We start from the raw sequence: 56,507 nt of genomic DNA on the forward strand, positions 1-56,507 counted from the left end.
GGCTCTGAGCCATCAGCCCAGAGCCTGACGCGGGGCTCGAACTCACGGACCGCGAGATCGTGACCTGGCTGAAGTCGGACGCTTAACCGACTGCGCCACCCAGGCGCCCCATGGACTCTTATATGAAAAAGAAAGGAACATCTATATCATTTAGGGCTTTGTTTTTTAAATCTTTTTGTTATAGAAATCTAACCTGTGTACTAAAAAACAGTAGGTGTTAATAAACCTATTTAGACATTTTAAATAGAAGTCCCTGCTATTTACTGACATGCTACCCTTAAATAATTCTAATCTCTTCAGTTCCCAAAGTCCTGGGCCTTTAGCTGAAAGCCTGGACTTTGGCCAAACAGCGCAGAAGATGAGCTCCTCATTGAGGGCTCGGGGAAACCAGGAAACAGAAGGGAAGAACGTAATGCTGAGAACTGGCCTTCAGGCCAGAACCAATCCGATGGGGACCCCAGGGCTGGAATGAGCCAAGTTTCCCTTCTAAGTGTCTGTGGATGTGCTGAGCCACACTGGGGACCCACAGTGGAAAACTGCTCAAGTTTGGGCCTCTCTGTTAGGCTCAAGAGACAAATCATTATTAAGTAATGAATGATGAATGGGCTTCAGGAGGCTCTGGAGAAAAACACAGATGCCCGTCTACTTGTAGGACCCACAGGGGAATGTCTCTCCTATGATGAAGTCCTCGGGGGATTGAGAAGTTTCTTAAGATCTCCAACTATGCACACTCTATGTATTGGGCACTAACTGGGTGCCAGACAAAGGATCAGGTATGAAAAATTAAATGCAAAGTCGAATAAAATGATTCCCCTACCATCAATTAGCTAACCTGGAATCAGGGAAACAGGCCAAGAACTATAGTGTGATCCCAAGGAAATTCCACATCTGTGGACAGCCCTATCAGTCTTCTTGATGCACTGATGGAAAGCATCCTGGGAATCCCACCCTTGTCTGGAGTGCTATCTACTGGGTTCATGTGGTACTCAGGGATGAGATCACTGTTGCACTCCGTAAAGAAAAACCCACTTTTAGAGACAGTGCAGCCCACCCTTCAAACTCAGAGAAACACTGCACACCATCAATACCGTTAGATGTGCTGGCTCTGACTTCAGATACTCAGGTGGAAACTCACCCTGCTCAAGTGGAAAGTAACCCTGCAATCTTTCCCTGCCCTTCTCATTCATCAAAGCACCAATTCTCAGAGTCTGAGTGTCTCACAAATGCCTCCTAATGGATCTATCCCATGGTTTTGTTTACTTTGTTTATCAGAAGAAGCTCCAATGGTATATTTTTATCCTTAATAGGCCTCCTTTAAGGCATGTCAACCTCTTAATTTACGTTGCCTTAGGAACTTTTTCCTTTTTCAGACGGTGGACAACCAGTTCAAAAGACTAGGGTCTGAGCATGGGTACAATTTGTGTGGGTCGACCCAGGAGTAGCCTACGTCACGAATGCTATACTTCCATCCTTGGCATCTCCAGCCACGAAGAAAAGATGTGAAATGCATTAAAAGACCGTTCTTTTCCCCTTGGTTTGTAATGGATGACTGAAGAAGAAAAAGAAGAAGGAGTATGCCTATAAAATTTTGTACATACAGGTGCATAAAACGTATACGTATAAATAAATACATATACCTAAGGTGTGCATTTATATATAAAGTCTGGCTTTGGTATCAGAACACTGCCAGCCTCATAATATGAGTTGGGAAGTGCTCTATTTCCTAGAAAAGTTTGTGTATAGTTGGTCTTTCTCTCTTCTTTAATGGATGGAAGAATGCACCCGTGAAACCATCTAGGCCATGTAGACCTGGAGTTTATTATATGTAATAAAACATCCTTCCTCCTTTCAGAGGTCTTTACTTAGTATGCATCAGCTTACTTAAACATTGAATTAGGAGGGCTGTGTGCTTTGGGCACACGATGAAGATCTCCAAGTCAATTGAACCCAACTGAAATGACACGTGCTTAACTTCTGAGTCACCTTAAAAAGCTCTTTCGTCTTCAGATTGTTTGTTTTGTGGCATTTTTTGGTTATATAGTCTCATAAATCACACACAGATTGGCTGAAAACAGGTACAGTTTGACACTCCATAATAGTTTAAAACCACATGCCTGGCCAAAAAGCGTATGAAAAGATGCTCAACATAGCTAATCATTAGGAAAATGCAAACCAAAACCACAACAAGACATCACTGCACATCCATTAGGACGGCCACTATTATAAAAACAAAAAAACAGAAACAGAAACAGAAAAGCCTGAGGGGCAGGCTTTAGATTTGGCAGATGTCTTATCGCCTACGGGGCTGCTCTCAAGGTGCATAGGCTGTAGATGCCATCTTGCCACTTTTCTTCTGTCTTGCCCCAGCTTGCTCGTATCTCCCACAAAAGAGGTTATACTCTCATGTGGAGCCCCAATTTTTGTAATTGCCACCCAGAAGACACCTCTGGATCTCCTGGCTCTGGTGGCCAGTGGGGCTTATGACTGTGGTAACTACAGACTGTATATATATTTGCAAACAATTAAAAGCTGATGACTGAGGGTCTGACTTCCAATCAGCCTGAATCTAGGTGCTAAGATCCTCCCCTTTGGGATATTGACAAGTCTAGGCACATATGTAACTATAGGGAGCTACTAAAAATATAATAGACTGCTTGGACAAACACAAAGGTTTGAGAGACAACCAAGAGATGGGACAGGGTTGAACAAAAAGGTATATCTCCTACACAAGGCCACTCCTTCAAGACTGGGAGAGAAGTCTCAACAGCATAGAAACCAATACAGAGAGTCAAGCCAAATGAAGAAATAAATAGAGGAGTATGTGCCAAATGAAAAAACAAGATAAAACCTAGAGAAAAACCTTAATTAAACAGAGATAAGTAATTTACCTGATAAAGACTTTAAAGTCATGGTCATAAAGATGCTCGCCAAACTGGGGAAAGGAAATGGATGAACATGTGAGGAATTCAACAAACAGACAGAAAACATAAGAAACTATGAAACAGAAGTCACAGAGCTGAAGAACACAATGACTGAAATGAAAGTACACTAGAGGGGTTGAACAACAGACTAGATGAAGCAAAGAAAGGATCAGTGAACTCAAAGCAAGGCAGTGGAACTCACCTGATTGGAGCAGCAAATAGAAAAAAGGATGGAAAAAAAAGTGAAGACAGCTCAAGGGACTTATGGAGCAACATGAAACCGATTAAATTTGTATTATAGGGCTCCCAGAAGGAGAAGAGAGAGGAAAGGAGGAAGAAATCTTATTTGAATAGTGGCTGAAAACTTCCCTGACCCAGAAGAGGAAACAGACATCCAGAATGAGGAAGCCTAAAGGATTCCAAACAAGAGGATCTAAGGAGACCCACATCAAGGCACATTATAATTAAAATGTCAACAATTAAACAAAAACAGAGAATCCTAAAAGCAAGGAGAGAAGAAAAATTCTTACATATACAAAGGAATCCCCATAAGACACTCAGATTTTCCAGCAGAAACTGTGATGGCACAGGTGAGCGGCATGATATATTCTAAGCACTGAAAGAAAAAACTTCCAACCAAAAAAAACTTCAACCTACTCTACCTGACAAAGTTATCATTCAGAATTGAGGGAGAGATAAATAATTTTCCAGATGCAAAAGATAGAGGAGTTCACCATTAAACCAGCCTTACAAGAAATGTTAAAGGGAATTCTTTAAGCTGAAAAGAAAAGATGATCGTTAGTAATAAGAGAACATAGAAAAGAATCAATCTCATTGGATAGGTAAATATATAGTAAAGATAGTGTACTACTCACTTATTAAGCTGGCATGCAGGTCAAAAAATGAACTAGTAAAAATAACTATGAATATAATAATGAGTTAAGGGACATACAAGATAAAAAGATGTAAATCTGACATTAAAAACATAAAATGTGGGGAGGGAAGGAGAGCAAAAATGTTGAGCTTTAGAATTTGCTCAAATTTAAGTTGTTATCAATTTAAAATAGATTATTATAGATATAAAATTTTGTATGTAAGCCTCATGGTAACCACAAGTCCAAAACATATAGTAAATACAAAAACATAAAGAGAAAGGAATCTAAATACATCACTAAAGAAAGTCATCAAATCACAAAGAAAGAGAGCAAAAGAAGAACAGAGAGGAACTACAAAAACAACCAGAAAACAATTAACAAAATGGCAATAAATACATACTTATCAAAAAAAATATATGTAAATGGACTAAAGTCTTCAGTCAAAATACATACAGTGGCTGAATGGAAAAAGAAAAAAAACAGACTCGATGTTGTTTACAAAAGACTCATTTTATTTTTTTAAAGTTTTTGTTTATTTTGAGAGAAAGAGAGAGAGAGAGTACAAGCAGGGGGAGGGGTAGAGAGAAAGGGAGAGGGAATCCTCAGCATTAACAGTGTGGAGCCTGATGCAAGCAGGGCTCGATTCCACGACTATGAGACTTGAGCCAAAATCAAGAGTCAGATGCCCAACTGACTGAGCCACCCAGGCGTCCCTACAAAAGACTCGCTTTAGATGTAAGGACACATGCAGACTGAAAGTGAAGGAATGGAGACAAATATCCCATGCAAATGGAAACCAAAGGAAAGCTGGGTAGTTATATCAGATAAAATTGACTTAAAAATTTTTTAATGTTTATTTATTTATTTATTTATTTTTAATTTTTTTTTCAACATTTATTTATTTTTGGGACAGAGAGAGACAGAGCATGAACGGGGCAGGGGCAGAGAGAGAGGGAGACACAGAATCGGAAGCAGGCTCCAGGCTCTGAGCCATCAGCCCAGAGCCCGACGCGGGGCTCGAACTCACGGGCCGCGAGATCGTGACCTGGCTGAAGTCGGACGCCTAACCGACTGCGCCACCCAGGCGCCCCTATTTATTTATTTTTGAGAGACAGAGAGAGAGAGGGCACAAAGTGGGGGAAAGGCAGAGAGAGAGAGAGAGTGAGAGAGAGACAGAATCCACAGCCGGCTCTAGACTCTGAGCTGTCATCACAGAGCCCGATGTGGGGCTCGAACTCATGAACCATGAGATCATGTCCTGAGCCGAAGTTGGACACATAACCAACTGAGCCACCCAGGTAACCCCAGACAAAACTGACTTTAAAACAAAGACTGCAATAAGGCAAAGAAAAGCATTACATAATGCTAAGGTGGTCAACACAACAAGAGAATACAACATTTGTAAATATTTATGCACCTAACATAGAATAACCTAATATACAAAGCGAATATTAACAGACTTAAAGGGAGAAATTGACAGCAATACAGTAATAGAGGGGACTTTAACACTCCACTTAACACTGGACAGATTATCCAGACAGAACATCAGTAAGGGAACATTGGCCTTAACACATTAGACCAAGTGGACTTAACAGATATATGTATGTATATAGAACACTCTATCAAAAAGCAACAGAATACACATTCTTTTCTGGCACACATGGAACATTCTCCAAGATAGATCATGTGGTAGGTCACAAAACAAGTCTTAATTGATTTAAGAGGACTGAAACCATATCAAACTTGTTTTCCAACCACAATGATATGAAAGTAGAAAACAACTACATAAAGAAAACTGGAAAATTCACAGATATGTGGAGATTTAAAAATATGGTACTGAAATACCTACAAAAGAGAAATAAAAAAAATACCTCGAGACACATGATAGTGGAAATATAACATAATCAAAATTTATGATGCAGCAAAAGCAGTTCTAAGAGGGAAGTTCATATCAACAAATGCCTACTTCAAGAAACAAGAAAAGTCTCAAATAAACAATCTAACTTTACCCTTCAAGGAACTAGTAAAAGAAGAACAAATGAAGCTCAAAGTTAGTAGAAAAAAAGAAAATAACAAAGATTAGTGTAGAAATAAGTGAAATAGAGACTAAGAAGATAATAGAAAAGATCAATGAAGTTAAGAGTAGGTTCTTCAAAAAGGTAAACAAAATTGACAAACCACTAAGATGAATCAAGAAATAGAGAGGACCAGGGGCGCCTGGGTGGCGCAGTCGGTTAAAGCGTCCGACTTCAGCCAGGTCACGATCTCGCGGTCCGGGAGTTCGAGCCCCGCATCAGGCTCTGGGCTGATGGCTCGGAGCCTGGAGCCTGTTTCCGATTCTGTGTCTCCCTCTCTCTCTGCCCCTCCCCCGTTCATGCTCTGTCTCTCTCTGTCCCAAAAATAAATTAAAAAAAAAAAAAAAAAAAAAAAAAAAGAAATAGAGAGGACCGAAATAAAATTGGATATGAAAAAGATGTTACAACTGATGCCACAGAAATACAAAGGATCATGAGAAACTACTATGAATAATTATACACCAACAAATTGGACAACATAGAAAAAAATGAATAAATTCCTAGAAACATACACCCCACCAAGACTGAATTAGGAAGAAACAGAAAATCTGAATAGATAGATTACTAGAAAGGAGATTGAATCAGTAATCAACAAACAAACAAACAAACCGACAAACTTCCAGGACCAGACGACTTCACTGGTGAATTCTATCAGACATTCAAAGAATTGATACTGATCTTTCTTAAACTCTTTCAAATAAGAGAAGAGGAGGAAACGCTCCCAAAGTCATTTCATGATGCCAGCATTACCTGATACTAAAACCAGACAAGGATGCCACAAGAAAAGAAAATTTGAGGCCGTTATCCCTGATGACCGCAGACGCAAATATCCTCAACAAAGTATCAGCAAACCACATTTAATAATGCAGGGAAAGGATCGTATACCAGGATCAAGTGGGATTGATTGCAGGGATGCAAGTTTGGTTTAACATTCACAAATCAACCAATGTGACACACCACGTTATCAAAACGAAAGACAAAAATCATTTGACAAAACTGAACATATACGCATTTATATATTAAAAATTCTCAAAGCAAGTAAAGAGGAAATGTACCTTAACATAATCAAGGCCATATATGACAAGCCCATGGCTAGCATCATACTCAATGCTGAAAAGCTAAAAGCTTTTCTACTAATATCAGGAAAAAAATAAGGCTATACTCCCTCTACTTTTATTCAACATAGTAATGGAAGTCCCAGCCAGAGTAATTAAACAAGCAAGGGAAATAAAAGGCATCTAAGTTAGAAAGGGAAGAGTAAAACTGTCATTAACTGCAGATGACATATGACATATAGAAAACCCTAAAGACTCCATAAAAAAGTGTTAGAATTAATAAATTTGGTAAAGTTGCAAGATACGAAATCAATACACAAAAATGTGTTGCATTTCTATTTACTCACAATAAACTACCAGAAAGAGAAATTAAGAAAGCAATCCCATTTTCAATCACATCAGAAAGAGTAAAATACTTAGGAATAAATTTAACCAAGGCTGTGGAAGATCTATACCATGCTCACAGATTGGAAGAATCAATGCTGTTAAAATGTACACACTACCCAAGGCAATGTACAGATTCAACACAAACCCTACCTAAATACCAATAGTATTTTTCACAGAAATAGAACAAAAAATCCTAAAACTTGTATGGGACTGTAAATGACTTTGAATCTTGAGGAAAAAAAAAAAACCCAAAACTGGAGTCATCATGAACCCTGATTTAAAGTTTTATTACTGAAAATAATAGAATAGAGACCCCCAAAATAAACTCATGGATGTCAATTAGTCTTCAACAAAGGAGGCAAGAATATATAATGGGGAAAGGATAGTGTTTTCAATAAATGGTGCTGGGAAAACTGGACAGGCACATGCACGGAATGACTGGATCACTTTCTTACACCATACACAAAAATCAACTCAAAATGGATGAAAGACTGAGGGTGCCCGTCTGGCTCATCAGTAGAGCATGTGACTCTTGATCGTGGGGTCATGAGTTCGAGCCCCATGTTGGGCATAGATTACTTTAAAGAAAAGAAAAGAGAAGGATTAAAGAATGGAAGACATAGGGGCACCTGGGTGGGTCAGTTGGTTGAGCATCAAACTCTTGATTTCTGCTCAGGTCATGATCTCACGGTTCGTGGGATCAAGTCCTGAATCAGGCTCCAAGCTAACAGTGTGAAGCCTACTTGGGATTCTCTCTCTGTTCTTCTCTATCTGCCCCTCTCCGCTCACATGCACTCTCTCTCAAAATAAATAAAGCTTACAAAAAGAGAGAATGGAAGACTTGAAACTATAAAAGAAAACATTGACAGTGAGCTCCTTGACACAGGTCTTGGCAACGGCTTTTTGAATCTGACACCAAAAGCAAAAGAACAAAAACGGAACTATACCAAACCAAAAATCTTCCACACGGCAAAGGAAATAATCAGCAAAATGAAAAGGCAACCTATTGAATGGGAGATATATTTGATCTCGCAAATAACATATTTGATAAGGGGTTAATTTCCAAACTATGTAACAAACTCATACAACCCAACACCTAACAATCTGATTAAAAATTAGAGAGAGGACTAAATAGACATTTTTCCAAAGCAAGCATCCAGATGGACAACAGGCACATTAAAGTATGTTCAACTTCATAAATCATCAGGGAAATGCAAATCAAAATTGCAATGAGCTAGCACCTCACACCTGTTAGAATAGCAATTATCACAAAGATGAGAAATAACACGTTGGAGAGGATGTCTAGAAAAGGGAACCCTGTGCACTGTTGGTGGGAATGTAAAGTGGTGCTGCCGCTATGAAAAATGGTGTGGTGACCTCCCCCACAAAGTAAAAATGGAATTACCGTATGAGCCAGTATTCCCACTTCCAGTTCTATACCCACAAGAACGGAAAGCAGAATCTTGAACATATATTTGCAAATCCATGTTCACAGCAGCATGTTTTACAACAGCCAAGGACCCAAGCGTCCACTGACAGATGAACAGGTGAAAAGCAACGTGATATATACATACAATGGAATATTACTCAGCCTTGAAAAAGGAGGGAATCCTGTCACAGGTTACAGCACAGATGAATGTTGAGAGCATTATGCTAAGTGAAAATAAACAGTCACAGAAAGATAAAACTGCTTGATTCCACTTACAGGAGGCACCTTGAGTAGCCAGATTCATGAGAGACAGAAAGCAGGAGAGTGGTTGCGGGGGGCTGGAGGGAGGCAATATGGAATTTCTGTTTTGAAAGATGAAAAATTCTGGAGATCTGTAGTACAACAATATGAATATACTTAACACTATTGAACTGTATACTTAAACATGGTTAAGATGAGAAATGTTATGTGTTTTTTTTTACCACGATGAAAAATAACCCAGATACCTAATTTTTAAGTTTTGATCCCTTGTGAACTAATTAATATCATACATGAACTATTATTAGTTCCTCTATGTTTCACACCCTTGATTTACATACCCAGGGTTGCTTGGAGTTTCAAATAGATGACAAATACAATCCAGTCACCATCACAATGCACTCAGTGGGAGAAGTTCAGACATGTGTTAGCTTCACTCGTTGTTTAGGATTGGAAACTCTCTCTCCAGTGTCATATGAAATCTCAAATTTTGTATTTTCTTAAAGATTTTATTTTGTTATTGTTATTTTTTAATGTTTACCTGTCTTTGAAAGAGAGAGAGAGAGAGTGGGAGAGGAGCAGAGAGAGAGGGGGACAGAGGATCGGAAGCAGGCTCTGTGCTGACAGCAGAGAGCCCGATGTGGGGCTTGAACTCCCAAACCTCGAGACCATGACCCACGTCAAAGTCAGATGCTCAACTGGCTAGCCCCAGGTGCCCCTAAAATTTTTATTTTTAAGTCATCTCTATACACAACATTAGGCTCGAACTCACAACCCCGAGAGGAAGAGCTGCAAGCTCTACCGACTGGGCCAGCCAGGTGCCCCTCAAATTTTGTGTTGTTTTTGGTTTTTAATTTTTTTTTAAATTTTTTAATGTTTTTATTCATTTTTAAGACAGAGAGAGACACAGCATGAGCAGGGGAGGGGCAGAGGGAGGAGACACAGAATCTGAAGCAGGCTCCAGACTCTGAGCTGCCAGCACAGAGCCTGACGTGGGGCTCGAACTCACGGACTGTGAGATCGTGACCTGAGCTGAAGTCCGACGCTCAACCGACTGAGCCACCCAGGCGCCCCCGTGTTGTTTTTAAACAATCGAACACAGCATAGAAATTCCAAATAACAAATTTAGAGTGGAAGAGAGCCAAAGCATAAGAGACTCTTAAAAACTGAGAACAAACTGAGGGTTGATGGGGGGTGGGAGGGAGGGGAGGGTGGGTGAGGGGTATTGAAGAGGGCACCTTTTGGGATGAGCACTGGGTGTTGTATGGAAACCAATTTGACAATAAACTTCATATATTGAAAAAAAAACAACAAAAAAACCAAAATAACAAATTTCAGTGAGATGTACTATTTCAGCAGTTTTGATTAAAAATAGTAATTTTCTCTTAGTTTTTCAAGACTTTCACTTTCAGTCATAGCACTGTCCTCAATTAGTGTCGCTCCGACGCACGCACATCGAGGCCGGTGGAGGTAGATGGAGGCCGGTTTGCCAATGTGCAAGATATTCCGGTGGTTCTTAGTACAAGTGAGTAACAGCTGCCATGTCCCCGGCTTAAACAGGTAGAGCTTGGGGGTGAGGGGGAACAGCGTTCTGAGAGGACAGGAAGAAGACGAGGACGTCGTCCACCCGCGTCCCTTCTTGAGTAGGAGGCACATGGAAGTCCTACACTTTCAGAGACTGTATTGTTTTATGTTGCGGTTCAATAGCTGGAAATGCTTTTCTCTGGGGACGCTGGCTATATTTGGTTCACGGTATTGCTTTGCAGGCATTTCTTCCCAATTTCTTTTATTAGTTAAGTAGACTTTGGTTAAGACCAAGCAGTTTACAGGAACAGATTTCCTTGACAATTTATTTAAAAAGGAATTGGGGAGGTCAGCTTGTAGTCAGGCTAGATGGGACACATGTGTCAGTTAAAACCCATCAAGAAGCTAAGGATAAAACCACACAAATCAGCAGCCTTGTCTGATGGGAAAAATTACTCGACTCACAGTGAGGAGACTATAATTTTCATTTCAAGTCAATTACCAACCAGCAAGACATTGGGGACATCTTTTAAATTCCTTAAGTCGCATTGATTCATCTATAAAACGGAGGGTGGGACTATGTGATCTCTTAAGGTCCTCTCCTGCTCTAAAATCTTATGGTGTAATGAATCCAGAGACCCACTGGACCTCCCAGCCTCTGGCCCCAGTCACTCGTGCAGGCTTCTATGTAAGTCCATGCTATTTGGCTGCCCTCCACGACTCAGATCACTTCAAACAGGAGTCACTAACAGCCCCGCAACAAACAGTCCTCCCATCTCCCCCTCCCTGACCTCCCTCGTTCCTCCCATCTCCCCCTCCCTGACATCCCCAATGTAGTTTTCCTGCTTGCTCTGCATTTAAGGGCACCAGGAGGTCAGGATTTTCAGTCCTCACTGTTTACCCTCCAGTCCTCTGAGAGCAGAGTGTGGGCGAGCCCAGTAATGCTTGAGGTTCAGACTCTGTGGAGTAGAGTGCAAAGAGCAGGAATAAACAGACACAGAATGTGGCTCCACCTTTAACCCGCTCTCAGACGTGTTAAGTGCGGTAATGAGCACAAAGGACCGGGATCTGACACACAGAAATATAACCAATCCCTTTCAAGTACAATTAAAAAAAATTTTTTTAATGGTTATGTATTTTTGAGAGAGAGAGGGAGACTGAGCGTGAATGGGGAAGGGGCAGAGAGAGAGGGAGACACAGAATCCGAAACAGGCTCTGGGCTCTGAGCTGTCAGCACAGAGCCCGACGCGGGGCTCGAACTCACAGACCGCGAGATCATGACCTGAGACGAAGTCGGACGTTCAACCGACTGAGCCGCCCAGGCGCCCCAAGCACAATTTTTAAAGCATTTCTCATACTGTGAAACCCTCCTTGGCCTTCTCCCCTCCTCCTCCCACACCAAGCAGAGAGCCCACCCTACCTGGCAGACGTCCGATTCCCTACAGGACCACTGGCTAAGCCTGCTGGCGTCAACAGACTGGAAGCGGGCTGGATTACCGTGTAGATGAGAGCAAGGAATCCTATCCACCTGGGCCAAACACAGAAAAGCCCAAAGTATATAAATTTGCTAAGGGGGTGCCGAGTTGACTCAAAAACAAGCACACACCAACGTCTCGTCCAGACACAAGGGATGAAGTCAAGACTCAGGACTAGATGTCTCTGAAAAGGAAGCAGGGCAGAATCAAGGCGGGAGGGGGGGAGGGGGGTCCCTAAGTTAGGCGGATCAATAAGGATCCATCTGACCTCTCTTACAATTCAATGAACATCCTTAAAAAGTTCATCTTCAGCAAAGAGTAAAAACAAAGTAAAAGAAAAAGCAAAGAAAAAAGAGGCCAAGGACGTAAAAATCCAATTCAAAAGGCTGACACTTTAAAAAATCAACTTCTCTACGATATAATTTACATACAACAAAATGCACCTATTTAAGCGCAATTAAAATAAGAAACATTTCCACCATTGGTTCCATAAGGAACCCAAAAAAGTTCCTTATTCTCCATCTTTTGTTGAAACCTCTCCTTACCCTCAACCCCAGGCAACCACCGATCTGTTTTCTGTCCCTTAGAGATTAGAATGCCTTTTTAAAAAGAATTTCTTACAAATAAAATCAAACGCTGGGACCCCCGGGTGGCTCATTTGGTTGAGCGTCGATCTCTTGATTTCTAGCTCAGGTTGTGATCTCGCTGTCATGGGATCGAGCCCCGTGTCCGGCTCCGTGCTGAGCATAGAGCCTGCTTGGGATTCTCTCTCTGCCCCTCCCCCCTCTCTCTGTGTGTGTCTCTCTCTCAAAATAAATAACTTAAAATTTAAAAACAAAAAAAATGATATCAAATGCTATGTACTTTTCTGTTTCTGTTTTTTTTCATTCTGCAAAATATTTTTGAGATTCGTCCATGTTGTTGCACGTAGCTGAGTATATTCCATTGTACAAATATACCACAAGTTGTTGACCTACTCACCTGTGAACAAATATTTGGGGTCTTTCTAATTTGGGGCTGCGAACGTCTGTGCACAAGTCTTTGTGTGGACAAATGTTTTCATTTCTCTTGGGTGCATACCGAGCATCGGAGTTCTGACACACAAACCTGGTAAGAGATTGCCAAACTGGTTTCCAAAGTTGTTGTACCCTTTTACGCTCCCACCGGCAGTGTATTCAAATTACAGTTGCTCTACATCATTTGCCATTACTCGGTATTGTCCTTTCAGTTCTAGGCATTTTAATGTGTGTGTAGTCATTTTTATTTGCTTTTTCCTGAGAATAATAATGCAGAGTGTCTTCATGTGGTTACATTTTTTTTGCACGTTTTTTTTTTTTTTTTGCAAAATCGTTTGTTCTGTTTGAGCTGTTTATCCTGCCGAGCTCTCTTAGAAGTACTAGTATTTTGTCCATCAACTTCCTTAAATGTTCCACGTAGATCATCGTATCATTGGCAAATAATTACAATTTGGATCCTCCGTTCTGATATGCACACATCGGTTATTTTTCTTACTGTATTGCATTAGCTAGAATTTCCAGTAAAATGTACTATAGAGAAATTATAATAAGCATATTCATCTTGTTTCTGACTATAATGAAAAATTTGCACTGTTTCACCATTAAGTATGACGCTTTTGTATGTTTCTGATAGCTATACTTTATTCAATTAATAAGAAATCTTCCTTCTGTTGATAATCTCATAAGTGTAGCAAAATGCTTTTAATGCAAGCAAGGCTGTAAATTTCTTTCTGAATACAATGCTGCACATTTTTTTTCTTTTAAAGTTTACTGATGTACTTTGAGAGGGGGTGGGGTGGGGAAGGGCAGAGAGAGAGGGAGAGAGAGAATCCCAAGCAGGCTCGGTGCCATCACCACTCAATGCCACAAACCATGAGACCATGACCTGAGCCGAAATCGAGAGTTAGTTGCTTAACCGACTGAGCCACCCAGATGCCCCCGGACATTTCTAGAGATATATTTTTACCTAGAAAATAAATGTGATGCTTTAATAAGATCACATGACTATGGAATGTGATGTTACTAATTTGATTTAAACATAAAGAAGTGTCAGTTTAGACACAACTTCTTCTGGTCACGTGTTACAAAGAGTAAACAAGCCAAAGACCCCAGATCTACCGGCTACAGACCCAGAAGGGGAGGGAATGAGGAGGATACATTTTAACTGGTTTCCCGAAGAAAGGGCCCTTGTAAGAGAAGGCGACAAAAGTAATGAGGCCCAAGTGTGCGAGGCCAACCAGATCTCGGATTGCACTTGGCGACAGCATGGCTGTAACGGGCTAGTCTCACCTGAGAGACTGCGATACCATGAACTTCCCGACTTCTTCCAAGTGCACGGCGACACGCGGCCCGTGGCAGGCGGCTGCGGAGACGTCGTGGACCCGCCGGGGCAGCCGGGCAGCCCGTGCAGGTGGCCGGGCAAACAGGCGCACCCGCACCAGCAGCCGGAGAGCCCTCGCACCGCGACTGCGTCGCTCTTCCGCCTTGTAGCCCCTCGGCGCTTCCGGAAGCTTCCGCCCCAAGAGCCGAGGCTCCTCACCAGCCAATCGCCTTTACGCAACGGGACTAAGGGAGCCCTCCTCCACCGCCCCCCCGCCCCCACCGCCCCTTGCCGGAGAAGCATCAGGGGTCTCTGCGCCATTTGCAGGCAAGCTACGGAGATGCCAGGAGTGGCGCGAAGCTGGGTTCGTGCCCCTGTGAGCATCTTATGTTGTCTGTGCCGTTTTCTGAGTCTGCAAGTGATCTTTCCGAGACCCCCGGACCCTGCCGTCTTGGCAGACTGACATTGTACAAGTGAGCAGATCTTTTTTTTTTTTAGTTTTCAGAAAGAGAGGGAGAGAGAGACAGTGCCAGCCAGGGAGAGCGGCAGAAGGAGAGAGAGAAAAAAAAATTTTTTTAACTTTTTTTAATGGTTGTTTATTTTTGAGAGAGAGACAGTGTAAACCAGGGAGGGGCAGAGAGAGAGAGGGAGACCCAGAATCGGAAGCAGGCTCCAGGCTCCGAGCCGTCAGCACAGAGCCCGACGCGGGGCTCGAACTCAAGAACCGTGAGGTCATGACCTTAGCTGAAGTCAGACGCTTAACCGACTGAGCCCCCCCCCCCCCCCCCGGGCGCCCCAAGAGAGCGAAAGTCTTAAGCAGGCTCCACGCCAGCATGGAGCCCATCGCGGAGCTCGATCCCTCGACCGGGAGATCGTGACCTGAGCTGCAATCAAGAGTTGGACACTCAAGCAACTGAGCCACCCAAGCGCCCCAGCGGATCTTTCTATTCCACACCATGATGTCAAAGCCAATAAAAGGCCAAAACCAAGCTCCCCAGACTGTATCTCGCAAAACTGCTCTCACACAAATACGAAAAGCAGCTCCCCCACGACCCTCATGCCAAACACACATCACTTACACACACTCGCTAAGTGCCAGGCCCTGTGGCACATGCTTCACCGATACCAAGTGGTCCCATTCAGGCCTCTGGGCAACCTCGCAAGGCTGCTGTGATTCCCCCTCTGTCACAGATGAGGACGAGGCTGGGAGGGGCTCACTGGCTTCCCCCAAGGTCGCACACCGGCTGGTGACTGAACCAGGAGCAAATCCAGGCCGTGGGCCTCGGAGTCTCTGCTCTTAATCACTACAGGATACTTCCTTTTATCCAAAAGTAAAAGGGAAGAAATGTCACCAGGTAGGGATGTACTTAAAACCAAACAATGCATCGTCCCTCTGGGCTGCAAAGTGAATCCTCAGCACATCCTGAGCAACTTGCATAGGCAGCACTGGATGGGGACGGGTCACCGTCCGGATACAATCAGAACGGTTTACATAGAGGGGCGCCTGGGGGCTCCGTCGGTTGAGCGTCTGACTTCCGCTCCAGTCGTGACCTCACGGTTCGTGAGTTCGAGCCCCGCGTGGGGCTCTGTGCTGATGGCTCGGAGCCTGGAGCCTGCTTCGGATTCTGTGTCTTCTTCTGTCTCTGCCCCTCCCCCATGCTCGCTCTCTCTTTCTTTTCTTTTTTTTTTTTTTTAACATGTATTTATTTTTGAGACAGAGAGAGACAGAGCATGAACAGGGGAGGGGCAGAGAGAGAGGGAGACACAGCATCTGAAACGGGCTCCAGGCTCCGAGCTGTCAGCAAAGAGCCTGACCAGGGGCTCGAACTCACAGACCGTGAGATCATGACCCGAGCCGAAGTCGGAGGCTCAACCGACTGAGCCCCCCAGGCGCCCCCCCCTCTTTCAAAAATAAATGAACATTAAAAAAAATTTTTAATTAAAAAAAAAAAAAGGATCAGCTACATGGAATAGCAGCCAGCAGCCCACACTGTAGTTGGAAGCGGATGACCCCGTTCTTCCGAAAATGCCCACTGCCCGCTGGTGTAGGGGTCGGGGATAGTGGCCACGGGTGGGTCGCGCGTGACCCCAAATTCGTTGGCAGCAAGAGCCAGGGTTGAGACCGCGGGGAAGCGGGGAGGCGCCGCAGCCGGAGCCCGAGGCGAGACGCAGCTGTTCGGGGGCCCCCGCGCGGCAAGGGCACGTTGGATCTTGCCCTTGGATGTCGCGGGACCGGGCGCGGGAGCCAGAGCCCCCAGGCCGGGGGGGGGGAACGTGCGTCGGCTCCCGGGCGCGGGTCGAAGGAGCCTTGCCACCCACGAGGGGCAGCGGCCGCGGCACCACCGCCCGGAGGCCCCAGGACCCTCGGGCCCCGCTCGGGCCCCCGCCGGCACGCAAACCCTCAGCAGATTCTCCCGCGGTTCCTGATCCCGGCTGGACACCTAGAGGAGGCGAGCGGGAGCCGGGGACTGCGGGGACCGGGCCGGGGCCCCTGCAGCAGCCCCGGGGAAGGAGGCGGGCAACCTCTGTCACATGGTCTGTGGCAGCTCTTGTCCAAAATGTCGCTCCCTTCCGTCTCCCCAGTGACGGTGTGAGTCGTGGGCATCCCAGCACACGCTTGGAAAAACTGCGTTTCAAGGAGGGCGGGTAATGGGCCCAAACTGGCACGAGCGGGGAGTGCTGCAGCTGCCCTTGAAACCCAGGACGCTGAAGGCCACACACAAACCTTCCCGTTGTGTCCTCCTGTCCAGGTGAGTGTGGATGGAGGCGGGGCCTGCTGTCTACACTAGCTCAGACACCGGGGAGTTTCCTAACAGAGGCCACCGCTTTCTTTCTTCCACTCCACGCATTGTTGAACGGCTTTTCCTTTTCACACGACCGACGTAACCACCAGTCTCAAATGACCTCTGTGTAGGAATCTTAAGCAGGTATGTTTTTTCGAGCTTATTCAAGTCGACGCAAATGGTGTTGGCAGAATGAAGAGTGGGAGCAAAATTTAAATGACTGCAAATGTCGTGTCGGTATCTTCTGGATTGGAGAGCGAAAGTCTGGGGATTCGCATGGGCTCTCTTCAGACTAAGGGTCTGAAAAGTGCCGCACTCGGCATTGCCTGTCACTGCCGTGTCGCTCAACTCAGCCCTGACCCGCTGGGACTGACCCCCACCCCGGGAAGGGGGATGACTCGCTCAGCTTCCTGTCTGGGAAGCGGTGCCCGGGACCCGGACCCGGAGCCACTCCCTGGGGGCCGAGCCCTCCCTCCGTTCTCAGCTTCGCCTTGACTCTGTGGCAGGCTACCCGGAGCCACCTGGACTGGAGTCAAGACAGCCTAATGATGCCAAACCTCTGTAATTACTACTTGTCCATTTTACCTGCCCTTTTTTTTTTTTTTAAATTTTATTTTATTTTTTTTTAAATTTTTTTTTCAACGTTTATTTATTTTTGGGACAGAGAGAGACAGAGCATGAACGGGGGAGGGGCAGAGAGAGAGGGAGACACAGAATCGGAAACTGGCTCCAGGCTCTGAGCCATCAGCCCAGAGCCCGACGTGGGGCTCGAACTCCCGGACCGCGAGATCGTGACCTGGCTGAAGTCGGACGCTTAACCGACTGCGCCACCCAGGCACCCCTTACCTGCCCTTTTAAGCACGGTCCAAGAAACTAGGACATCTTTTGTAGTGAATTCAAAACTAAAGCATAACCTCTTGGAAATTCCCATTGGAGGCCGTTCTATTTATAAGGTTCTGATGACATCATGGCCTCAGCAATGACAGGTCCTGTGCACATGAAATTTGGAACGTGGACCAAGTTTTGGGGATTTTCTATGCAGCTCCCAGTACAAGACTAACTCAAGATGTACCTGAAATAACCACCTTAGCTTTATATTTATTTTCCCATATGTTCTAAAATGTATCGGTCAGGGCCAATTTGTTGTCATTCATTCATTCATACAGTTTCAGCCAACGCTTGTTGAGTGTTAAACTCAGGTACAAGCTGGGCCTTGAGACACAAGGGAAAAAACATACACCCTACTGTCTGGAAGAAAGAAAGAAAAGAAATAACACTGGTTAAGTGCGAGTCAACTCTGTGCACTGAGTTAGAATGACAGATGTGGTAACAAGTAATGGAAATAGAATTAAAAAATTTTTTTTAGCATTTATTTATTTTTAAGAGGCAGAGAGAGACAGAGCACGAGTGGGAGAGGGCAGAGAGAGAAGGAGACACAGAATCTGAAACGAGCTCCAGGCTCTGAGCTGTCAGCACAGAGCCCGACAAGGGCCTCGAACCCATGAACCGTGAGATCACGACCTGAGCCAAAGTCAGAGGCTTAACCAACTGAGTCACCCAGGTGCCCCTGAAATTGAGTTAATAGAATAGAATAGACTAGAATAGAATTTTGGAGAGTGGTCACTCAAGATCCTATGGGTGCATGGGAAGGGGAAACGAGGTGTCCTTCCGATGGAGGTGGCCAGCTGGCACCTGCGAATGTAGGCAACACGTTATCTTTCCTAATTCTGTTCTTCTTCCGTGTGTTCCGATACTGTTCTTTCCTCCGCCACCCAGGCATCTCTTGGGCGTGAGGGGAATGTTAGCACAGACGATAAACAATTGACCTAACTCCCAAGTAGAGTCTCAGTTTACTCAGTTAGCCTTGTTTTGCCTGTTTATCTAAAAATTTCTTTATTTCTTGAGTGGTTAATGTACTCACATGATTCATGTTAGCTGGCGTTTGGCAAAAGTTGATTCCCACCCTCGGGGATGACTTTGGGGGGCGGGGGTTCGGGACGTTAGTGGAGGCAGTCGCTGCCGATGTGGTGGGAACAGCGAGAGAACCAGGACTAGACGAAGTGGGGCCTGAAGGTGGACGGCGTTGCCGGGATCTCGTGACAGGACGCGAACGGGTGAGGACTGCTTCTCACGGCTGAGCAGAGAACGTGGTTTCTCGAGCTGGAATCCACTCCCGCTGACGATGCTGTGAAGGTTGTTGAAATGACCACATGGGATTTGGAATATGACACACACTTAGTAGTTAAAGAAGGGGCAGGGTTTGAAAGGATGGACTCCGAGTTTGAAAGCGGTTGTACTGTGGGTGAAACGCTCTCAAACAGTGTCGCGTGCACGGGGAAGTCGTTCACGAAAGGAAGTCAGTCGATGCGGCAAACTTCACTGTTGTGTTATTTCAAGAAATTGCCACGGCCACCCCAGCCCTCAACACCCACCACCCCGATCGGTCAGCAGCCATCAACATCGAGGCAGGACCCTCCAGCACACAAAAAATGTCGCTTGCTGAAAGCTCACATGATGATTATTAGCACTTCTTAGCGCTAGACCTGCTCTCAGTAGTTTTAGGTTGAGGTACAGGGAGCCTGGCTGGATCAGTCGGGAGAATCCGTGTCGGTTGGTCTCAGGGCCACGAGTTCGAGCCCCACGCTGGGGGTAGAGATTACTTAGATAAATAAATTTAAAACTTAAATTAGGGGCACCTGCGTGGCTCAGTCGGTTAAGTGTCTGACTTCCGCTCAGGTCATGATCTCACGGTTTGTGGGTTCGAGCCCCGCATCGGGCTCTGTGCAGACAGCTCGGAGCCTGGAGCCTGCTTCGGATTCTGTGTCTCCCTCTCTCTCTGCCCTTCCCCTGCTTGCACTCTTTCTCTCTCTGTCTCTCTCAAAAACAAATAAGCATTAAAAAAATTACATTAAGGTACATATACTGTTTTTTTTAGACATAATGATATAGCAGTTAAGACTACAGTAAACATAACTTGTATATGCACTGAGAAACCAAAACATAATTTGACTTGCTTTGTTGTGATATTCACTTTGTTTTAGTGGTCTGGAACTGAACCTGTAATATCTCTGAGGTATGCCTGTATATTTACTTGTTCACCACCGTTTCTTTTTTCAGAAGACTATAAACTTCACTGGGTCAGATTTTTTTTTTTTCTGGTTTATTGAACAGCCTCAGCTGTACAGATCCGCAAATACAGTAAATGTTCATTAATATTTATTGAATAGATGCACTAAATTTTCATTTTATTTTTCTGTAAGAATTTTCATCTTTTTTCTTACAAATTTTTCACATAGCTCACATATTAGCCCTTTATGAATATGCTGTAAATATTTTCTTAGAATATCTGTCTACAGTTTTCTTTATGAATTTTCTTACACTATTGATAACATATTTTGCATACTGTATTATAGACTTTTCCAACTTGTGACTATAGATGTTTTCTCATATCTTTAAAAAATCCTTTGAAATCAGGACTACCGGGCGGTAGAAGCAGAAATCTGCTGTGTCTGGGCACATCTTGTGACCTGGAAGAACGTGCTAGATGATTTGTGTGAGAGAGAAGGTCCCTCCTGGGAAACAAGGAATTCTGGGGGTGCTGGCTGGCTCAGTCTGTAGAACACGCAACTCCCGAACGTGAGTTTGAGCCCTACGTTGGGCATAGAGATTACTGAAGTGAATAAAACTTAAAAACGAAACAAGGAATTCTGAGGAGAGGAGCCACGTCCAAGGAGCTCGATTTACTGGTTTCCGCCCATTCTAAGACATGCTTTTGTTTTTTTCTTTTCACATTTTCCCACTCTGGACCAGGATGTATCTTACAATCGATGGCACCTTCCAATTACAGTTGGCAGTGTTTTTCCCCCTTTTAATAGCACCTAGAATAACAACGTGCCTCACAACCGGTAAGTCTTAGATTTGGTGAGATTCAAAAAGACTTGGTCACCTAAGGAGAGTGCGGTTGAGGCCACAGCATGGTCCACAGCATGCAGTCCTCCCCTCCCAGCTGTCCCTTCGCTAGTCTCCCTGGACTCGTGTTTAATTCAATGGCGAACAGGAACAGTTAAAAGGAAAAATGGAGGTGTCCCAAGTACGAGAGGACACGAGAGGGACGTGACACTCTGGGGGTGGGGGTCAGGCTGCACCTTGGCCTACAGGTGTTCCGGGGCATTGGCAGCACTTGGCCAAGCAGACCTGCTCTGGAAAGACTTGGGAGATCGTAAATGGTCCCGGGTTCCACCGACATCTCTCTCCCTCCCTGGGTCAGAGATTTGAACCTCCGGGGTGCGGGTGGGGGCGTGGGGGAGGTTGGCTATTGACTTCAGTTACAGTCGCGAGAAAATGCGGAGATAGGTTAGAGCTCAAGGAGAATCAACCTTCCCTTAAAATGTATTCACTTGAGGGGGCGCCTGGGTGGCGCAGTCGGTTAAGCGTCCGACTTCAGCCAGGTCACGATCTCGCGGTCCGTGAGTTTGAGCCCCGCGTCGGGCTCTGGGCTGATGGCTCGGAGCCTGGAGCCTGTTTCCGATTCTGTGTCTCCCTCTCTCTCTGCCCCTCCCCTGTTCATGCTCTGTCTCTCTCTGTCCCAAAAATAAATAAACGTTGAAAAAAAAAAAATTTTTTAAAAAAATGTATTCACTTGATGGGGCGCCTGGGTGGCGCAGTCGGTTAAGCATCCGACTTCAGCCAGGTCACGATCTCGCGGTCTGTGAGTTCGAGCCCCGCGTCAGGCTCTGGGCTGATGGCTCGGAGCCTGGAGCCTGTTTCCGATTCTGTGTCTCCCTCTCTCTCTGCCCCTCCCCCGTTCATGCTCTGTCTCTCTCTGTCCCAAAAATAAATAAAAACATTGAAAAAAAAATTAAAAAAAAAATGTATTCACTTGAGATTATTCAGGGCTTCAGGCACGGTGGGGTGAGTCTCCTCAGACCTGCGAGGAATTCCAGCTGCTTCTGCTGGCAAGAAATAATCAGCGGGGTTTGAGAGTATTCACCTCCATCCAAATGCACCCAAATGCCCTCATTACAGTGCATGGGGTACCCCCCCTTTTCCTGTCAGGTCCCTCAAATTCATAGACCATTGGGCAAGGCTGTGGATGCGATGTGTGTTGTAATTCTGAAATCCACAGGTTTGACCTTTGGGCCTTTTGGGGACAGTTTACTGGCTCTGCAGCCCGAAAATACAAGAGTTTCTTTTAGAGCCGTTACTGAAAATCTCTGGTTTTCTGACTCTGCCTTGAGTTGAAAGTGATAAGCCCCAAGCATGAAGTTGGAAGTTTTCTTTTGATAAGCATTCCACGCAGCCACTCTGCAGGCCTTGTGAGCAGCATTCCTGTCCCTGTGCCCTCGCAGTGGCCACTGGCCCTCAAAGCATCACCTTCATCCCTGGCGCCCGCAGATATAGACTCAAGCAACTGTGCGGTCCGGGTGTTCTGCACCTGCAGGGGCCCATTTCCACTGCCGCCCGACCCATTCAGCTTAGACAATGAATCCCAGACCCCCACCTTTGCGGGTCATTTCCTGGAGCCACTTCTGACGCCAAATAGTTCATCAGTCAGGGTTCTATCGAAAAAACAGAAGCCATTCCAGATATTTTAAGCAGAAAGGAATTTAATTTGTAGAATCAGATACTTAAAAAAAAAACTGATGGAAGTTCTAAAAGAACAAAAGTCAAGGGAAGCAGGCATCAGTTTCCAAATTCATCATGCGAGCTGTGGGGCAGAGACTTAGGAATCTGTTGCCATTTGTTTCCTGATCGAGAACCTCTGCCAATGGTCAGACACCTGGAATCAGGGGGCCTCACAAGGGAGCCTGGTGGCTGTGGAGAGCGTTGGCTGTTCTAGGGTCCACACATCTGCCCACAATGTCTGTGCCCCGTTGCCTTTCAAATAATGCATGAGTGCCCGTCGTGGGCAAAATGTAAACCCTAGAACCCTGAAGGCAAGGGTTTCGGGGAAATATAGTTCTTTCCATGGAAGGCGGCGGTGATAAACAGGGTTGAAGATTAAAAAAAAGAGGGAGAGAAAGCCTCACTATGTCTAGCACGCCCCATAAAAATAACCTTTTTTGTAATCAGGAATTCACCTCTCTTAATTAGACTCTTCCTGTGGAAGGCTCCTGCCCTGGCCATGACCAGAGTTTCTCAATGACTGACCCTCAGGCCAACTGCTTCGGGTCAACCCGGGAGTTCCCTGGGCCCCACCCCAAACCTACTCTCTGGAGGTGAACTTTCTGGAACACTTAAGTACAATTACTACTAACGTTAGGGGCAGTCCATGGTGCCTTCTGGGAGGCTTTTCTTTTCCTCCTAGCTATGAAGCTAGCTAAGTTTTAGAAAGCCCACAGAACTCAATGAGCATGTCCAGGTCCCAAGAGCACTCTGTTCAGCCAGAGGGGGCACTGACTCTGCTCAGAGTGGCAGCTTGTGTTGTCAGAAGCAGGTGGGGACCTTCCACCCACTGGAGGCATCTGAGACTGGCCCAGCCTCCCTGTAAGCCCCAGTGCGTGTGTCCAAGTACAAAACAGGAAGCTGCCTTTGTCCTAAAGAATGACAAGTAGTCCACTGTAGGCTTCCAGCTAATCATCCCCAATCATTACCCTCGGTAGAAATGACACATTTATAGTTACATACCTTTATACCTTAGCAGAGAATAAAATTACGCTGAGTTACAAATCAGATGGATATTAAAATTCTAAAGATGATGGGTACGAAGACAAATATACCATTATAAATGCTCGAGACTTAACTATTTTTTCTTTTTAAGGACAGGCAATTAAAAATTAAATTGGTAAAGAACAACAACAACAAAAGAAGAGAGGCAAGTTAACTTGCCCACTAAAACAGTTGGAGCAAAAACGGAATCTGGTCTTAAAAATTCTTTGAACTTAGGGGCCTGGGTGGCTCAGTCGGTAAAGTGTCTGACTTCAGCTCAGGTCATGATCTCATGGCTCGTGAGATCGAGCCCCGCGTCGGGCTCTGTGCTGACAGCGTTATGCCCAGAATTCGTGATCCCCAAAGACCACCAGGGAGCCGAGTCCGATGCAAAAGCAAAGAGCCTTTATTCGAGCTAGCTCGAGCTCAATCACCTACCTGCACCGACGCAGCGACGAGTTGCCGGAGAGAGAGAGAGTTTCAAAAGCATAAAGGTTTTATAGGGATCATGGCCTCAGCCGATTGGCTGGGGAAGGGTCGTGGCCTCAGCTGATTGGCTGCCAAAGTGTGGTCCCAGATCTGCAATTATCAGCATCACCTGGAACTTGTTAAAAATGCAAATGTTGGGCCTGGTGGTCATAGATCCACTGAATCAGAAACTCTGGGGGTGGGGCTCAGCAATCTGTGTTTGAACAAGTCTTCCAGGAGATTCTGATGCACCTGAAGTGTAAGAACCACTGTGTCTGAGGGTCTCTAACACGTTTGGCCTCAGTGTATACAGAACGTTTCTCACTGGTCACCTATGAACCATTGGCTGTCAGCCTTGCCGTGCTATATAAATACCTGGCACCAAACACCATCCCCGGAGACTCTGATGAGTTGGTTTGGGGAGGGGTAAAGTGCTCCCAGGTCATTCTAAGCCTGGACAGGCTTGAGGGCTCCTGCCTCCGGCCCCTACCTGAGAGAAGCCCTCCCTCTTCCACTCACACTTTCCACGCCTCTCACACTCCCCTTCCTCCCACCTCAGACTTCGGAAGAATGCATCAATCGGTAGCCTGCTTTCTTAGAAAACATAAGTTACTCAAGGGGAGGAGGCGTGGTCTGAGGTTTGAGCGGGAACCTCTTTCTGCGGCCACGTCGGGGACACAGTCACTAGTCGGCCGGCCTAGGTCTGGTGTTTCAACAGCTCGGAGCCTGGAGCCGGCTTCAGGTTCTGTGTCCACCTCTCTCTCTGCCTGCCTCTCACTCTCTCTCTCTCTCTCAAAAATTAATAAACATTAAAAAGATTAAAAAAAATCTTTGAACTTAGAACCGTGCAAATGACAAAGAAGCGGTGTCTGACACATTGGTAGCCTTGTACAGAGATTCCCCAGCCTCTTGAATTTCAAAGCTCATGCGCTTTTTGTGCTTGTTTGCTTCCCATGTGACCCTAATGTGTAGCCGGGATTAGACACTTCCGGTTTAGAGGTTTGAAAAAATACCACCTAAATGTAACACGCCAAGTCACCATTGTTGAAGTGATACGGAGTCCCCATTGTTTTCACAGCACTGCCGACAGCCCTCTGCTGTTTCCTGTCCCACAACGGTGTCTTCCTGGACCCGTGCCAGGGACCGTTGTCTTCACCTGGCCTGTAACCGCCTCCCTGCTCGCCGCCTTTCGGGAGCCTGGGATTATGGCTGATCCCCGCTCCTGAAAGGCGGCGACTTTCCCTGGGCGAAACCAGGGGTGCCCACTAGTTACCGTCTTCTCTCTTGGCCGCCATCTGGAAATGTCTTCCGACAAGCCTACCCGTTGACTTTTCCTCTCTTTTCCCGGCTGAGACCTTACGATTTTGAAAGAAACCGATTAAAATATATATTCTCAGGAACCTGAATTGGCTGCCAAGAATGCTGAGTCACACCCCCGATGAGGAGGATTTTCAGCAGGAAGAAATTTGCTCCTTCGCGTGCCTTCCTGTAACAGAAAACGTGACCGTTGCAGTAGGTGAGCAAATGCTTCCATTTTGAATAAGTTATGCCTCAATTCCGTACCACCTCATATTTTAAAATACGTTGTAACGTTTAGTCTTGGAACAAGACGGTGTCACAACCGTCAGGGTGATATTTGTGATGTGGGAACGAACAAGAACACCCAAAGCTATCTTCTTTCTTGTGGAGAACAAAAAATACAAAGCGGGTGAATGACTCAGGTGGCCGGTGAGTAATGCCTGGCCTGGAGTGGTTGTTGCCTCCTTTCAACGCCCCAGGGGCACATTTGGTGCAGACACTGCATTTTTGGCGGTCCTGTGGCTGAAGACTCTCTATTTCCCTCCATCAGAGGCTACCAGGATCCGTTAGAGGCACTGCCCTGGACACTGGTCTGGGGCCGTAGGTGGCGTGGAGGCGGGCCCGCGGGGTCCACTCTGCTGGCAGCCGGTGTTCCTCCACACTAGTTCTGGGACGTGGTCCCGCCTCTTCTGCCCACCGCCTGCCTCGCTGGGCAGCTGCCCATTTTCCAGACCTGACTCATCAGGCTTCTCGGTGGTCCTGCGAGTTTTCCAACTTCTTTTCGGTCAGTTGCTTTTCTTAACTTGGCTGGAGTCTCTTTTTACTCGCAGGAGAGCCCCAACCACTACAGTTTCCTATTCCAATGAAAATAAAACTCGAACTCCTGCCGTGGCCTCCAACAGGTGAGTTCGTTCCCTGCCCACCTCTCAGCCTCATCTGATTCCTTTCTCTGCTCTGTCCTCCCTCCTCCACCCTGGCTCTTTTCGGTCTCCAGCGCACTCTGTCTGAGGCACCCCAGCTCCATCCCGGAGCTCTTCGGCCGGGAACCCTCATTTTCCAGGCCTGCTCCCTTTGCCTCGACCAGTAGAATTTCGGAGCGCTTGGCCCTACTTGTTTCCGCGTGAAGGCACCAGGATCTAAAAGCCTGGGTGTGCGTGTGTGCGTGTCCTTGTGGTGTCTTTGTTGTTCTTCACTTCTTTTCTGTCTCCTCTACCCTAAGGTCCTCGCGGACAGGGAGGTCATCCTTCTTTACTACTTTATGCCTAGCACCTACGATGGTAGTAGGCATGTCATAGGAGAAGGTGCTTAGTAAATAGCTGTTTAAATAAATGAGTCGGTTTCCAGTGTCACAGTACTTTTTTTGATCTTCACAATAATCTCGTGGCGTAAATGTGTGCTTTATCTACCCATTTCTCAGGGAGGCCATGAGGCTTGCCTTCAGTCGGCAACTAACAGGGGAAGAACCTGGCTCATATTAGTTTCGATTTCATTCCTTTTAAAAACCTTATGGAAAAAATCTGATATTCTTCACACCATACCATACTTGATAAACATTAAAAAAAAGCATCGTAAAAAAGATATTACTTTTTCCTTCGAAATAGAAACTTCTAAAATACCTAAGCACCAAATCCTCTCTTCACAATGTCCATGAAAACAATGCCAATTGTTCAAGCCATATGTTTTGGGACCTGCCCATTCATTAGATTAAAATAATGGCAGGGGCGCCTGGGGGGCTCAGTCGGTTAAGCGTCTGACTTCAGCTCAGGTCACGATCTCATGGTCCGTGAGTTCGAGCCCCGCATTGGGCTCCGTGCTGACAGCTCAGAGCCTGGAGCCAGCTTCGGATTCTGTGTCTCCTTCTCTCTCTGCCCTTCCCCTGCTCATGCTCTGTCTCTATCAAAAAATGAATAAACGTTAAAAAAATAAATAAAATAAAATAATGGGAGCAGATATGGAAAGAAGTAAAGGGATTTGAAAATGAAGGGCAGGACCAACATGGCTTGCTGATAGGTTGGATACAGAAGATGACAGGCATCTAGGCTATACTAACTAGGTTGCCTGTTTCATGACAGTAATTTGGGACCGTGTTCTGAACCACAACTTGGCCTGCTCCTGATTTCTGTTTGTTTGTTTGTTCATGACAGTAGATAAATTCTGAAGACTATCAAAACTCTCTGCTCTGCCTCTGTGATCCTAATATTTGTAGTGTAGGAGAGATCTTACATCAAATATTTCATTGATAACACAGATAAATAGAGGTTTTATATTAAAGGAACATTTTTGCCTGACAACTTCAGATTTTAGTGGTGGTGGTAGTAGTGACCTAATTTTTAAATTGAATGCCATTTAATAAAATGCAGATACTGAGGCACCTGGGTGACTCAGTTGGTTGAGGGGCCAATTTTGGCTCAGGTCATGATCTCCTGGTACATGGGTTTGAGTCCAGCATTGGGCTTTGTACTGACAGCTCAGGGCCTGGAGCCTGCTTCAGATTCTGTGTCTCCTTCTCTCTCTGCCCTTCCCCCCCCACTCACACTCTGTCTCTGTCTCTCAAAAATGAATACACGTTAAAAAATCAATCAATCAATAAAACGCAGATACTGGCATTATGATTATATAGGAGAGAAAATAAATTTTGAGATACTTACAAAGTTTTAAAAATACAGTAAAACCTTGGTTTGCCAGAGAAACATGGTTGTGATCTGAGGCACTTGTATATCAAAGTGAATTTCCCCATAAGAAATAATGAAAACTCAGATGATTCATTCCACAACCCAACATAGTCGTATAAAAATTATTATTATAATACTGTAATATAATACAAACTAATAAAGTACAAAATATAAAGAAAAATAAACAAATTGACCTGCACTTACCTTTGAAAACCTTCGTGGCTGGTGTGAGGGAGGCAAGAGAGGAGGGTAATCGGGTAGGACGGCTTTCACTACCACTAACAGAATCACTGCTATCTATTGCTCAATGGACTCTTTTTCTTTTTGTGCAACTTTAACAAGAAACCTATCCAATGACACTTACTTTTGCCTCCTTTGGAGGATTTCACGGAAATGGGACATTGCGTTGTTGTTAAACAGATTCATCACTCGCACTTCCACAGCCTTACTCAAGTCGTGTTTTCTACAAAATTGTGCATTGTTTCCCACATTTTACACATCTCCCTAATCTCATTTGAGGTGGGGGATTCCTTTGCCTTTTTTTCCTCCTCCTCTGCAGATGAGATGCAGATGTAGACTTCGTATAAAATCTTGCAATTTCGTACAAGTCAAACCCACAAAGAGATACCACCTCACACCTGTCAGAATGGCTCACATTAACAACTCGGGCAACAACAGATGTTGGCGAGGATGTGGAGAAAGAGGAACCCTTTCCAACTGCTGGTGGGAATGCAAACTGGTGCAGCCACTCTGGAAAACAGTATGGAAGCTCCTCAAAAAATTAAAAATAGAGCTACCCTACGACCCAGCAATTTCACTACTATTTATCCAAAGGATACAAAAATACTGATTCGAAGTGGCACATGCACCCCAATGTTTACAGCAACACTATCGACAATAGGCAAGGTACGGAAAGAGCCCAAATGTCCATTGACATTTGGATAAATGGATGAAGAAGATGTGGTATATATACACAATGGAATATTGCTTGATGATCAAAAATAATGAAATCTTGCCATTTGCAACAACGTGGATGGAACTAGAGTGTATTATGCTAAGCGAAATAAATCAGAGAAACAAATATATGGGTTTCACTCATACGTGGAATTTAAGAAACAAAACAGATGAACATAAGGGAAGGGAAGAAAAAATAAGAAAAAAACAGAGGTGGAGACAAACCATAAGAGACTCAAATACAGAGAACAAACTCAGGGTTGCCGGCGGGGTGTTGGGTCGGGGAATGGACTAAATGCACGATGGACATTAAGGAGGGCACTTGTTGGGCACTTGTAGCACTGGGTGTTACATGGAAATGATGAATCATTAAATTCTATTCATGAAATCATTATTACACTATATGTTAACTTAGATTTAAATTTAAGATTAATTAATTAAAATTTTAAAATTAAAATTAAAAAAAATCTTGCAATTTCAGCCACTTGTACTTCTTGATGATTTCCTTAACTTCCACCATAATCATCTCCTTCTTCTCTACTGCCTTTCTTTTCAACCTTTTTCTGCATGGGGGGGGGGGGGCATTGTATATGCTCACATGGATGTTGACTACAGCACAGTATTCATAAACTCTTATCATATACTGTATTTAACGTAACTGGCAATAAGGCAGCAGAGGAAAGGGTCTATATCTGCAGGCAGCCTGACCTAGAATGAAGCAAAGCATTCCTAAGCTTACTCTTGTATGGAAAAGCAAAGGACTGTCCATAGGTGCTTTGAAGTGACAAAAAATAAAAAAATACACTGGTGCCAGTTGCAGGCACCTTCAAATGTTCTGAAAAATCACTGATTTCTGTCGAAACCGTGGTCTGAGACTGAGTGTCAGGGAATGGGAGACAATGACACACAATCCCACAGTGAGGGAGAGAGAGAGAGAGAACCATTGGTTCAGTTGTGATCATGTGATGTTCGGCGTCACATACTTCTCATATTGCAAGACATCACTCGTTTATCAAAGTTAAAATTGATTAGAAATGTTCGCTCATCTTGTGGAACACTTGCAGAACAGGTTCCTCGCAATCTGAGGTTTACTGTACTTGTAAATCATAGTAAACAGGCATAATTTTCTTACGGTACATCTCTGGTCTGAAAACCAAAACTGGATTTGTGATAAGTCCTAGCAGTTAAATTTCACAATTATTTAATGAAAGTCACAATACAAATTATACTTCATGTAATATTTAGGAAAGAAATTTGTGTCAGCCCATATACTGGTGAATAACCTGAATAATGTTTATGGTTTCATACCCCTTATAAGATTGAAACTGCTTGTAAAGATCTAAAACAAGCAGTTTCTATTTCAGTCCTTTTTATATGCTTCATAAAAAAATTTCTTAAGAGATTTTTTTTGCCCTTGGGGCACCTGGCTGGCTCAGTTGGTGGAGCATGTGACTCTTGATCTCAGGTTGTGAGTTTGAGCCCCATGTTGGGTGTAGAGATTACTTAAAATCTTAAAAGAAAAATAATTTTTTTGTCCAAAATGAAATGATTTTAAGGAATTATTCCATTGCAACTTGTAATATTTTAATTTGGTAGAAGAAAAGTTTATTTACTAAGGTAAATGATATAATGATCAAACCTAAGTGATATAATGCTAAAAATGAGGAGAAAAATATTTATATATTTATTTATTCATTCATACATTTATTCATTCATTCATTCCTTTTTAAATTTTAATTCCAATATAACTAACATACAGTGTTATATTAGTTTCAGGTATACAGTATTGTGATTAAACAATTCTATACATTATTAAGTGCTGATAAATGTACTCTTAATCCCCTTCACCTATTTCACCCACTCCTATACCCACCTCCCCTCTGGTAACCATCAGTTTGTTCTCTATGGTTAAGACTCTGTTTTTTCCTTTGCCTTTTTTCTTTGTTTGTTTTTTCCTATCCTCCACAGATGAGTGAAGTCATATGGTATTTATCTTTCTCTGATGACTTGACTCCATTTAACATTATACTCATTAGATTCATCCATGTTGTTGCAAATGGCAGGATTTCATTCTTTTAATGGCTGAATAATATTCCATTTTGCATATATACCACATCTTTACCCATTCATTTATCAATGGACACTCGGGTTGCTTCCATAGATGGCTATTGTAAATAATATGCTGCAATAAACATAGAGGTGCATATATGTTTTTGAATTAGTCTTTTTGTATCATTTGGGTAAATACCCAATAGTGGAATTACTGGTTCATATGGTAATTCTATTTTTAATTTTTTTAGGAACCTCCATGCTGTTTTCCACAGTGGCTGCACCAGTTCACATTCCCACCAACAGCACAAGAGGGTCCCTTTTCCTCCACATCCTCACCAATACTTGTTTCTTGTGTTTTTGATTTTAGTCATTCTGACAGGTGTGAGGTGATATTTGCAGTGGTTTTGATTTGCATTTCTCTGATGATTAGTGATATTGACCATCTGTTCATGTGTCTGTTGGCTATCTGCATGTCTTTTTTGGTGGAATGTCTGTTCCTGTCTTTTGCCGATTGTTTAGCTGGATTATTTGGGTTTTGGGTGTTGAGTTTTATAAATTCTTTATATATTTTAGATACTAACTCTTCATCAGATATGTCATTTGCAAATATCTCCCATTCAGTAGGTTGTCTTTTTGTTTTATTGTTTCCTTTCCTGTGTAGAAGCTTTTTATTTTGATGTAGTCCCAATAGTTTATTTTTTTTCCCTTCCCTTTTGTTTTCCTTGCCTCAGGAGACGTATCTATAAAAATATAGATACTGCTGTTGTCAGAGAAATTACTGCCTGTGCTCTCTTCTAGGATTTTTATGGTTTCAGGTTTCACATTTAGGTCTTTAATCCATTTTGAGTTTCTTTTTGTGTATGGTGTGAGAAAGTGGTCCAGTTTCATTATTTTGCATGTAGCCATCTGGTTTTCCCAACACCATTTGTTGAAGAGACTGTTTTTTTGGCATTAATCATATAATTGTGGGCTTATTTCTGGGCTTTCTATTCTGTTTCATTGATCTATGTGTCTATTTTTGTGCAAGTACCATACTATTTTGATGACTCTGGCTTTGTAATACAACTTAAAGTCTGGAATTGTGATGCCCTCCAGTTCTGTTCTCCTTTTTCAGGATTGCTTTGGCTATTTGGGGCTTTTTGTGGTTCCATACAAATTTGAGAATTGTTTTAGCTATGTGGAAAATGCTGGTGGTTATTTTGATAGAGATCACATTGAATGTGCAGATTGCCTTGGGTAGTATAGACATTTGCCAAAGCAAAAAAAAAAAGGGGGGGGGTACATACATCCCAATATTTGTAACAGCATTATCAACAATAGCCAAACTATGGAAAGAGGCCAAGTGTCCATCTACTGATGAATGGATAAAGAAGATATGGTATATATATATATACAATGGAATATTACTCGGCCATCAAAAAGAATAAAATCTTACCATTTGCAATGACATGGACAGAGCTAGATTGTATTATGCTAAGTGAAATAAGTCAGTCAGAGAAAGAAATATACCATATTATTTCACTCATATGGAATTTAGGAAACAAAGCAGATGAACATTTGGGAAGGGGGGAAAAAGAGAGAGGGAGAAAGAAGTAAGCCATAAGAGATTCTTAATGATAGAGAAGAAACTGAGGGTTGATGGAGGGAGGGAAGTAGGGGATGGGCTAAATGGGTGATGGGTATTAAGGAGGACATGTATTGTGATAAGCACTGGGAGTTATATGTAAGTGATGAATTCTACTCCTGAAACCAGTATTTGACTATATGTTAACTAACTAGAATTTAAACAAAAATTTAGGGGCAAAAACCCCACAATATTTGTTCTTCCAACCCATGAGCAGGGAATGTCTTACCATTTGTTTGTGTCATCTTCAATTTCTTTCATCAATGTTTTATAGTTTTCAGAGTACATGTCTTTCACATCCTTGGTTAATTTATTCCTAGATATTTTATTATTTTTGGTGCAATTGTAAATGGGGATGTTTTCTTAATTTTTCTTTTTGCTGCTTCACTATAGTGTATAGAATTTCTGTATATTGATTTTGTACACTGTGACCTTACTCAATTCACTTGCCAGTTCTAGTAGTTTTTTAGTGGAGACTTTAGGGTTTCTGTATATGGTTTCATGTATCTGCAAATAGTGAAAGTTTTACTTCTTCCTTACCGATTTGTATGGCTTTTATTTCTTTTTCTTGTCTGATTGCTGTGGCTAGAGCTTCCAGTACTATGCTGAATAAAATTAGTGAGAGTGGACATCCTTGTCTTGTTTCTGATCTTAGGGTACAATCTCTCCATTTTCCACCATTGGGTATGATGCTAACTGTGTTTTTTTTCATGTATGGACTTTATTATGTTGAGGCATGTTCCCGCTAAACCTACTTTGTTAAAGGTTTTTAATCATGAAAGGATGTTGTACTTTGTCAAATATTTTTTCTGCATCTATTGAAATGCTTGTATGGTTTTTGCCCTTTCTCTTCTTGATGTGTGTGTTTCAAACTGATTGATTTGTGAATACTGAACCACCTTTGCATCCCAGGAGGAAATCTCATTTGATCATGGCCAATGATTTTTTAATGTATTGTTGGATTTGGTTTGCTAATATTTTTTTTGAGGATTTTGCACCTATGTTCATCAAAGATAGTGGCTTATAGTTCCTCTCCTTCCTCTCCTCCTCCTCCTCCTCCTCCTCCTTCTTCTCCTTCTTCTTCTTCTTTGTAGAGTCTTTATCTGGTGTTGGTATTACGGTAATGTTGGCTTCATGGAATGAATTTGGAAGCCTCCTCCTCTTTTATATTTTAGAATAGTTTGAGAGAATAGATATTAACTCTAGTCAGAAAAAAATCTGCCTGTTATAAAATAATTTTATTAGTCTATGGAACCCCAAAATATCTGTAACACTCAACAGCTATATTTTTACAGAAAAATGACAACCCACATTAGTGAATTCCAGTTTCAAATTCTGGCCACAATTCTTAGTTTTACAATTTTGTATTTCTTGGTTTGCCAGCCTACTGGAAAAAATCACTCAATAGTGTGCCTGATCACTTCAAGGTATGATATTGAACCTCCCTTTAATGGACTTTGAAGTCCCCAGGCATGAGGTCCTCCATTAGTAAATTGGGCAGTTAGTGCATTGACCCCTTTAGGCTATTGGAGACTATTTAGGAACCATTTATTAAATTGCATAAGGCTAAAACATTGAGATGTTTGCTTAGACAACTAACTAATTACCGGGAACTATATCAGACATTAAGTAGAACTTAGTTAACTTGGGCTGTTTGAAAGTAAAACAAAGTAAAACTGTAAAAATTGAGATTTTTTTGATATTCAATTACATTTTTTATTAATAGATTTCATTTTTTCTTTTCCAGTGAGATGAGAACTCCTTATCTGAATGCAATAGCTATATGAATTTAAGAAACCATTAGCTTTTCCCCGCCCCTGTCATTTCTTTCTTTGTATGGGATAAGACTTCTTCCACCCCCTTTTAAATTTTCCAGGGTTACTTCATTGAAAAAATCAAAGCACAGCTGGTGGAAGGTCCAAACCACCACTATGAGTAGGGACGTAAGGCAACCAGAGTTACAACAACAGAGAGCATGCAACACATTCCAAAAACACCTCCTGAAGGTCCAGGCCCTGGACAGTGTATGACCCCTTTTGAATATAGTAGTGCTCGCCGGTGCAGGACATGTAATAAGCTATTAAAACACATAAGGGGCAGAAAACTAGCCAAAATGATGAAAAGGAAGAACTCTTCTCAAAAGAAATTCCAGGAAGAAATGACAGCTAGAGAATTGCTCAAAACAGATATAAACAATATATCTGATCAAGAATTTAGAATAATAGTCATAAGATTAATAGCTGGGCTTGAAAAAAGCATAGAAGACAGCAGGGAATCTATTGCTCAGAGATCAAGGAACTATGAAATAGTCACAACGAATTAAGAAATGCCATAAATGAGGTGCAAAATAAACTAGATGCAGTGACAGCAAGGATGCAGGAGGCAGAGGGGAGATTCAGTGAAATAGAAGATAAAATTATGGAAAATGATGAAGCCAAGAAAAAGAGAGATAAGAAAATACTAGCCCCCAAGGGGAGGATTAGAGAACTAAGTGATTCAATGAACTGTAATAATATCTGTATCATAGGAGTTCCAGAAGAAGATGAAAGAGAGAAAGGGGTAGAAGGTTTACCTGAACAAATTATAGTTGAGAACTTCTCTGATCTGGGGAAGGAAGCAGACATCCAAATCCAGGAGGCCCAGAGGACTCCCTTCAGAATCAACAAGGTCTTCACCATGGCGAATCATAATGAACCTGGCAAAATACAAAGCTAAAGAGAGGATTCTGAAAGCAGCTAGGGACAAACAGGCCTTAACTTACAAGGGTAGACACATAAATGTAGTAGCAGACCTGTCTACTGAAACTTGGCAGGACAGAAGGGAGTGGCAGGAAATATTCAATGTGCTGAATAAGAAAAATATGTAGCCAAGAATCCTTTATCCAGCAAGGCTGTCATTCAGAATAGAAGGAGAGATAAAGGCTTTCCCAGACAAACAAAAACTGAAGAAGTTCATGACCACTAAACCAGACTTGCAAGAGGTCCTAAGGAGGACTCTGTGAGTGGAATGCTGCAAAGACTACAAACGACCAGAGACATCACCACAAGCATGAAGCCTACAGATAACACAATGACACTAAATCCGTATCTTTCAATAATAACTCTGAATGTAATGGACTAAATGCTCCAATCAAAAGACATAGGGATCAGAATAGATAAAAAACTAAGATCCATCTATTTGCTGCCTACAAGAGACTCATTTTAGACCTGAGGACACCTTCCGATGAAAGTGAGGGGATGGAGAACTATCTATCATGCTACTGGATGTCAAAAGAAAGCTGGAGTAGCCATACTTTTATCAGACAAACTAGACTTTCAATTAAAGGTTGTAACAAGAGATGAAGAAGGGCATTGTATCATGATTACGGGGTCTATCCTTCAAGAAGAGCTAACAATTGTCGGGTGTCTGGGTGGCTCAGTCGGTTAAGCATCTGACTTAGGTTCAGGTCATAATCTCACAGTTCATGGGTTGGAGCCCCACACTGGGCTCTGTGCTGACAGTTTAGAGCCTGGAGCCTGCTTCGGATTCTGTGTCTTCCTCTCTGTCTGCCCCTCTTCTGCTCCTTCTCTCTCTCCCTCTCTCTCTCCTTCTCTCCCTCTCTCTCTCTCTCAAAAATGAATAAACATTTTTTAAAAATTAAAGATAAGCTTACAAAAAAGAGCTAACAATTGTAAATGTTTATGCCCTCAACTTGAAACACCAACTATATAAATCAATTAATCACCAACATAAGCAATCTTATTGATAAGAATATGGTAATTGCAGGTGACTTTAATACTCCACTTACAGAATGGGCTGATCATCTGGGCAGATAAATCAATAAAGAAACAATGGCCTTGAATGATATACTGAACCAGATAGACTTGACAGATTTATTCAGAACTTTTCATCCAAAACAGCATTCTTCTCAAGTGCACGTGGAACATTCTCCAAGATAGATCACATACTGGGTCACAAATCAGCCCTCAATAAATATAAAAGACTTGAGATCATACCATGCATACTTTCAGATCACAACACTATGGAACTAAAAAGACCCTGAATAGCCAAAGTAATGTTGAAAAAGAAAACCAAAGTGGGAGGCATCATAATCCTGGACTTTAGCCTCTACTATAAAGCTAATCATCTACTAATCATCAAGACAGTATGGCACTGGCCTCAAAATGGACACATAGACCAATGGAGCAGAATAGAGAACCCAGAATTGGACCCACAAATATATACCCAACTAATCTTTGACAAAGTAGGAAAGAGTATCCAATGGAAAAAAGACAGTCTCTTTAGCAAATGGTGCTGGGAGAACTGGACAGCAACATGCAGAAGAATGAAACTGGACCACATTCGTACACCATACACAAAAATAAACTCAAAATATATGAAAGACCTAAATGTGAGACAGGAAACCATCAAAACCCTAGAGGAGAAAACAGGCAACAACCTCTCTGACCTCAGCTGCAGCAACTTCTTACTCAACACATCTCCAAAGGCAAGGGAAATAAAAGCAAAAATGACCTATTGGGACTTCATCAAGATAAAAAGCTTCTGGGGGCGCCTGGGTGGCGCAGTCGGTTAAGCGTCCGACTTCAGCCAGGTCATGATCTCGCGGTCCGTGAGTTCGAGCCCCACGTCAGGCTCTGGGCTGATGGCTCAGAGCCTGGAGCCTGTTTCCGATTCTGTGTCTCCCTCTCTCTCTGCCCCTCCCCCGTTCATGCTCTGTCTCTCTCTGTCCCAAAAATAAATAAACGTTGAAAAAAAAAAAAGATAAAAAGCTTCTGAGTAGTGCTAAGAAGTATTCTTTCTGCTCCTACTTTCTGGAAGAGATTGTAGAGAATTCATATAATTTCTACCTTAAATGTTTGGTAGAATTCACCAGTGAACCCATGTGAGCCTGGTGCTTCTCTTTCAGGAGGTTGCTAGTTATTGACTCTACTCCTTTAACAGATATAGGTCTATTAAGAAAAACTAGTTCTTCTTGTGTGACTTTTGCTAGAAATTTACTTTTTAAAATATTACTTTTCATTTCTAAAGTAAATATATGCTTATTATGAAAAATGAGTAAGATACAAGAGAGTAGAGTGTCTCAGCTGCAACTCTGACCAAGAAGTGAAGTCTATTTCTGCACTTCCTTCATTTTTGTCATGGCCTTGTGACTTGCTTTGACCAAGAGAACGTGGCAAAAGTGAAGTTGTGTAGCTAACGAGCCAAGTCTTCAAGATGCTCTTATTCTATTGGAACCTTGAGACTACGGTGTGAAGAAGCCTGAATTACCCTGGTAAAGACACATGACCCAGCACTAGTACCTACCTGGGAGGCAAAGTCCTCTTAGAGATCAGATAAGTACAGTGGCATGAGGGAAGCCAGATGAGACCAGAAAAACTGCCCAGCTGAGCCCGGCCCAGAGAAATGGCCGGTGTCTTAAGCTTTTGTGTTTTCAGGTGGTTGTTACATAGCACTAAGAAGATAATTGATACAGTGATCAATAAATATGAACTGATATAATTATTACCATATAAATCTAAAAGATGAGAATATGACCTTGAGATAGTTACCAAGGCACTTTAAAATGTCTTTTATCACTTGTTTTGGTTTATTTATTTTGACAGAGAGAGAGAGAGTGAGAGAGAGAGAGAGAGAGAGTGTGCACAAGTGGGGGAGGGGAAGAGAGAAGGAGAGACAGAATCCTAAGCAGGCTCTGCACCATCAGTGCAGAGTCCGATGAGGGACACAAACTCGTAAACCTCGAGATCATGACCTGAGCCTAGCACACCTGTCTTTAATAATTTAATAGATACTTTAGTGTTGGGTATATACAAAGGACTGCCTTAAATTTTATGTATGGTATTACGGTATCAATACCACGAAGACATCTATCACATGCATTTCCAAATCTCAAAGAACTGACATGTTATTGGAGATCTTTCTTCATGTGCAACCTTAGAATCAGGGCCAGAAGAGCCACCCAAGTCTCCCAAAGTATCACTCCTTCTAGATTTGATATTTAAATACCTAAACCAAATACCTTCCATAGCTTTTTTTTTTTTTTTTCCAATTGAATAATGCTCTCGGTATTTTGCAGCAATTTAAGATGAGCCCATATCTGGGGCACCTGGATGGCTCAGTCAGTTAAGCATCTGACTCTGGATTTTGGCTCGGGGCATGATTTCATGGTTCGTGAGATTGAGTACTGCCTTGGGCTTTGCGCTGACAGTGTGAAGCCTGCTTGGGATTTTCTCTGTCTCTCTCTGCCCACCCCTCCCCCCTCACACTCTCTCTCAAAATAAATAAACTTAAAAAAAGATTAGTGCATATCTATTTGAATGTACATGATAATGAATTGGCAAGGATTTATGATTAAGTACTCATGGGAGCAATGCTATTTTTTTCCATGAGATTTTCACGAAATCAGCTATCCTTTGGCAATAGAGGGAATTGACAGGGAATTAGCCTCTTACTTTGCCCCCTTGCCTCTTTGCAAAAGATGATGCAGTCTACATAATGATGAATATAACGGCTCACATTTGTTAGGCGTTTAGTTTATAGCAGCCACTGTGCCAACTATTTTAGATGCATTTATTCCTCATTAAGTATTATCCTAATTTATGGATCAGGAATCTTTGACTCAGAACAGTTAAGTGATTCAAGATTAACCAGCTAGCAAGTGACTAAGCGCAAATTTAAATAAAGATCTATCTAAATTCAAAGACTAAGATTTTTAAGCATTAATTAAGCTTTTTAAAACTACTTTTTAAGTTTTTAATTTATTTTGAGAGAGAGTGCGAGTGGGGGAGGGGCAGAGAGAGAGGGAGAGATAGAGAGAGCAAGAGAGAATCCCAAGCATACTCCGTGCTGTTAGCACAGAGCCCGATGCAGGACTCGATCCAACGAATCGTGAGATCACGACCTGAGCCAAGATCAAGAGCCAGACGCATAACCAGCTGAGCCACCCGGGTGCCCCACCATTAAGTAAGCTTTTTAGCTGCTCCCTACAATTTGCTTCTGGTGAATATGTTGTTGACACTGCAGACTCTTGAGGATGAGGATGTCTGTTTAAAAACGATTATCAGTCTAATCATTCAAATGCTTAAAGTAGGGGGTAAAGTGAGAGATATTTCAACCCTCTGAAATGCCAGTGTGCCCTCATTCCCTTAGCTTAAAATGTACTGTAAATGAGATGGTTCTCAGAACAACCTGAGAAGCTAGTTAAAAAGTGGATTCCAGAGGCGCCTGGCTGGCTCAGTCAGTGGAGTGTGCAACTCTTGATCTCAGGGTTGTGAGTTCAAGCCCCACGTTGGGTGTAGAGATTACTTAAAAACAAAAGCCTTTAATTAAAATAAACAAAAAAAGTGTATTCCCAAAACCATCCCCCAGAGCACATTTTAGTGGGAACAGCCTTTACAAACACTGCCTCTCTGGTTGTAGTGTGAGCAATGGCTGAAGGGGTGACACAGAGACCAGCTAGGAGTGTCAGGACTGGCTCATGGGGGCATTGCTTTTAGGGCTGATGCCAAGCAGGCATGTATGCTTATTTGTAAAAATACAATTTTTAGGGAAACATAAAACAATGTATCTTCTAAGTAGTAATTATACTGCTTCTAGGCTTAATTTTTCTAGGAATCGTTATGGAAATTCACATATTTTTGCTACTCTTGGTAACAAGCAGAAGCTTTACTGAGAGTATTTACATACACTTCTGTCCAAAAAAAGAACCCATAAATATTGTGCTTATAAATGTCATATACCTAGTCTCCCACAGATGCACCTGAAGAAATTTTAAAAAGGTTTCATATTCATAACTCCCCAGAAATATCCAGATTTACAACCCACAGCTTTTGTAAAAAAAGAGAAAATTTTATGAAAAATATATTCCACTAAATCTTTTCCAGAAACAGTTTGTACACGTTCATGAATATCTGTTTCCTGCCATCAGAAAGCTGTCCTTCTGAATCTCAACAGCGAAAAAGCCATGGGGTTATAGTGATTGACTGAGGCAGATTCTATAAAACTTCACCTTACATATTTCTGATTTTAATTAGGGTAATCTACTTGCGCCCTGATTGAAAATGCCAAAACATGTTTCAGAAGAAGAGCGAAGAGGACGGGCGGAGACCCATACCTCAAATGTTCATTCTTTAAACATTTTTTGTTGTGGCAAAATATAATGTGGAATTTGTAATTTTTAGGCGCACAATTCAGTGGCATTAAGTATATTCACAACGTTGTGCAATTATCACCATTATTCACTTCCAGAACTTTTCATTGTCCCCAGGAGAAACTCTGTATCGTTAGACAGTAATTTCCCATCCCCCCCCCCCCAGGCCCAGGTGACATTTATTTTACTTTCTGTCTCTCTGAATTTCCCTATTATGAGTGCTTCATATGTGTGGAATCATGCAATATTTGCTCTGTTGTGTCTGGCTTATTTCACTTGGCATAATGTTTTCAAGCTTTATCCTTGTGGGCATGTATCAGTCCCTCATTCTTTCTTAAGACTGAATAATATTCCGTTCATGTGTATCAATTCATCGGTTGAGAGACACTAGGTTGTTTTCACCTTTTGACTATTGTGACTAATGCTGTTATGAACACTGGTATTCAAATACTGATTAGAGTCCCTGCTTTCAATTCTTTGGGGCATATACCTACAAGTGTAATACTCATGCGCGTGAATTCTAAAGAGAACGGACGCATATACTTAAATATTATAATCTGTGTTCAGAGCTGGATCTAGAAGCTCAAGTAGGTGGATTGAAGCATGCTGAAAATCCACCTTAACTTCTAAACTGTACCTGCGGTTCCACTGCTTCAAGGTACTGGGAAATTCTGTTTTGATGAGGGCCTGTCATTTGGAAAGGTCCAAATGAGAGCTTACGTCTAAGAAACTAAACCTCCCCAATAATGCCAATAATACGTTGTGAGATTCTTCATTTCCCCACTTTCATTGTTGTTCCTTTAACTGATTGATTACAGTGCCCTCATGTGTCTATATTTTTATACTATGGAAGTTTTGAAATAAGTGATGGGGAGAAAGGAGCATATTTGTGATGAGCCCTGGGTGATGTATGGAAGTGTTGAATCACTACACTGTACACCTGAAACGAACATGACGCTGTATGTTAACTGGAACTAAAATAAAAGCTTAGGGGCGCCTGGGTGGCGCAGTCGGTTAAGCGTCCGACTTCAGCCAGGTCACGATCTCGCAGTCCGTGAGTTCGAGCCCCGCGTCGGGCTCTGGGCTGATGATGGCTCAGAGCCTGGAGCCTGTTTCCGATTCTGTGTCTCCCTCTCTCTCTGCCCCTCCCCCGTTCATGCTCTGTCTCTCTCTGTCCCAAAAATAAATAAACGTTGGAAAAAAAAAAATTTAAAAGCTTAAGTAAAAAAAATTAAATTAAGAAAATAGAATCATAAAACTGGGGAGAAAATTTAAAGATCTTTTTAAAAACTGAATATTCACTTCACGCAAGGACCCATCTCTAAGCAGTTAAAACACTTTTTTTTAACAGAGATCTAAATCACACACACAAGAGTATTTAAAACGTATGGCCACAATGTGACCAATGAACACCCCCCCCCAAACCCCTCTAGTGAGAAAATGCTAGCTAGTCCATTAGAAGCTCCCTAGGTGCCCTTCATAAATTGCATTACCCTAGCTTACAACTCAGAAGTAACACTGTCCTGAATTTAGTGTTAATCACTGCCTTGCTTTTCTTTATAGTTTTACCACTTTGTGTTTGTTTTCCTAAACAGCATTTGGGGGAAGGGGGAGAGAAGGTTCCTATTTTTTAACTTTCCACAAATTGAATCCTATTGTATGTATTGTTCTGTGACTTGCTTTTTTTAGTCTACTTTTTAAATAAGCATATGGATGCATTCATTCATTTTCAAATCTTTATGAAATTTCATTTTATGAATATATTCTGGGTAGACATTCAGATTTTTTCTAGTTATGAAAAATAAATGTTTCAATGTTGTTCAACATGTTGCCTGGTGCTCACGTGTGACTATTTCTCTGGGTATACAAATACAAGTGGTATACCTGGGTCTCAAGTTGTGCATATATCCAATCTTTCTAGGTAACACCAGTCTTTCCACAGTGGATGAGAGTGGTCTATAAGAATTCCATTTTCTCCATATCCTTGCCAGAACTTGGTTGTCAGATTTTTACATTTTGGCCGATCTGAGTAAAATGTAGTTGTGGTTCAAACGTGCATTTCTATGATTATTCATGAGGTTGGGCAGCTTTTCAAATGTTTACATGTAATTTGTGTTTCTTCTCTCCTATGAAATGCCCATGATGACTCATGCTCATTTTTCTAACGGACTGTTTGAAAATTTTTTTTTATCAATTGATAGGTATTCTTTTGGGATGGGCTTTTATTTATTTATTTAAAAAAAATTTTTTTTTTCAACGTTTATTTATTTTTGGGACAGAGAGAGACAGAGCATGAACGGGGGAGGGGCAGAGAGAGAGGGAGACACAGAATTGGAAACAGGCTCCAGGCTCCGAGCCATCAGCCCAGAGCCCGACGCGGGGCTCGAACTCACGGACCGCGAGATCGTGACCTGGCTGAAGTCGGACGCTTAACCGACTGCGCCACCCAGGCGCCCCTGGCTTTTTTTTTTTTTTTAAATAGCAAGATATAGTATTCATACAGAAGAGTATAAAACATAAACATACTGCTTAAAGAATAATTTAAAATCTAACAACTGTGTAACCACCATAAAGGTAAAAAAAAAAAAAAATAGAATGTTGCCAATACTTCAGAAGCACCTTCTTTGCACACACCCCCATCACCGTGCTCTTCTTTTCTCAGAGGTAATTCCCATTCTGGCTTCTGTGATTAGTTCATTGCTTTTCTTTTTATAGTTTTATCACCTGGGGATGCATCCTGAACAGTATAGTTTAGTATTGTCTGCTTTTGAATGTTATGAAAATGGATTCACACGGTATATAGATTCTTCTAGCTTTGATGCCATACAGCCACTATGATGTTTGCGAAATTCCTGTTGTTTCACATAGTTGTAGTTTCATGTAGCTGTAGTTCATTTTTGTTGCCATACGGTGTTCCGTTGCTGTTCGGCACTTTTGTTGCTGTACGGTATGCCGTGACTCACTGAACTCATGATTCATTGTACTCATGACGGAACTGGGGTTGTTTCTAGCTTTTTGTTCTTATGAACAAAACTGCCAAGAACATTATTGTAATGTCTCTGGATACACTTCAGCAAGATCTTCTCTAGGGCATATACCAAGGAGTGGAATTATAGATCTAAAGTATACATATATTCAACCTTACTAAATAACCCTAAGCCACTTTCCAAAGTAGGTATACCAGTTTACACATTCATCACCAGCATCGGAGAATTCCCATTAAGTCTGCCAGCAAATGTCAGAGTTTCTAATTTTTGCCAAGCTAGTGAGTGTAGTTTGTTTCCAACCAATCAATTCAAGCCAATTACTATGGTTTTAATGCATTCCCTGAATAATTATTCCTGAGCACCTTATATGTTTATTGGCCATTTGGAATTCTTCATTTTAAAAGCACCTGTTCAGTTATTTTGCCCATTTTCTATTGGGATGTCTGTCCTATTCTTTATATATCTTGGACACTAGTTTTTGCCAATCACATGCATCACAGATATTTTTTCCCACTCTGTGGTTTATGTTTTTCTTTATGATGAATTTTGAAGGTCAGGTTTTGTTTTGTTTTTCCAATTTAGTCAGATTTATCAATCTTTTCTGGTTAGTATCACGTATCCCAATCCATAGGTCACGAAGATGGTTTATATCCCAAAAGCTCTAGTTTTGCTGTTCATTTTCAAGTCTTTGATCCATCCGAAATCGTGTTATTGTGGTGGGGGAATGGCTCACTTCACTTTTCCCCCATACAGACAACTATTCCGTGAGCATTTACTGTTCAAGGGTGTGTTACACAACTTGTTATTCCTTTACTAAAGAGTTCGATACTTTGCTAATAAAGTCATGTTTTTGCTTACTTACCTCCTGTACCACTCGTAAGAGTTTTGCGTTTGTTAACTTATTCATTACATGCGAAAAGTGCCACCGCAGGCTTCTTTGGCCCGTGAATATTTCAGGTAAATTCCCAGGCTACCAACGGCCTGCGAACGACCGCCTCCCTCAGAAGCTCCGCCCCGCGGACGCCAATGCCCGCCTTTTTCCTGAGGACGCAACACGCAGGCGCGGCCGGACCGGAGCTCCCGCGCCGCACAATGAGTTGCGCCTGCGCCGGCAAACGCCCCGCCCCGCCTCCTCTGGTCCTCTATAAAGCCTCGAGCTTCTCCTCGCGAGAGACTTCGTTCTCATGCTCGCTGCAGGGGTCGGAGGTCAGAGCGAGCGTCTCGCGGGCCGTAGGAGGAAGATGGCGGTGGAGTCGCGCGTTACCCAGGAGGAAATTAAGAAGGAGCCGGAGAAACCGATCGATCGGGAGAAAGTATGGGGTCCGGAAAGAGGTGGAGGTGGGCCTGGCGGGGCGGAGAGCGCGGCCTGTGCCCGAAGGCGGCGGTATTCCAGCTCCCCGGGCGGTTCGGAGGCCGCGACGCCTCCGGAGGGGAAGGGAGCTGTGGGCTCGCAGCCGCTTTCTTTAACTTCTGCCCTTCCTCCTTTCGCCCCCAGACGTGCCCGCTGCTGCTGCGTGTTTTCACCACCAATAACGGCCGCCACCACCGAATGGACGAATTCTCCCGCGGAAACGTACCGTCCAGCGAACTGCAGATCTACACTTGGTGAGAGTGCTGGGGCCGCGGGGGGCGCGGCCCTGGGGGGCGGTCGGACATTAAGTAATTCCCTGTGCCAGGAAAGAAGTGTCCTCCGTGTTTTCGCTTTTTCCCCTCCACTCGGGGCCTTTGGGCCCAGCTCTCAGAAAGTTGGAGGTTTTGCCTGGTAGGTAAAAGGGGCCTGTCTTGTAACACGTTTACGGTTCAAACTTTTTTGAGTTGTGAAGAATTGACAGACCCAAGATTGCTGTCGCTTGTTGTGGCTGCTGGGTACAGAAATCACACGTAAAGAAAATGCGGCGGCCTTCTTTAAGGGGCTCATGGTCATGGGATAAAGGGAAGGAAAGGGAAGTCATGGGATATTTATCCTCGAGAGCATTTATGTGTGATATTAATCCTTAGGCGCCATGCGTTTAAAAAAAAGAAAACAAAGAAAAAACAGGTTGATTTTTGATCTGGTGCTTGATGGAAAAGATTGTGATGCGTGTTCAGTAAAGCCTGCCCCTGAATATTTCTCTCATGGGTGGGTACCTTCCATACCCCCAAGTCTGTCCAGGGCCAGTACATTCTGCAGACTTCTCTTTAGTGCTGCACGTATTTCCTTAGTTTCACATCATAATGGCTGTTTAGTAGCAGAAAAAGGTTAATAACTCTTAAAACGATGCCTTTATTGTGATAAAGATATATGTAGCGTTACATTTGCCACTGTAAGGGCTCCGTTGCATCAGCTATATTCACATTGTGCAACTCTTAACCTGTTAGCAAAGCTTTTTCATTTCCCCCAACAGAAGTTCTACACCTAATAAGCAGTAACTCCCCGTTCCTTTCTTCGCCCTGGTAGTCTGTTTGAATTTGCCTATTCTAGGTATCTTAAACAAGTGGACTCATAACAGTGTTTGTTGTGTTTGCCTTATTTCACTTAGCGTGATATTTCGTTCTCTTTTTATGGCCGAATAATACTTCCTTGTAGGATATACCACATTTTGTCCACTTATCTGCTGGTAGGCGCTTGAGTTTCCATTTTTTGGCTTTTGTGAATAATGCTGCTATCGACCTGGATCTGTCTAATCCCTGCTTTCAATTCTTTTGGGTATATACCTAGAAATGGGACTGCTGGAACGTACAGTTATATGTTTAACTTTTTGAGGAACCACCAACCTTTTTCACAGCAGCCGCACCATTTTATAGTCCTGGAAGGGTATGTAATTTTAAACTGTGAGCCCAGCACAGTACAACTTGATTCTTTAAACACTGGGACCTTATTTGTCTTTTTGGAGGTGCCCTGTAGTGTGCTTCCAGTTCAGCATCATTCCAGGATAAAAGTTCCAGGGAGATTGATTTAACTTACAGGGAAGAACTGTTACTAAAGGGTTGATGAAAATCTCTATTCAGAGATGAAAGTGTATGCTTCTTCCAACAAACAAGAGTTCCTGTTTGCCAGGTGCTATGCTTAGATTCTGAGGGTATGAAGTAAAGAAGGTATCGCGGTTTCCTACAGGAAGCTCAGTCTAGCGGAGAAAGCCCGTGAAGAAATACTAAGTATACTTCAGGGTGAAGATGGCAGAGTGAGATTTTACCAAAGACCTTCTGCTCCTAATCCAGAAGAAAAGTTACAAAAAAATTCTGCCCTAGACTGTCCTGTCCTTAAAGCACAACCAAATAAGGAAAGACCACCCATGTTGTATCTCAAAGTGACGGCCGAAGACAGATTCTGAAAGACTGAGTAGTTGGTGTCATAGTAGCACAGAGCCCTGCCCCCTCTGCCTAAGAGCGGTACTGAAGGGAGATGAGTGAATAAATCTTGGGACTTCTTGATTTGTACAAGTAGACTGAGGGACTAAATAGGCAGCCCTAAGATAAGTCTAAGAAAGAAGAGTGCAGTCCAGAAGACCCTAGCAGAAGCAAACTGAATGTGCCGAAGTTCAGGGCACTGTATGGAGTTGGGGTAATAATAATAAGCCAGATGCCACGGGAGTGGTAAATCTCCTGTGCTTGTATGGTCATTTAACCAGGTTATTGAAAGAGAAGTAGTCAGGTAAGCTGTATCAGGGTTCGGTCAGAAAAACCGAACCAGCAGGAGATCTGCATGAAGGGCTTTGGTTCACGTAATTATGGAGACTGCCTAGGTACCTAGATCCCGATCTGTAGGGCGAGCTAGCAGGAAGGGCCAGGCTGGAACTTGAGCAGGAGCTAAAACTGCCCACAGCAGCCTGCATTTCTTATTCAGGGAAGCCTCCCCTCTGTTCCTAAGGCCTTTCAACTGATTGAATCGGGCCTACTCTGATTGATTGAATGAAGCTTACTCAGATTATCTGGGATAATCTCCTTAATTTAAAGCCAACTGGTTATAGACTTTCATCACATACACAGAATACCTTATAGCAACACCTACATTAGCGTTTGATTGAATAACTGGGGCTGTAGCTTTCCCACATTGACGCATAAAACTGACTCTTACAGTCACACAGCAAAGTCTCTTCCCAAGAGAGCTCTTTCTTCATCCATGCACTCAAGCTTCGGGCTGGTGGTCAGAAAGCAACGCTTGGCATTCCCAGCTATTAGTTTAGGGAGACGGTCGTCGGCAGGTTGGAAGCTTGTAGGAGATTTACTGTCAGAACTGATAACGGATGTAAGCCAGATTCCCTCAGTTCGTTAGGACAAGATGACAGTATGGGAAGGATTTTTAGAAAGGAAGAAAGAACTCTTTGTGGTGCACAGCATTAGTACATAAGGTGTGCCGGGGAATAATTGACATCAGGTGAAAAAGAAGGTCACCTCCAAGACCGATTTAAAAAATCAGCTTGATCTCAGACTTCATGGGGACAAAGTTAAAACAGGCAGGGGAGTTGTTGCAGAATAGAGTAGAACTCTGACCGTTAAAAAAGAAAAAAAGCTACAAAATTAGGAGGTGACAGGAGGGTAGCAGTGTGACTCTTTATCTGAAATTTTGTAATTCCTTCTATTTTACTTGTTTTTTCTTCTGTTAAATTCAATGGTGACTTTCGTTAAAAATACGTATAATATTTGAAGAATGAATTATATTTTTGAATTACAACTTCATAATACATATCAAGTATAATGTGCTTGATAATCTTCAAGGGTTTTTTTTTCTGCCTCATTGTGTATGTGTACAAGAAGATGCCTACAGTGGTGTTAACATCACTGGTCATTTCTGGCGGGTGAGATTTGGGATATAATTTACTGCATTCGTGCATGCAGCTTTTCCTCCTCTGTAAAGTGTGTCAAGTGGAGAAAGGCAGTCATGCGCAGCTTCTCGCCCCAGCCTTGCGTGGCTGCATAAGACTGACCTGGGCCTGGAGCTTTTTTACTTGTTTGTTCGTTTGTTTTCCCCAAAGAGATAAGAACCCTCACAGCCTGTGCTGGACGTGTCTCTTTGGCAGTACCTTTCCCTGTTCTGGTTTGATGTGCCGTTGTCTGGCACCTGACCGGCCCCACTGCAGTGTCTGTTCCCAGGGGTCCTTTACCTGCAGCACAGGAAGGGTGCGTGCAGACTGTCGGCGCATCAGCTCCGGGGCGAGACCTGCTGGCGCTGAGGGACCCGCACTCAAGCCAGTCTTGTGCTGTCTTTTCTCTGTGCGAGTAAAGCATCGTTCCCTCCGTGGTCTGTGTGAGCCGGGTCCGTCTGGGCAACCCCAGTACCCACACAACATGCAGTAGGTTGACATCCTGGGCCTACTGCTCCTGCTGGAAGGCACGGGTGTGCTCTGTGCCGTCCTCCACGTGATCGGACTCCTCCCCTGGAGGTGGGAACAGCTGTCACTTGTGTGACAGAAGCTTTATACAGAAACGTTTAAAAACCGAGATGGAGAGGAGTCGAGGGCAACATATACGGAGTTCCGTAATGAGGTGGAAATAAGGCAGTGGTGGTGGGGAGTGGAGAAGACGATTCGATCTGTGTTTAGGAGGCAGAAACAACAGAGATGGGAAGAACTTAACAGTGCTTTTAGGTTTCTGACCTGAGCGGCTGAGTGGGTCTTGGTAGTTTCAGTGGTAAGAGGGCAAAGGGCATTGTTCTGGGGGTGATGCTTTTGAAGAGTGTCTGGTGTCCTTGTTTCATTCTATAGCACCTTATAGGCAAAGTTGTTTCAGTTCCGCATCGTCCATTAAGTTCTGAGTTCACATCGTTTCAGGGCAAGAATACGTATTGTCAAAGGAGCCTCTGCTTAGTCTAAAGAAAATTTCATGTTTCATTGGCCTTCTGGCCCCGTCATCTATAGAACTCTTAAGATTCCATCTTAGAAAGAAAAAACGTTACATCTTTACAAAAATGCTTTCCTGTCATTGAGTCTAAGATGCATTTCAACTTTAGACATGATAAAATGTGGAAAAGTATGTATGCTTTAGAAACAAGGAAATACAGTTATTTTAAGTGTTTAGGTTAATTTGGATTAGTTATTCTTAAGGAGGTAAATCACTAGCCCAGAAAGACTAGCAATGAAAGATAGCAGGTGTAATCCCTTAAAGTCCCTTTTGGCACTAAAAGTCTGACTTTAGTTCATCAAAATTTCAATCATTGAGGCTGGTAAGGGGCGTTTATGGGGCAAATAGTATTAGCCGCTTTAAAATTAAGTATAGGGGGCCCGGCTGACTCCGTCGGTAGAGCTTGTGACTCCTGATCTCAGGGTTCTGAGTTTGAGCCCTGCGTTGTGTGTTTTGAGAATGCTTAAAAATAAAATCCTAAAAAAAATAATAAGTATAAGACCTTGACAGCCTCAATTCTAACAGGTCACAATCCAGACACACATAATTAACTCATTATATGTCAATATCCTTGCTATATTACTGTTATATTGTTGATTAATCAAATGTAATGTTTTTTTAAAAAAAATTCAGGATGGATGCAACTTTGAAAGAACTGACTAGTTTAGTAAAAGAAGTCTACCCAGAAGCTAGAAAGAAGGGCACACACTTCAATTTTGCAATTGTTTTTACAGATCCTAAAAGGCCTGGCTATCGGTAGGTAACTTTTAATTTTTTAATTCCTGTAATATTTTTGGCTTTGATATGTTTTAACTGATAGGGATAACCCCTTTTAATGAGCCTCTTATTGGGCAGAAAATAAATTTATATGATCTTAACGTCCGGTTCAGCTTAATGTAGTAATTAATTTATAACTGTGCCGTAAGATAACGGAGCGAATCCAGTTCCGCGTTTACTTTGCATGTTTAGCTTCGTTGGTCTGTGATCCATTAACAGTTGGTCTCCTTTTCTGCAGAGTAAAGGAGATTGGCAGCACCATGTCCGGGAGGAAGGGGACTGATGACTCCATGACCCTGCAGTCGCAGAAGTTCCAAATAGGAGACTATCTGGACATAGCAATCACCCCTCCAAATCGGGCACCGCCTCCTTCAGGGCGCATGAGACCATATTAAATTTTATTTACTATTCCTTGAATTATTTTTCGTTCAGTTATGTAAAATAAACCTTTTCCTCCCCTCGTCATTGCCATTAAGCCTTTAAACTCTAAACGAATTGTAATGCGTCTCCTTAGGAATTAGATTTGGCTGTGTTGGGTGTTAACAGAACGTCCATGTCTCTGGTCCTTCCATAAAATAATGAAGAAAAGTGCTCTTAGCATCCGATGTAAAACTGTATTGTCAAATACATGTGTGCAATCAACCGGAGTGTGAAAGTTCATGGCGATGGGAACAGGGTTTAACTAGCATTTGGGGTTTATGCCGAGTAGTGGAGGATGCTGTGTTGAAGCCCGAGTGGGGCAGAGTGACACAGCCGTGGTATCGCACGAAATAGAGTGCGAGCTCGTGGCCCGGCCGCTCCGTGCAGGTAGAGCTAGGGTGAGGTGGCTGGCCGAGGCGTCTTGCGGGAGCACCAGCCGAAGCGAGTTGAAGAAGCCACGTGTGCTGGAAGAGATCGCGCCGTCTGAATCAAGGTACGGTGACATAAAAAGTGAGAGGAGGATGGGTGCCACGGGGCGTTTTCTGTTTTAAAAATGGGGAGAATGGGCATTTTGAAGACAGGAACCACTAGCGAGGAAACCAGGGTGAGAACTTAGGTGAGGGTGGGAAGGTTTCCCTTGAAGATCTGAAAATGGCGGGAGGGATGAAAGCCGAATCTTGAGACCTGGCAGCAGAGCCAGGGAGGAGGCCCAGTGGAGCGAGTAGGAGATACTCTCGCGTCCTTGACGGTGCCGGTGAGGGGCCGGGGGGCCGGGCTTGCGTCTGAGTGTCTGGTTGGAGGGTCCGCGAGCGTGATGCCGAGGACCGGCTGGGATGACGCAATCTGGTTGCGCCAGGAGCTCCGCGGCCGCGGCCCCGTTGCTTGAATCTGTGTGTGTGTGTAAAAGAGGGATGATGGCACACACGACTAGGTGTCTGCAAAGGCCTGACCTGTAAGCCACCGTAAGTCCTACCTGTTTTCCGTAAGGTCGAGTTTAGTCGCGACTGGAACCGGTCTTCCGTGGCACTCTTGTTCCCGTCTTGAAGTGTGCCGACCATGTGGCCGCTGGGGAATAAGCCTAAATGACGTTAGTGGATTACGGGAGGAAATGGAAGGCGTATATTCCAGAATGAAAGACGAGGTGCTGGCAGTGGATCTCAGCGTCCGACTGCGGTCGTTTTGTACACACAGAAGCAGCCTTTTAAATGTGACAGCTTGGAGCTTAGATCTAATCTCGGGCCTCTTCTCCTCAGAAGTTTACTCCAAACTCTTAGATTCTGTATTCATTCAGACTAGATGGACTTGAGTTCCGGAGGTCATAAAAGTAATTTCAACCTTTTTTTTTTTTTTTTTTGAGAAGAAGAGCCATGGTCCCTTCCTGTGTGTGGGAAGAAACTGATTTACTGTGCAGACGGCAAAAGCAGGAACTAAATTCAGGACCTTCGTAAGACAGTGTTTCCCATGATGTGAACCGCAGTGAGGGCTCTCCTGTAATTCCAGGTTATTGTCTTAGTAGTTTTAAAGTGGTTTATTTGCTTGGTTCCAACGTGGAATTTTCCCTTTAAAGATTGCGGTCTTCCACCGAAAGTACAGTTAAGGACTATCTAATGAACTTATTACTGACTATAATGCTAAGAATCAGAAGACTTGTACTTAGTCCTTGTTTACGTTTGGCTTTGGTAAGTATGGCTTTGGGTAAGTAACTGAGCCGCTTCCTTAAATACAAAATAGAAATAAATGGTCACCGTGACAGCACCGTGCTCAGTGCGTAGCATCCTGACTGCCTGGCTTGCTCTTAGGGTATTTTGGAGTTGAAATTTTCCCTTTGGAGTATGTGTTGTAGCTCACGTGTTGCCTGTAATAACTTTCCAGTTTCCTCACAGTGTATGTGAACTTGGCATTTTGAGGTATTTACCAGATGTTCAATAGGGAGTCTCGCCATTACATTCTATTTAGGTTTTACGAAACACGACTGGGACCGTCCTATCCATAGTGATCCCTGGCTCAGGTGACGTTTGAGACAGCGGTGTGCACGTGTGTGTGAGCACACGCAGGCCTGTGAGGGGGAGAGAGAGCTATTAAACTGTTAGCTTAGGTTGAAAATTCTAAAATTTAAGCGCTGTTACTCTTAAATAAAGAGCTGAACTTAGCCTGCCTCTTTCTGTTCAATCAGACACGAATTCCAGACTTGGTTTTGGGGAAACTGAGGAGGCAGCACCCGGAAACAGCTTCTCAGAATTACAGTCAGTGCTGGGCTGTGCCCGGCACGAGGAACTTGACTGCGTTTCCTCACTGAACCTTGACAGCCAAGCTACGGAGACCGTGGTTCCATCTAGCGATCAGGTGGGGGCCTGCTTCAAGCGGGCACCGCTGTGGGGCACGCGCATCCAGGTACCCAGCAAAAGCTGAAACGTACGTTCCCCCAAGTAGGGTTCTTTGGCGGTTTCTTGCATTCTCGCCTCTGCAGCCTGGCTCCCACTCACGTTGCAGGGCTGCTTCCTGCAGGAAATCTCCCCGCCACAACTGGTTTCTCCCAGGGGCCAGCCGTCTGGAGTATGTAGACCGGTTTCAGTGTTTGTACAAACCAAGCCACCCATCGTGAGTGAAACCAGAGCTCCCAGCCGAGAGTTTCAGAGCAGCCGGACGGGGTCCGTGTGTTCCGATTTGTATTTTGCTGCTTGACTGTGGGTGGTTTTGCCGATAGCTGTAGTTTCTTGGAGCCCGCAGTGGAACCAAACCCGAAGGAAGTCTGTTTCTCAGGGATTTTCTCCCCCCCCACCCCCGTAATCCCTGGCAGGGGAATAAGCTCAAGCCTAAAAAGCAATTTTAATACTAAATACTAAGAAAATAATTTTGTTAAACAGAAATCGTGATCCTGGGAATGTTATGCAGAATTTATTATAGAAAGGTGTTATCATCACAAAACCAACCTTGAGTTGTGGGGAGGAGCCAATGAAATGCTGCTGAGTGTGCGTCATGGTGAATATTCAGTTAAAGTGCTGTTTACTAAGGAAGAAGAAAAAAAGCATTTGTGGCCCCTTGTTTTGTGCCTTCGGTTGTCAGAATTTCCTGTCCAGGCTAGCAGCTCCTAAGAAAAGTTCAGATGGGAGTTGATGAAATTAAAGCAGTTTCAATTGTGAATGAGGTGAACCTCCCGAGGCATTTTTCACACCTGTAAATTGTAGAGGCCCTGTTGGGAGTTGTTGGAATCTGTGCTGTTCCTGATTACTTCAGCCCCCCTGGTGCTTCTCAGTACTTTGCCGGGACAAAATACATGTAAGAGTGCCGGTCGGATAGCAGGTGCCTGGGCCTGGCAGTACACCAATAAACCTGAGCCACATACGGATCCTTAGAGAGTCTTCCAGGCTAGGGGTGCCTGGCAGCCGAGTCGGTTGAGCATCTGGCTTCGGCTCCGGTCACGATCTCACAGCTCGGTTGGTGAGGTCGAGCCCCGCGTCGGACTCCGTGCTGACCCCTCGGAGCCTGGAGTCCGCTTCCGATTCTGTCTCCCTCTCTCTCTGCCCCTCCCCCGTTCACACACTGTGTCTCTCTCTCGCTCTCTCCTTCAAAAATAAAAATAAAAATAAATTTTTAAAAAGTCTTCCAGTCTAGTCACGGAAGTGTAACTGGTAACAGGTGGGTCGGAAGGTGCCGCGACGGAGGTAATCACTGCTGAAAATGGCACTGGAGCTTGTCCAGCTCCTAAGGGCAGCTGGGCCGGATTTCTGTTCCCCACGTGGGATCTGGCAAGGGCCAAGGCACGGATGTGAGGAGGTAGGCGCTGAAGTGCCTGGTGGCTGGCGTAGATACAAAGGAAATGTCTGATGCCACTGCGGTAATTTAGGCGCGAATCGCAGTAGCGGCAGAGGGCAAAGGGGAGGGAACACGTCCAGAGATGTGAGGCCAGCAGAAAGAATGGGGAGCGGGATCTGGGCTGGGACGCGGGCGGGACCTGGCCAAGGGAAGTCAGGCGCTAGAGCAGAGCCACGGTTTACTCATGTGCAAGTTGGCGTGAGCGTACTCGATCCTTCGTAGGAGTCGATCCAAGAATTAAATTGGTTCACGTGTTTAGAACTGTGCCTCGCATGGTAAGACGTCACCACTGTTTCAGTGGCTTAAGTTGCTGGGTGTCTACATGACGAACAAAAGCAACCAAGGTCCTTGCCGTCTTCGAGCTCGCGGTCCGTTCGTAGCGACAAAAACGTACACCCAAACATACCACAAATTCTGCCGCCCGTCGTGAAGGGTGAAAATACGGTGTCGGAAGGAACCAGGCGGGACTGGGGAGAGAGCGACGTTGACCCCGAGACCGGGGGCAGATCGCCCCAAACGCCTCCGAAATGGCCAGGAAACTGCAGCTGGCCAGGCAGAGGAGCCTGTGAAGCATTTAGCCGGAAGGCCCCCAGGCCGGGGCTGGCCGGCTGCAGGCCCGGCCGGAAGATCGGGCTCGGCGCTGTCACCCCTCGACCCGCGCTCTCCGGCCGGCCGGGGCCCCGTCCCCTTCGCGGTGAGAAGATGGCGGCTGGCAGCCGCGGCCGTGCGTCTCGGCACGTCGAGGCCATGGGCGCGCGGTTTTGTGGTTTTGTCCACCGGCGGTTCCCCGAAGTCCCGGGATCGGCCCTCGCAGGCTTGACGTGGGGTCAAAGGCCCGGCGCCGGCCGCTGTGGCCCGGGGCTGCGACGCTGCTCCGCGGTGCCCGGAGCTCGGCTGTGAGTTCTTCCGGGAAACCTGGAACGCCGTTTCCCCTTAAAGGCCGGTGGTGGGCGGACTGAGGCGGAAGCTGCAGCCCCGGGAGGGCATTCGCTAAGCCATTCGCTAAGCGGGGCGGCCGGGGAAAGTTCCCTGGAGAGCAGTGTGTGTGGGGCCCCGCGGCAGGAAGGGGCGGAAAAGGCGAGTTGGCCTGTGCGGCGAGAGCACGAGCGGCGAGAGCACGAGGGAGAAGTGGCCCAAGGTCAGATCGCATAGGGCCGCGGAGGCCGCCTCAGAGATCGTGGGTTTCATTTCGAAAGCACAGGGGGACACCGAAGGGTTTTAAGCCAGGAGACAGGCTTCTTGCCGGACCCTAACCCTCGGAGCGGAGCTTAATAAGCTGGAAGCATCGCAGCGCGAAGTAACGGGAACTAGGGCCACGGGGCAAGAGTGGAAGGGGTCGGGGGGAGAAGTTCCGGGCACATGGAAGTCGAGGGGCCGCCGCGAAAAAAGCAGGCGACCGGAAACGCTTACTTCGGTCTTTATTTCGCATCTTGAGACACCTGAGGCTCCTCACCCCCACCCTCTCTCCAGTCCACTGCGAACTTCCTTCCCTGGGTCCCCGTCAATGTTAGTGCTGTCGGGGGCTCCTGGGGGGCTCAGTGGGTTGAGCATCCAACTTTGGCTCAGGTCATGATCTCACGGTTCACGGGTTTGAACTGTGTGTCCGGCTCGGTGCTGACAGCTGGGGGCCTGGAGCCTGCCTCGGATGCTGTGCCTCCCTCTCTGCCCCGCTCACGCTCTGTCTCTCAAAAACAAAGGTAAAAAACAA

The 56,507-nt window shown here is 44.0% G+C and overlaps 1 protein-coding gene and 1 long non-coding RNA gene across 4 annotated transcripts; both read left to right on the top strand.

The window, feature by feature from the left end:
- The first annotated feature begins 17,094 nt into the window (after window positions 1-17,094).
- LOC125162251 (uncharacterized) lies at window positions 17,095-26,906 on the top strand. Its single transcript, XR_007150941.1, has 3 exons — window positions 17,095-17,263; window positions 25,633-25,751; window positions 26,365-26,906. It is a non-coding gene; the product is annotated as an uncharacterized LOC125162251 (long non-coding RNA).
- An 18,077-nt stretch (window positions 26,907-44,983) lies between these two features.
- Window positions 44,984-51,208, top strand: SAP18 (Sin3A associated protein 18). 3 transcript variants are annotated; one of them, XM_047853029.1, is made up of 4 exons: window positions 44,984-45,310; window positions 45,468-45,577; window positions 50,423-50,545; window positions 50,805-51,208. In XM_047853029.1, the coding sequence occupies exons 1-4, from the start codon at window positions 44,999-45,001 to the stop codon at window positions 50,959-50,961; spliced, it is 702 nt and encodes a 233-aa protein (XP_047708985.1). In that variant the 5' UTR covers window positions 44,984-44,998; the 3' UTR covers window positions 50,962-51,208. The 3 variants fall into 3 exon arrangements, with proteins under 3 accessions (XP_047708985.1, XP_047708994.1, XP_047709005.1); XM_047853038.1 differs by having other exon boundaries at window positions 44,984-45,292; XM_047853049.1 differs by having other exon boundaries at window positions 45,134-45,285; window positions 50,805-51,031.
- Window positions 51,209-56,507: the final 5,299 nt, after the last annotated feature.

The sequence above is a fragment of the Prionailurus viverrinus genome, chromosome A1, assembly GCF_022837055.1.
Source record: "Prionailurus viverrinus isolate Anna chromosome A1, UM_Priviv_1.0, whole genome shotgun sequence".
NCBI classification, from domain to species: domain Eukaryota; kingdom Metazoa; phylum Chordata; class Mammalia; order Carnivora; family Felidae; genus Prionailurus; species Prionailurus viverrinus.

Bases quoted from the DNA above. Each gene is read 5' to 3' on its own strand.
- SAP18 (XM_047853029.1), top strand. From the start codon at position 44,999: ATGCCCGCCTTTTTCCTGAGGACGCAACACGCAGGCGCGGCCGGACCG. The intron at 45,311-45,467 runs GTGGGCCTGGCG...TTTCGCCCCCAG, and splicing joins GGGTCCGGAAAGAGGTGGAG to ACGTGCCCGCTGCTGCTGCG. The intron at 50,546-50,804 runs GTAGGTAACTTT...CCTTTTCTGCAG, and splicing joins CCTAAAAGGCCTGGCTATCG to AGTAAAGGAGATTGGCAGCA.